The sequence below is a fragment of the Canis lupus genome, chromosome 25, assembly GCF_048164855.1.
Source record: "Canis lupus baileyi chromosome 25, mCanLup2.hap1, whole genome shotgun sequence".
In the NCBI taxonomy this organism is placed as follows: domain Eukaryota; kingdom Metazoa; phylum Chordata; class Mammalia; order Carnivora; family Canidae; genus Canis; species Canis lupus.
In genome coordinates, this window is record NC_132862.1 from 548,366 (window position 1) to 620,454 (window position 72,089).

General features: G+C 41.5%; 1 long non-coding RNA gene across 2 annotated transcripts; it reads right to left on the minus strand.

Moving 5' to 3' along the window:
• Window positions 1-39,416: 39,416 nt before the first annotated feature.
• Window positions 39,417-54,945, minus strand: LOC140616767 (uncharacterized). 2 transcript variants are annotated; one of them, XR_012017131.1, is made up of 4 exons: window positions 54,827-54,945; window positions 51,562-51,644; window positions 42,479-42,514; window positions 39,417-39,514 (listed from the first exon to the last, which is right to left on the minus strand). It is a non-coding gene; the product is annotated as an uncharacterized lncRNA (long non-coding RNA). The 2 variants fall into 2 exon arrangements; XR_012017132.1 differs by lacking the exon at window positions 54,827-54,945 and adding an exon at window positions 54,621-54,804.
• Window positions 54,946-72,089: the final 17,144 nt, after the last annotated feature.

Here is a 72,089-nt window from a genome sequence, read left to right on the forward strand (position 1 = left end):
ATGTAACACTGCATAAGATGAAAGCCTACAATATAATGAGCTGATATATGTATGAACATCGCAAAATGATTGCCATAACCAACCTACTTAACATCCATCACCTCACATAGTTTTTTCCTTGTAATGGGAACTCTTAGGGCCTACTCTTTTGGCAACTTGTACCTACACATACAGTAGAATCTATAATAATATCATTTTTAAATTAATTTTTATTGCCTTCTGGTAAAAGCAAAAAAAAAAAAGGAAGAAAGAAAAATGCTTTTGTACACTGATTTCATATCCAGCTGTGATGCTACATTTTGTTACTAATCTCAGCTAATTATCCTCAATTTTCTATATGTACCATATGTTTTAAAATGATACTAATTTTATTTCTTCCTTTACAAGCTTCTGTTCCTTCTTCCTCTTTTCTTGCTTTAGTGAACTGCCTTAGACATTCATTGCAATGTTCCATAACAAGGGTGATAATGAGCAACATTCACCATATTCAATTTCAAATAAAAAGGGAAATATTGTTTCAAAGCTAGAAAAACTCTTATCACATGTACTCAATTGATCTTATGATCATAGGGTCTTACAAGGCAAACACCAAGGCATGAGAAATTATGTTCCTTTCTAGAGAATGGAGAAGAAACTGCTTCCAAGATCAATCAGGTTGTTGAAGAATTCACATCCTGCTCAAGCGGACCTGTTCACCGTCAAATCATCAAGGAGACATTGAATCATACATGTGCCTCACATATTCTTGCCATCCACCTCTGCCTTCTTATTTTAAAAAATATTTTTTCTTTCTTTCTTTTATTTAAATTTAATTAGCCAACATATATTACACACTTAGTTTCTGATGTAGTGTTCAATAATTTATCAGTTGTGTATAACACACAGTGTTCATCACACCCCAGCCCCTATTTAATGTACATTCCCAAATTATCCCATCCTCCCACCCTCATCCCTTCCTTCAGCCCTCAGTTTTTTCCTATAGTTATGAGTCCTTCATGATGTCTCCCTCTCTGATGACTACCTATTCAGTTTTTCCTCCCTTACCCTGTGATCCTCTGTTCTGTGTCTAAATCCACATATGAGTGAAACCATATGATAATTGTCTTTCTCTAATTGACTTATTTCACTCAGCATAATACCTTCCAGTTCTACACATCGATATAAATGGTAGGTATTTGTCTTTTCTGAAGGCTGAGTAATATTCCATTGTATTATAGACCACATCTTCTTTATCCATTCATCTGTCAAAGGACATCTCAGCTCCTTCCACAGTTTGGCTATTGTGGACATTGCTGCTATGAACATTCGGGTGCAGGTACCCCTTCGGATCACTACATTTGTATCTTTGGGATAAATACCCAGTAGTGCAATTGCTGGGTCATAGGGTAGCTCTATTTAACTTCTTGAGGAACCTACACACATTTTCCAAAATGGTTGCACCAGCTTGATTTCCCATCAACAGTGTAAGAGGCTTTCCCTTTCTCTGCATCTTCACCAACACTTATTGTTTCCTGTCAAGTTCACTTTAGCCATTCTGACTAATCTAAGGGGATGTCTCATTGTAGTTTTGATTTGTATTTCTCTGGTGGCAAGTGATGTGGAGCATTCTTTCATGTGTCTGTTGGCCAATTGTATATCTTCTTAGGAAAAATGTCAGTTCATATCTTCTGCCCATTTCTTGACTGGATTGTTTGGTTTTAGGGTGTTGAGTTTAAGTTCTTTATAAAACGTGGATGCTAACCCTTTATCTGATATGTCATTGGAAAATATCTTCTCCCATTCCAAAGGTTACCTTTTAGTTTTGTTGACTGTTTCTCTTGCTGAGCAGAAGCTTTTTTTATCTTAATGAAGTCCCAATAGTTCATTTCCGCTTTTATTTCCCTTGCCTTAGAGAATTGTCTAGGAAGAAGTTGCTGCAGCAGAGATCCAAAAGGTTGTTGCCTCTAGGATTTTTATGGAATCATGTCTCACTTTTATATCTTTCATCCATTTTGAGTTTATCTTTGTGTGTGATGTAAGAGAATGGTCTAGTTTCATTCTTCTGCACGTGGCTGTCCAATTTTCCCAGCACCATTTATTGAAGACACATCCTCTTTTCCGGTGGATACTCTTTCCTGCTTTGTAAAAGTTGGTTGCCCATAGAGTTGAGGGCCTATTTCGGGTTCTCTATTCTGTTCCATTGATATATGTGTCTGTTTTAGTACCAGTGCCACACTGTCTGGATGATCACAATCATCATATGGTTTCACTCATATAGGAAATATAAGAAATAGTGAAAGGGATTATAAGAGAAAGGAGGGAAAATGAGTGGGAAATATTAGAGATGGAGACAACCCATGAGAGACTCCTAACTCTTAGAAACAAACAAAAGGTCGTGGAAGGAAGGTGGGTAGGGGGGATGGCATAACTGGGTGACAGGCACTGAGGAAGGCACTTGACAGGATGAACACTGGGTGTTATGCTATATGTTGGCAAATTGAATTTAAATGTTAAAAATGTAAAAATAAAAACTTAGCTTTGTAATATAGCTTGAAGTCAGGCATTGTGATACACCAGCTTTGGTTTTCTTTTTCAATTCTTTAGGCTATTTGGGGTCTTTTCTGGTTCCATACAAGTCTTAGTAGTATTTGTTCCAAGTCTGTGAAAATGTTGATGGTATATTGACAGGGATTGCATTGAGTATGTAGATTGCTCTGCGTAGCGTAGACATTTTCACAATATTTATTCTCCCAATGCATGAATGTGGAATGTTTTTCCATCCCTTTGTGGCTTCCTCAATTTCTTTCAGAAGTGTTCTGTAGTTTTCAGGGTACAGATCCTTTATCTCCTGGTCAAGTTTATTCCTACATATCTTATGGGTTTTGGTGCAATTATAAATGAGATCTATTCCTTAAATTCTCTTTCTTCTGTCTTGTTGCTAGTGTAGAGAAATGCAACTGATTTCTATGCATTGATTTGTATCCTGCCACATTGCTGAATTGCTGTATAAGTTCCAGCAGTTGAGGGTGGAATTTTTTGGGTTCTCCACAAATAAGAGGGAGAGTTTGACTTCTTCTTTGCCAATTTGAATCCCTTTTCTTTTTGTTGTCTGATTACTGAGGCTAGAACTTCTAGAACTACAGTGTTTAAAAACAGTGGTGAGGGTGGACATCCCTGAGGTGTTCCTGACCTTAAGGGACAAGCTCTCAGTTTTTCCCCTTTGAGAATAGTATTCTCCATAGGCTTTTCATAGATGGCTTTTGTGATATTGAGGTGTATTCCCTCTCTCCCTACACTGTGGAGAGTTTTAATCAAGGTGGGATGCTGTATTTTGTCAAATGCTTTTTATGCATCGAGAGGACCGTAGGGTTTTGTCTTTTCTTTTATTAATATAACATGTCACGTTGATTGATTTGGGAATGTTGAACCACCCTTGCAGCTCAGGAACAAATCCCACTTGGATACAGTGAATAATCCTTATGATGTACTGTTGGATCCTATTGTTGAGAATCTTGGTGAGCAATTTGGCATCCATCTTCATCAGTACCTCTGCCTTCCTCTTTTGCTTTTAGAGATTCAAGTGACACTATTGGGCTCAGCTAGGTAATCTAGGAGAATCTCCCTGTTTTAAGGTCAACTGTAGTACCCTGTGTTACTGAAGTTTCCCTCTTGTCACAGTAACACATCATATTCATCAGTGTGTGATCTCATCATATTGATAACCCTGATGATTTGAGCCTGAGGCTATCTTGGAGGCCACTCAACTGCCCACCTCACCCTCTCCTAGATGAGATAGATATAGATATAGATAACCTAATTCTGTGAAAACAGTTAACCTTTATTAATGATGGCCTCATTGTTCCACTTGCTCAAGTATAAACCACCTAACTACTCCTGACTCTTCTTTTCCTTCACAACCCATATCCAAATTATCAGCAATCCTTAAGCTCCTTCTTCAAAATACACCCAGACACAGACAACTTCTCATCACCTCCATCTTCTCCTAGACCTGGTCAACACCCAGAGTTGGCCTGTAATAGCTTTCCATACTTTGTTTTTGCACACACACTGTCTCCCCATCATCTACCATCGGGAAATTAGCCATAATTGCCATGTGAAAATGTTAATCCTGTCGTGGGATTCCTCTGCCTTCAACCCTGGAAGGCTTATAAACTTTCTGCAAAATCTGAATCTTCAAGATTGCAGACAAGCTGTGCCTTACCTGGGATTCCACACATGACAGTCTCTCAGATGACTAGAGTCAGAATCTATATGGCCACAAATCAAGGGTGGGAAGTGGAAAGAATGGAGTCAGCTAAATACTATCTATGAAGATTTACAATGTTATTGCTAAGAATAGGAAAATTGTGTTAAAAAATTAACCCACACAACTAATAACAGGTACTCAAATAAAACTATGGTTAGACTATGTCTGTGCTGGAACAAGACAAAAGCAAGACTACCCCATAATCCTGGATGGATCCACTGTCACAAGACACTGTTTACTACAAAAGTCATCAAGCAGCCCCCTCCAGTGGTGGACCTGTGTGTTTATAGCCCCTCAACAAATCTTGAAGCCAAATTCATCCTCTCACTCCATAGATGCCAAATTTTAAGAACCTGCAGTTCTCAAGGTCCACTCAGGTGATATAAAACATACAGTAATTGGAACAGAGGACAGTCTAACTATAATAGCAGAGAAAACTAAATATAACATGTAGGGGACCTGGGTGACTCAATTGGTTGATGGTCCAAGGGTTCAACTCAAGTCATGACCTCTTCTAGGGATTATTAGTTCTCACATCTGTCTCTGCATCCAGCACTAAGTCTAATTATTCCTCTCCCTCTGCACCACCTCCCGTCTTTGCACTGTCTCTCAATTTTTTAAATTTTATTTGTTTATTCATGAGAGACACAGAGAGAGAGAGGCAGAGACACAGGCAGAGGAAGAAGCAGGCTTCCTGGGGGGAGCCCAATATGGGACTCAATCCCAGGACTCAGGGATCATGACTTGAGCCCAAGGAAGACTCTCAACTGCTGAGAGATCCAGGTGCCCCCTCTCTCAAATAAATTAATTAATTATTTGATTAGTTAGTTAATTAATATAATCTTTTAAAAAAGAAATACAACAGGTAAGGATATACAATAATTAGAATATATAAGAGATTTTCATGGAAATCAGAAATAGCATGTAGAGAGAGCAGTTACTACTATAGGAGTGGAGCCAGAAACCCAAAAAAGAAACAATTAAGAAGGATTCTGAGAATGAAAATTCAGATCTTATCAGCAAAAACATGGACATGGTGTACTGAATAGCAGAGAGATACTAAGCTGGCATAGGAAGTGACCTGGATGCAGGAAACAACCCACTGGGCTGATGGAACTGGCTGGGATGCTACCAAGGGGCAGAGGGAATAGTAGGCGCCACTGGAAGCTCTAGGAAGCCACCCTTGCAGGGACTGTGAGACCTGCTGGGATGTGGCTGGGCCAGGGCTCACCACCAAGCATCACTCCAGAAACTAAATCTGTGATTAGAGACCTCAGACAAGGAGCTCCTCCAGGTTCAAGAATTCCTCCCTAGTACCTTTCAACAAACACATAGAGAATAGTTTATAAGACTCATATATTTGGAAGAAAAACAAAACAAAACAATTGTAGAAATATGAAGAGGGTAAATTTCCCAAGCTTTTTATCACTAACCTTGATCCAAAACCCGACCAAAATACTAAAAATAAATAACATCACACACCAATATCCCTCATCAATTCAGCCCCCTATACTGACTTTAACAAAACATAATATGAAAGGGAAAGCAGTGGCTGGAGTGTATCCAAGGAATGAAAGGTGTAGTAACATTGATGTTATCCAGTGGGATTCACCAGTTTAACAGAATAAAGGGGAAAACACATGTTGGAAACACATGTTTCCAACAGGTGCACAACAATTCTTTTTTGAAAGAATCAAAACACACTCATGTTGAACAACAAAAACGGTGAAGAAGAAAACTATGAGTAAGTTAGGAATAGACAAACTTCAGTCTGCTAAATGGCATCAATAAAATGCTACCACTAACAATGTATACAATGGAGAAGCCCTGAATGCTTTCCCTTAACATCAGGAATCAGAATTTGGTAAAGATCTGTGTTATCTGGTCCCCTTAATTTAGCTACATAACCATCAAATCATCCTGAACACCTAGAAATTTAACCTGAGCTGTAAGGAAAGAATGGGTGGAATTCTAAAATAGAAAAGTGACCATGTTTTGCAAGGTAAGACTACAGAGAAGAGAAACAGGGAGTGTACCAGAAGCTAAATGGCAGGGGCAGGGAGCCTCTGTAAGCTGGCTGCATAAAAGTGATTCAGCCCCGGAGCTCACAATCAGGACCTTTAGATCGGCTCCTGTGCAAGACTCCCCCCGCAAAAAAAAAGGTGCTCAGTGGTGAATCGGGGAAGAATCACAGGTTGGGAAAGTAGGGTCTCAATATTCCCAAAGGTACAGAAAGAACAGGCATGCCTGAGCCAACAGAGTCCCCAAACTTTGGAGCAAGGAACCAGGTTTAAGTCAGCAAGCCGAGGAGGAGGTTCAGCTTGATTTGCCATAAACCGGAATCTACAGCCAGATGGAGTGACCGCACTCAATGGAGTGATGCTCCCTGTGCCAGGGCCCTGCAATGGAAAGCAGCAGGGTGACCCTCCACCTCCTCCAGGAGGGGCAAATCAGGTGCGTTCAGGAGCGCTGCAAACTGCACAAAGCAGCATCCCTCAGCCTGCCTCCTGGGAGGACCTATGTGGATGGGCACCATAGGAACCTACAGTTTAGCACACAACAGGATCTCTTAGCTCTAGGATTGGAGATCCTTGCCAGGCCTTTTTTTTTTTTTTTTCTTTTTTCATTCACCCACAAAATAGACACAGAAAATACTTCAGGGATCAAAAACGTCACACAGTAAATAGCTTACACTGATCCCTGGCAAGGGGTGCTACAACTCTGCCCAGGCACAGAAACCTGAGAGGCAGCACAACTGTCCCCTCTCTGAGAAACCGCCGGGAAGTACAGCGAAACCACAAGTTTACTGACCAAACACAACTAGAAAACTTCCGGACTAGGGGAAAATAGTAGATAAAACTTGAGGGTTTGTTTCCTTATGATTCATTTATCTTTCAGATTTAAATTCTCCAATATTTTTTCTTTTATCTCATTTAAACTAATTTCTTATTTTATCAATTCTTCATTTTTAAGTCTTTTATTTTTTAAATTTTATATTACATATTTATATGTTATAGATATAGCCTTCATCTTGGGCTCCCATTCACTGTATTCAATTTTATTTTTGCAAATATATAAGTTTTGCTTTTTTATCCTTTTGGAGTTTAATATCTTCTAACACAGAGACCTAACTACACTCAGGACAAAAATTTCTCCATTCTGTGAGATTATATTCTCTCCCTCCCCTATCATTTCCCCCTCCCTTTTCTCAGTTCATTTTTTTTTTTTGTATTCCTTTGCCTTTGCATTTTTTTCTTTTATGCTTGGATTCTGACATGATTGGAATTATCTAGTGTGTATTTTGCTTGGGTTCTAGTTAATATTTTTGACTCTGCTCACTCGTTCAACCATTCTGCCCTGAAGAAAATGGCTAGAAGGAGGAATTCACAATAAAAGAATATCTGCTACAGATATAATGGATATGGATTTGGTAAAATGTTGGAGACGGAGTTCAGGATTACAATTATAAAGTCACTAGTTGGACTTGAAAAAAAAGCATAAAAGACTCTAGAGAATCTTAGTGCAGAAATAAGACCTAATCAGGCCAAAATTAAATATACTCTGAAATGCAGTATACACTGGATGCTCTAACAGCAAGGGTTAATGAGGTAGAAAAGAGAATAAGTGACATAAAAGGAAAGTTGATGTAAAGGAAGAAAGCTGAGGAAAACAGGAAAAAACAACTAAGAGCCCATGAGGAGATGTTCTGAAAAATAACTGACAGTTTGAAAAAAAATAACATCTGAATTATTGGAATTCCAGAGGGCATGGAGAGAGAGAGGACTAGAAGGTATACTTCAGAAAATCATAACAGAGAAATCTCTAAACTGGGGAAGGAAGCATACATTCATATCCAAGAGGTAGAGAGGCTCCCTCCCAAAACTAATAGAAGTAGATCAATACCACAACATATAATAGTGAAGCTTCCGAATTTCAGAGATGAAGAGAAATTCCTGAAAGCAGCTCAAGACAAGAGATTGCTAACACACAGACAGAGATATATTAGATTAACAGCCAACCTACCCACACGGACTGGGCGGCCAGAAAGGGCTGCCATGATATATTCAGGATACTAAATGACAAAAACATGCAACCAAGAATACTGTATCCAGCAAGGCTGTCAATCAGAATAGAAGGAGAAATAAAGAGCTTCCAGGACGGAGAGAAGCTAAAAGAATATGTGACCACCAAGCAGCCCTGCAATAAGTATTAAGGGGGATCCTGTAGGCCAAGAGAGAGACAAAGAAACAGAGATAATCTGCAGGAACTGGGACTGTACCTGTAACACAATGGTGCTAAATTCATATCTTTCAATAGTTACTCTGAATGTGAATGGACTAAATGCTCCAGTCAAAAGACGCAGAGTATCAGAATAGATAAAAAGAGCAAGACCCATCTATATGCTGCCTACAAGAGACTCATTTTAGACCTAAAGACGCTTTCAGACTAAAATGAGAAGATGGAGAACCATTTACCATGCAAATGGACTTCCAAAGGAATCTGGGGTAGCAATCCTCATATTACACAAATTAGATTTTGAAAGAAAGACTGTAGTAAGAGACAAAGAGGAACACTGTATCACACTTAAATGGTCTTCCTCACAGGAAGGTCGAACAGTTATAAATATTTATGCCCCTAATTTGAGAACAGCCAATTATATCAACAGATTAATAACCAAAGTAAAGAAACATATAGATATTAATACATTAATTGTAGGAGACTTCAACACATCACTCTCAGTAAGGAATAGATAATCGAAGCAGAGGATCAAGAAAGAAAAAACAAGGGCTTTGAATGACATACTGGACAAGATGCACTTCACAGCTATATATAGAATATTCCTTCCTACTGCAATATAATACTAATTCTTCTCAACAACACATGAAAGTGTCTCCGGAATAGAATACATACTGGGTCACATGTCAGGCCTCAATGATACCAAAAGATTGGGGATTATTCCCTGCATGTTCTCAGACTACAATGCTCTGAAACGTGAACTCCATAACATGAGAAAATTTCAAGGGAACTCAAATAGTTGGAGGTTAAAGAGCATTGTACTGAAGAATGACGGGTCAACCAGGATATTAGAGAAGAATTTAAAAGATTCATGCAAACTAAAGAAAATGCAATCACAACTGTTCAAAACATTTGGGATACATCAGAGGTGTTCCTAAAACGGAAATACATTTCAATACAAGCCTCTCACGAAAAAGGAAAAATCTACAATTCGTAAGCTAACCTTACACCAATGGGAACTGAAGAAAGAATAGCAAATAAAGCCTAAACCAAGCAAGTTTAGCTCCAGCTGAAGGAGTTCTCACGACTTTTCACAGATGGGATACAGCCTAGAATATTAGCTGGTAATTTCAACTACCCTCCAGGGGGGTACTGGAGATTGATAGTAAAGATTTTCTTTCTTTTGAGTTTCTTCCTCTGAAAGAATGACCACACCATGTGCTAATTTGCCCCTAGTGGTCATCAACTCCAAATCCTGTCTACTAAATTATGGAAACATGATAATACACATCCATTTCCCTGTATATATGCAATAAATGGACACTGAGATAGAGTCTATGAAATCAAAGTGTACAAGAGTGACTCAAACAATTATGGAAAAGAAGGTGTTAGCTAAGTCTATTAAGGCATAGCAATCCCTCCAGGCCTGTTGCATCTCTTCTCTATCACATCCAGTCCAGCTCAAGCAATCAGAAGACACCTATTTAATCTTCAGTAATCTTCTTTACCTCTTATCCATTGACAAACCAAATTGTCTTTAAAAAACAAAACAGATTTATTGCGAATCAAATTCCAAACTCAATCATTTCCCTACCAGAACATGGACATGTTGCTCTTCATGAATTGTGCACTGCTTAGTGTACTGCTGGTAAGAATCACGGCAAGTCAAAAGATTCCCACTTAGCAAGTGCGTGAAAACTGAGCAGATGCCCAAGTGCAATGACAACACCCATAACTGTTCATATAAAGTGTATCCCAGTTATGCATTCGTGTCGATGCCCTCAAGCTAAAAACCACCAGGAGCCCAGCTGTAGCTCAGTAGCTTGAGGTCATGATCACTGCAGTGGGAGAGAGCATCCACCATGGGCAATTGCAGAAAGGGGTCTCAGCTCAAGGGTCTTAGAAAACACACAGGAATTGGGCTTGTGTTGGGTGATTTGGGGGAGGTTGTAGGGAAGCAGGTCTCTTCCCTGGATTGGATGCTGTCAGGGAGCATCAGTGTGCTATGATTGGGGATCATAACAAACCTTTTCTACAAGAAGAGATGGGAATGAGGCAAAAATTATGATAATTAATGACGCAGCATCACTTAGTTTCTTAACTAAGAAAAAAGCCTCGGTGCTGTTACGGGCTTGGCACACTGACATTGTTTTTGTCTGCACGGAAGCAATACTGGGGCATCATCTTGCTCTTTGTCTCCATTCATCACAGTCGCTGAGTGCCCGTGTCTGCCATTGGCCTTCTGTGACCGGGTATGTGTTCAACAGAGGAACACCGTTTTCTTGCTCTGAGCCCAGCTCCGCCCTAACACTCCAAATCCCAGCTGTGCCAGACCAGTTCCCAGATGGCAGGGCTGCTCTCCTGCTTCTCACCTGCTAAGTCATTGCAGGTAAGAGACTTATCATTGCTCAGTTCATAGTAGAGTTTGGTATAATCCAAAATGGATATTGGTGCCTAGTAAATGTTGGTTAGTGCACTCGGGTGAGAGAAACCTGTAGTCCTTGGTGATGGGCCCAACAGGTGCATCTTATGTTTAAAAATTGGGGACATGTTCACAAAGTCCAATTCACAGTCAACTATGAGGGACTAGACAAAACTCAAAGTTATCTGTCACTGTCACTAGTTTGCTTAGTCATTGGACAACCACTCTCCAACCTCTTAAATATATATGATTTCTGCTGTTGCTCAATGTAATTTTTATATTTGCAAACAGATAAACTGATTAGGAATAAGAGAGATATGGTAGATATGATAAGCAGCTGAATTAAATCAAATGAACAGCTATTGTGTCTGAGACCAGTTGGATCAAATGCAGACAGCCCAGGCCAATGCCATCCTAGTAAGATTTTAAGGCGTGTTCCTAAAGAAGTCTCTGAATCCTGCAAAAGAATAAAATATATTGTCAAGAGGGTTTCAAAAAAGGATGAAAGACATGGCTTCTTTCTTGGGAATCTGCAAGGAAAGGAATAATGTCATTTGGCACTAAATTCTGTGGAGTCAATGGAACCGACGTGTTTTCCACCCTGCCCCGCCCCCTCCCCTGAAATGGGTTTTGTAGACATGGTAGTTGCCTAGGGAAGCTACATTAGAGAGAACAGTAAGCAGGCCAATATGCATGAGTTTACTTCAACCATACTACAAAGCAATTCAGCCATCTTCTTAAAAAACTCATTTTCTGGGGATCCCTGGGTGGCTCAGCAGTTTAGCGCCACCTTCAGCCCGGGGCATGATCCTGGAGACCTGGGATCAGGTCCCACATGGGGCTCCCTGCATGGAGCCTGCTTCTCCCTCTGCCTGTGTCTCTGCCTCTCTCTCTCTCTCTCTCTCTCTCTCTCTCTCTCTATCTCTGTGTGTGTGTGTCTCTCATGAATAAATAAATAAATAATCTTTTTTTAAAAAACTCATTTTTCTACTATAAGAGACCAGTATATGTCCTTGAGCAAGGTGCCAAGCATGTCACGGCCACTGAAGGAGTATGAGCAATATTTGAAAGTTTCCTCAAGACTTTGATTATTTAAGTAGAAATCCAATGTCTCCCATATGTTCAGGGGAAAGTCTTTCATTGCAGTTTTCCATTTCTTTACCTTTACAGTATTTACTAGAATGACTCTGAGATTTAAATTACCTGATATGTGAATTGTAAACCACACTGCCTGGCATATGTGCACAGTCAACAAATTTGGTTATTGATGTTACATGACTGGTAAAGGGCAGGAAAGATGAACCAGGACAGGAAGACTGTACTGTCTTGATTCTCAGTGAATGTCCAAATTCCCAGAAGTATCCTTGAATAATGCTCAAGGAGGCCTCATTTTAAAGCTGTTGTTATTTTTAGGAAAGTCTTTCAAGGGAACAGAAATTTTCTGATAAAAAAAGAAAAAAAAAAACACACATACATAGTTACCTGGCTCCAAAGAGACACTTACTTTGGTCTTTTCTTTTTTTTTAATTTTTATTTATTTATGATAGTCACAGAGAGAGAGAGAGAGAGAGAGAGAGAGAGAGAGAGAGAGGCAGAGACACAGGCAGAGGGAGAAGCAGGCTCCATGCACCAGGAGCCCGGTGTGGGATTCGATCCCGGGTCTCCAGGATCGCGCTCTGGGCCAAAGGCAGGCGCCAAACCGCTGCACCACCCAGGGATCCCACTTTGGTCTTTTCAATGAAATTTCTACTAACGATGAATATTTCCTATTTAATGACATTTCAAGACCATGCAGCTAAACTGGTGAGCAAAAGACTGCAAATCTCAAGCTGCTCTGAAATCTATCAGTTGGGTAATTTGTAAAACAAAAAGTGATGAGAGACTAATAAAAACAGAGCTTTCTCAGGGCTTCTCTGTCCCACCACCCCAACTGGAGTCTATCCTAACAGTAGAGAACCCAGGAATCCAGTGGCCCCATAAAGAAAGAACTTAGATCAGGTGGACTCACTCTCTAAAATCCTACGATGATCGTCACTGGACGAGGTTTCAGGAGCATCAGAAATGTCTTCATCATCGTCGGGTATTCCGGTGACTTCATCATCAGGTGGAGCTGAAATCAGGAAATCCAGCTCAGACAATGGACTCTGCCCCAATGAACAAGCTTGGAGGTGCATTCCTCTTTCTGTATTCATCTCTATGACCTTCAACAATTCTGTCAAAGTCTTAACCTGGCTACCCACTTTCAATTAACCTCATTCTTTTTAGCCCTAACATGTAGAATGGAAAGAATTCGGGCTTCCCTGCAAGGACTGTGACACTAAGAGAAGACACAAGCAAATACGTTCTCCCAGAGGTGAGACAATAATACCAAGTCCATATGGATTTCTATTCACAGGGATCCTGGCATAAAGGCAAGAAGCAAACCCTCCGTGGGTTGACTTTCTGGGGCCCTACTATGGGGTAACATGAACTGAGTAGTTTCCTCCGCAGCATGCATGAGTGTGAGTAGTGGAATAACCTGTAGGGGAGAAAGAATAAATAAAGAAATAAATAAAGAAAGAATAAAATCATGTATCTCAAATTCGAGCAATAGGATCTCCTTTCTTTGAAAGAAGCACAATCTCTTCCTTCAGGTTCTGGCCTGAAACGTGATTAAATTTGTCTCCCAAGTTGATCAACTTGGACTCCATCTACTACAGAAATATCTAGGAGAGCCACATAGGCAAATTGGGAAATATTAATATTGTAGCAGTGACAAAAATGAGCAAATTCCCCATCAATCCTACCATGTTGAAGGTAACGTGGCAAGATTGATGACAATTATCAGTCTCTACACTTTACACCAGAGCTCCTGACAGACAGCCACAGGCCGACCTTACATCTGTGAGGTACATCTGCCTCAGCAAGTGGATAAAGCTTATTCTCTATACCCACACTAGGGTCATCCTGTCTCAGTCCTCAATGAGGAGACAAGATATTTTTTCGAATTGACCCCACATGTCAGAACATATGGTTCAGTGTGTGAGGTGTGACTGCAGTCTCTGCCATTATGACCAAAGGACACAGGTCCCCAACTGTGGAGGAAAGAAAGAGAAATCGTCCTGCTGTCCACATGAGCACAATACACATGGCATTGGGCATACAGCACACCTTAGGAGAAACCCAAATTATACCAGGCAATTTGGTCCAAAACCTTGAGTTTCAGATCAGAGAAGGAAAACACCTGGGAGCCTGGGAATAAGACATATATACGGTTACAAAGAGGAAAGCTTAAGGCCATCTTTCTACTTCACCCCTACATACCACGGTCTCCATTCCGCATTCCCATGTGTTCCTAATGCCCACTTCTCCACATCACCTTCAACATCTACCTTCTCTTCCGATATCCTGAGACTTATTAACTTCTCTTTTCACACTGGCCATATATTCGACCCTTCCAGTTACAGTAATCAGAAGGGCTGTCATGTATCTCCCCAAATTCCCAGACCACAAATTCCAACCCTATTCTCTCATCATTTTTCATAGAGAACAATTCATATAATCCACAATTTATATAAATCCATGCAAGAGACTTTATATTCTCTAACGATGCATAAGAAATAAGCTCATTTTCTGTGTTTACAAGTAACTTTAGAAACAGAAATGTGGTTCTCCAGGCTTCTGCTGAGGAGTCTCAATACTCTGTCCCCCATGACCACCTTGACATGAGCCTGGGATGGAAGACAGTCATGACAGGAAGGGCACGAAGAATAAGCAGAGACTTACCAGTAGGGCTATCAGATGAAGCATCTGGTGGACTCTCTGAAAGAGAAAAGAAATACTAGGTGAAAGTTGACCATCTATTTGAGGGGTAAGGGAAAAGAGAATATGGACAATATTGCAAGCTTTCACAATTGAAGCATCTTAGGCTTTCTTGCACATATTGAGGGTAAAAACATGCACAGAAAATATGTAATGCACAAAACCCCACAAAAAAATCATAATGTATCTCCATTTTTGCTTCCCTGAAATCAACCCCAGATCACATTCTTAAACATATTCTCCTGAGCTAACATTGAAAAGGACAAAAGGTTGACTAAATCATCAAAGCTGAAAGGAAGAGTCCACTCGATCTTGCGTGGTCAGTCAAATGGGGATGGAACGGGGTAGTGAAATGGAGGACACAGGGGCCAAATTCTAAGCCCCTCTGAACCCGCATCCACACAGAGCTTATAGCATGATATACTCTTGCTCCAGACTTTATTTCAAGTAAGGAACGCTACTTACGGCCTGAGACCAGGAAGGCGGAGACTGCCACCAGGACCAGCAATGCCAGGACCTTCATTCTGGTGAATGGATCAGCAGCGAGCACAGAGAGGAAAGCGTCAGAGCTCAGGAGAAGGTAGGACTCTGACCCCAGCGTTGCACATCCTGACCTTATATAGGCAGAGGGCGCCAATCAGGAGATCCCAGATCAGAATCCAGGCTAGATGATGTTGGGAAATGTTGGTAGTTGGAGAAACCACTGGAGAGTCAACAGCACAGCCAGAGGCCCTTTGGAAAGATAACAACCTCCCTTGATGCTGACACAGGATTGAGGTCAAGAGTTTCCCATATTAAACATTTTCCAGGAAACAACTCTGCTTCCAGGCTTCCTCTCACCTTGTCGGGTAGACTAGCACCATGATTACCAGCTCTGCTGACAAGCCAAGGGGCCTGAGAGCCAGCCCTGTGGGATTACTCCAACCTGCAGTGTTCCTTCCATACACAGGAGTTGGACATCTACAGCTTTCGTAGCACGAGGTCTCCTCAAAGCAGCATCACGGGGGTGGGGCAGCGAGCTCTCAGAACCTTCCACCTGGGCTGCTTGTACCTTCCTCCAGGGATGGCCTCCTTCTTGTACATGGAGGTACTCTCATCTGACGCTCACACAGCGAGCTCACACCAATAGGATCCCTCTGGATTTAGCACTTCTTGTGGAAAAATTCAAAGTCATAAATACAGTAAATAGAAAATGAAATGAACACTGCCCAGATAACAAATTCAGCAACGGATCAAAAACTCCAGGTTCATGTCACAACCTAGTATAGAACCCACCCAAGTCCCGATGAGAAGTACTGAACAAGTTTGGAAAATCTGAAACAATGAGAAAGCGCTTCTAAATGTTCCTATACATTTAAATGGCCCTGATGCTTTGCAAGTTGTCTTGTTCATACAAAGTGTCCCTTTCTGTAGCCTGCCCTCAGTGGGGGAATGTCTGCCCTGTGGAACAGCGCTGAGCACCGAGTCCATCTTTTCATCCTTCATATTGAAATATACTTGATATTTAACCCTGTGTAAATTTTTGAAGGTGCGTTGCCTGTTAATTTGATGCATTTGTATGTTGTACATGTTAGCCATGGGAGCATTAGGTACCACCACTAGCATGTTACATAATGATCATCTCTAAAATGTAGAAGGAGGAATATGTAGAAATATGTAGACATAGGAAAAGTAGAAGTTGGAATAATTTTTTAATAATAAATTTATTTTTTATTGGTGTTCAGTTTGCCAACATACAGAATAACACCCAGTGCTCATCCCGTCAAGTGCCCGTCACCCAGTCACCCCTACCCCCCGCCCTCCTCCCCTTCCACCACCCCTAGTCCGTTTCCCAGAGTTAGGAGTCTTTATGTTCTGTCCCCCTTTCTGATATTTCCTACCCATTTCTTCTCCCTTCCCCTCTATTCCCTTTCACTATTATTTATATTCCCCAAATGAATGAGAACATATAATGTTTGTCCTTCTCCGATTGACTTACTTCACTCAGCATCATACCCTCCAGTTCCATCCACGTCGAAGCAAATGGTGGGTATTTGTCATTTCTAATGGCTGAGGAATATTCCATTGCATACATAGACCACATCTTCTTTATCCAGAAGTTGGAATAATTAAGGCTCTATTCTCCGAGTGAGTCTGATGATAGTACAAAATATTGTTGTCTATATGGTGCCTACCACTCTAGTGTGCGTTAGATCCCTGGGGCTCACAAATCATCAGGGAAACACAAGTCAAAACCACAATGAGATATCACCTCACACCTATTAGGATGGCTGCCATCAGCAAGACGAGCGTTGGCAAGCTTGTGGAGCAAAGAGAACCACAGCACAGTGTTGGGAGGAACGTAAATTGGGGCACTCGCTATGAAAGAATATGGAAATTCCACAAAGATGGATCAGTTGATGTATCCTGTCTTTCAGCAACCTCTCTTCTGGGTATATGCCTAAGGAAAATGGAAAAAATGATCGTGAAGTGGAATCTACCCTCCCATGTTTATTACTGCATTTTTCAAAGTAGCTACGATAATGGAAACAACTATGTCCTCAACAGGTGAATAAATGAGGAAGATGTCGTATGTACATCTACACACACGAATATTATATATAATTTAGCCATGAGGAAGGACAGCTGCCATCTGCTACAAGGACGGATCTTGAGCACATTATGCTGAGATAAATCAGAAAGAGAAGCACAAGTGTTGCAAGATACCAATTTCATGTCGAATCTATAAAAGCCAAACTCAAAAACAGACACTAAAACTGTTGTTATCTAGGACGGGGAGTGGGGAAACTGGACAGTTGTTTAAATGAACAGTGAGAAGAAGAAAAAAAAACACCCCAGGGATATCTTCCTTCTTTTAGATGAGTCTCTGAAGCACAAGACCCTCTCTGCTTACAAGACATGCTGGGGGAGCCTCATCACATAGATGCAGAAAGGAGGCGGGAATCCCTGAGAGGGCGTTCCACTCTGTGAGGCAGGGGATGTCCTGGTCCTAGGTAACATCATGTGGCACTTAGATGTCAAATTAGTGGAGATGTAGCTTAAAAAAAAAAAAGAGAGATCAAAACAAAACATACTCTGAAGGGAAAAGGAGAAAGATTAAAAGAAAAAGAAAAAGAAAGTCGCCAGGAAGTCAAGGGGCTCCAGGACCACTCCCAGTGTGGAATACGCCCCAGCAGCCCACCACCCACTCATGGCCTCTCAACAGAAGCAGACTCGCCCTGAAGGCTCCCCCAGCACGTGGCTCTGTATTGAGCACCCTCTGTATGCCTCCCACCACGCTGCCAGGGCAGAGGCCAGGAGACTCACCGGGTGCAGTGAAGGGGATGCTTGGTTGGCTGATGACGGAAGACGGCAAATGTGCCTCATGTAGGGTCCACTCTGGACTTAGAAACACACAGTGGGTTAACCAGGGGAAGTTAGTACAAGGGAACCTGAGTTCTGGTGCATGAGTGACTCTGTGGAACCCCGACCTGGGCCCCCAGGGCTGAGGGAGGCAACAAGGAAGGACGATGGCGGGAAGAGGCCTTCTCCCTGACACTGTGGTCAGACCTCAGGCAACAAGGCTAGTCCCACCCACTGGATGGCAGAGGTGTTCCCTGATTTTTCTAGCCTGAAGCTGGGCCCCAGGGAACAACCCCGCACACAGAGTGCAGGGAGAGGAGACAGTCAGCACCCCCTGGCCTGAATGTGCAGAGAGACGGGGCTCAGGGTGGAGGTGGGCACGTGGGGCCTGCAGGGAGACACGGGCTCGTGGGACCCCGAGGCCACTAGCAGGTCCTGCTGGGGGACTTGGGACTGTGCAGGAGAGGGGTCCTTGGGATGCAGGCGCCCTGCCGAGAGGCGCTGGAGACTGTGGTGCCCACCCAGACCGCGTGTGCAATGCCCCCAGGACTGGCCGTGCTGGCCGCGGGGTTGGGGCAAGACTCCTCCACACGGTCTCACACCCCCGCCGACCACCGTGCTGCGGCCACAACCCTGGGAAGCCCCTTCCTCCTGCAATCTCTCTCCAGCGGCCTCTGCTCAGATGGTGGGGGCCGTGCTCACTGTCAAGGGCAGCCGAGCCCGAGTCCTCTGCCCTGTGGCGGAGCCTGTGCTGCGGGGCGGGCCTGGAGGTCGAGGGCACTGAACTGCCCACCGACACAGCAGCACAGGTACAAATGCCAATAACAGGGAGCGTCCGATTCCCAGGGTCAGTGGGAGGACCCCAAGTCCCCACCAAGGGTTCCACCAGCACAAGTCGTCGCTCATCGGTCTTCTGTATCAGCCTCCACAGTAAATGTGGACGGAGAGTTGTCAGGGTGTGTTTCTCTGACAAGATGGAAATTACAGTGACATTGTAATGCTTCAGATAGTATTTCTTAGAATTATCCTCTTAAAAAAAATAATAAAAAATAATAATAAAATTAAAAATAATAAAAAATAATAAAATAAAAAAAGAATTATCCTTTCAAGAGCAATCTAAAAATTGTGTCATCATATATGTAAATGTTGAAAATATGCTCACAAACACCAACAAATTTTTTAACAAAAAAATATATGTATATGGCATGGGATATCAAAATTAGGCTGAGATCATTTCCACACCTTTAGTTTTTGTATAGTTATATGACATCTATTTATCTTTATTTAGATATATTTGACACAAATTAAAAGCTGTGGGCCCTGTTTGGATCAGTCGGTTAGCCTTTAACTCTTGATTTCAGCTAGAATCATAATCCCAGGATTCTGTGAATCAAGTGCCACACCCACCTCTGTGTTCAGTGCAGATGATGCTTCAGAGTCTATCTCTACCTATTCCAATGGCCTTTCCCTTGCCTCTCTCACTCTAAATAAATAGACAAATAAATAAAATCTTTAAAAACAAATGTATAGGTGTGTATATATACATATAGATACCAGTTAATGTAGCCAATTTACTTGTGCCTTGGGATATTTATTCTTACTAAGAAAATAAAATCACATCCATAATGCATCCTCCAAAACTCTAACTACTGCTCTTTCCCACAACTTCATATTTTCATGATTTTCATTATAAAGATTAAGATAGAAGTATATGTAAGAAGTAAAAGCAAACATCGCCAGACCTTCCGACACCACGAGATAACTGCCGTTATTATTTTGTCAATGATAACATTTCCTAAAATGTTTAGGGGCACCTGGGTGCTCAGTCAGTTAAGGGTCTGCCCTCAGCTCAGATCATGATCCCAGAGTCCTGGGGTCAAGCTCCGGGCCTGGCTCTCCACCTAACAGAATTCTGCTTCTTCCTCTTTCCCCTGCTCATGCTCTCTCTCTCTCTAATAATAAAATCTTAGAAGATAAATAACAATAAAATTCTTATGCATATATAAACACACGCTTCTCCATGCCTTATCATTTCATGCCATCACTGTTGCCACCACCAAAACCCAAATGTTAAATGAGTTTGTCCACATGCTCATTCTCACATGCATATCTGTGTGTATAGAAATGTAGGTCTGTATTGTGCTTGTTTCTTGTAGAATGATATACAAAAAAAGAAAAAAAATGCTATACAAAGATGGCATTGTATTCCAGACCATTCGTTTTTAAAAAAATATTTTATTGAGAGTACATCGACAGCGAGGAGGGGCAGAAGGAGAGGGAAAAGCAAGCTCTCAACTGAGCAGGAGGCTGCAGGAGGGCTTGAACCCAGGGTTCTGGGACCAAGACCTAAGCTAAAGGCAGACATTTAACCAACGGAGCCACCCAGAGGAGCCCAGACCACTCTTTATTGTGCACTCAACTCCACTTAGTAGAAATCCAAGTCAGCCACTACCCGTCTACGGCATCCTTTTCACTGGCTTTCCAATGACATCATTACTCTACCTGTTGTTGAGAATCCAGGTCATTTCTAGTGTTTTGCTGCTACTAATCATGAAGCCATTGATATGCTTTCTACCGACCCATATGTACCCTAGTGTCTATGATTGTGCTTCAGGTCTCTAGAGGTTTTTAATAAAATTACATGCATATTTTAAATTGAATAGATATTTTCTATTTCCAGAGGACCCTAAAATTTATTATTAACAGAAATGGAATAGAGGAGCATATTTTTCCAACCCTCTCTGCCACCAGTAACTGCTATCCGGATTTAAATCTGCATATCTGATAGGTGAGGAGCGACATTGTCATGATTATTTGCATTTCCTGATTATAGAACACCTGAGCATACTGATCTATTTGTTGTCCATGGGAATTTTCACTTACAGGATTTGAGAATCAAATCTGCGTAATTACTGTGTCTTCTGTTCTTTTCATTTAACAACTTACAATGACATGAGAATTATTAACATTTTCATCATTCCTAAAATCACAAACGTTTCCAATCTAACATGTTTATTTTATTCATAATATACATTTAGATGTTTTAATTGAAGAAATGCTATCATAATTATCATGATTTTATATTAAACAACTTGGGAAACATGTAATGGGGTCATCTTAATTTGCGACACCTTAAAATCTCGCAGGCAGAGATCACAGCTCTCTAATCCCTGACTTCCCTGATGATCACAAGGTTGACCCTGGTCACCTGTGCACACTCTAATTTGGAGTTTGTTTGTTTATTTCTCAGTGATTTTTTTTGTGTATTTTTTATTAGAGTTCAATTTGCCACATATAGCATAACACCCAGTGCTCATTTCCATCAAGTGCCCCCCTCAGTGCCCGTCCCCCAGTCACCCCATCCCCCTGCCCACCTCTCCTTCCACTACCCCTTGTTCATTTCTAATTTGGAGTATATTTAAAAGGGAAACAGGATCTGACACAAAACTAGAAAAGCAGCCTCAGCCTGAAGACAGGCCCTAGAGAGAAGAGTCAAGGACTCAGTCCAAAACAGAGCCCTCTCCCCCACCATGCACCACTCAGAATGTGGAAACATCTACAACCATCTTTGGTTGCCATAGGCAAGAGCACACAACTGAGTCTCAATAAAACAAGAGTTAACAAGGCACAGACATTGATGAGGGCTGAGAAGTCCTAGAGCAATGGAAGGCCCAGTAGGATTGGGAATTAGCAACAAAAGTAACATCTTTCCCCAGCAACTCCCCAGCCTTGGAAATCTGAAGGCAGATCAAGCATCACATACAGAAATAGTGTGTTTCTACTCTGTTCAGTACATGTGACTGCTGTCATATCCTATTGCCATTCAATCTCAACCTCAACATCACCTCTTTTGGGGAATCTCTGGTGGCTTCCAAACTGAAGTACCCCTCAGCTATGGTCACATAACTTGTTTCTATTCCCGTCATATTTTTCACTACCTGTTGTTTTCTTGGCTCTTTGGTTTTTTTGCTCTTTGTTTGTCTGGTTTTGGGCTCTCCTACAATACATAAGACCTAAGTGAACAAAAGATTATTATGTTCAAGGACTTAGGACTTAGAAGGGAGCCAAGCACTTAGTAAGCCCCAGAGAAATGTGACTTAAGAACCTATAAATGAATCCAATAGAAATCCATATAATAAGCATCAAACAAAAAGAGAAGACTTTCCTTAAAAGATCAGGAGGGAGTACATACACCATGAAAAATAAGGACAAGTGGAAGTAGATGACATTTTGGAAAGCAGAAATCAGACTATGCTTGTGAGTTATGATATGGAAAAGAAGAAGACTTAGGCATCCAAGAATCCCATAAACAAAAGAGTCAAGGCCTATGGTATGTAACTACAACAGTATTTTACTGTCTCAAATCTCTATAATCGAGAAATCTGGATATATGGAGAGTTACACAAAAGCAACATGCACGTGAGGGGAAGATACAGGCTCCACACACACAATGGAAGCACAATCATTATTCAGCTGTACCTCAAAACCTCACAAGTACTTCCTATTGAAAATCCAGGGAAGCTCTCTCCAGACCTTCCATGTGTCCTCATTCGTTATTTGACTGTCAGGAAAGATCTCCTAAGCACAACTACTCACCAGAATTGGCTTTTTGTAATCAACAAAAAGAACTTCCAAATCTTCCCCTAATTCTCCATCATTTCTGAAAGAGAACTCTTCGTGATCACTGCTTGATATCAGTTCCTACCATTGCCCCATCATCGTTGCACTAAACGTGAATGGCTGTCCCTTCTGGAAAACTCAGAACAATCCACAAATGCTCACTGGTGAAGGCGAACATTCTCAAGTGTTGGTTCCCAAATTCATTACTTCATTTTTATCTTTCTTTTCCAAGAATACCTCCTTATTACTTTTTCTTCATTGTTACTTAATGGGTCTTCCATTCTTTCCATTTTCTGAACTCTTACGGTTTCTCTCTACACTTCTCACTTGTCCAAATGCCTTTCTCATATTCTGTTAATCAATAGTTACCATCATCCTATGACCACATCCAATCTTTGCTAAATAATTACCTTTATTTTACTTAAATGTTGGGAGCTACGCAATGTTCTCAGGCGTCTAAAATGCCCTTCCTGGAAATCTGAAAACAATGACACTTTGAGAGGGTCCTCCCAAGCATCCTAGTGGAACACCTTTCTGAATACAGTGTCAGGGGCACACCAGAACACTTGAAGGAGCCTCCTTTTCTTGACTCCTCACCTCCGTCAATGCTCACACTTATTCCATCAATCTTTAATCATCTCATTACCCTCCTGGGCATCTGACAACACTCATACTTCCACAGGTTCCTTCCTGACACCTTAGGGCAGTATCATTCTGAATATGGTGCCAAGCAGACCTTGAAATATAATCAAGATTCCTTCTTCTTGCTCAACTCCCTCTACCCTAACGTCTACCTTCCCAGGCTTGACTCATCACACACACCGGATATTGACTTTGCACACTGGTAACTATTTGTTGAAAAACCTGTTCAAGTTTCTTGGTCACTGTGGCAATTTTTACCTGGCATTACTGTCCATCTGTTCAGCACCACTGTCCAAAGAATGAAACAAAGACTTACAGCTATCGATGAGAAATATAAAAATAATAAAATAATAAAAATAATAAATAATAATATAAATAAGTAAATAAATCATTTTTAAATAAATTACTTTCACCATCATGTGAGCTTAACAAGAGCAACAAAGGTTCAAATTATTCCGAAAGAATTTCTAATACATGAAAATAAATTCTATGTTAGCTGTTACACTGGAAATGGCCCCCAATTTTTCCATTTATGTAAAATTTATCTTCCAATGCATACTAAAATTGCTAGAAGGCATGCAACTTCTCTATCTCTCTGTAGACCCAAAAGAAGAAGGTTGGCAATTTGCAATTATGGCTTTAGTGACTTTCTGAAAGAATGATATGAGGGAACTCTGGGACTCATTACCTCCTTGAAGATCTTAGAATGCAAGCTGGTACAGCCACTCTGTAAAACAGTATGGAGGTTCCTCAAGAAGTTAAAAATAGAGGTACCCTACGACTCAGCAATTGCACTACTGGGTATTTACCTTAAAGATACATGTGGAAGGAGTCTGGAAGTTTTCACCAGATGAATGGATAAAGAAGATGTGGTCTATATATACAATGGAATATTACTCAGTCATCAGAAAGGGTGAATACCTACTATTTACATTGACAGGGATGGAACTGGAAGGTATTATGCTAAGTGAAATAAGTCAATTGGAGAAAAACAGTTATCATATGGTTTCACTCCCATGCAGAATATAATAAATAGTGCAGAAAACCATGAAGAAAGGAGGATAAAGTGAATAGGAAAAAATAGAGATAGAGATAAACCATGAGAGACTCAACTCTGGGAAATAAACCAAAGGTTGCTAAAGGATAGGTGGATGGGGGGAGGGAGTAACTGGGTGATGGGTATTGAGGAAGGCCCATGATATAATAAGCACTGGGAGTTATATGCAACTGATGAATTATTGAAAACTGTATCTGGAACTAATGATGTACTACATGTTGGCAAATTATTTTTTTAAGATTTTATTTATTTATTCATAATAGACACAGAGAGAGAGGCAGAGACACAGGCAGAGGGAGAAGCAGGCTCCATGCAGGGAGCCCGATGTGGGACTCGATCCCAGGTCTCCAGGATCACACCCTGGGCTGAAGGCAGCGCTAAACCACTGAGCCACCCAGGCTGCCTGGCAAATTATTTAAATAGGAAGAGGAAGGAAGGAAGGAAGGAAGGAAGGAAGGAAGGAAGGAAGGAAGGAAGGAAGGAAGGAAGGAAGGAAGGAAGAAGGGAGGGAGGGAGGGAGGGAGGGAGGGAGGAAGGAAGGAAGGAAGGAAGGAAGGAAGGAAGGAAGGAAGGAAGGGAAAGAGAGAATATCAATCAGAAAAGGACAAGCATTATATGTTCTTATTCATTTGGGGAATATAAATAATAGGAAAGGGAATAGAAGGGAAGGGAGAAGAAATGGGTAGGAAATATCAGAAAGGGAGACAGAACATAAAGACTCCTGACTCTGGGAAACGAACTAAGGGTGGTGGAAGGGGAGAAGGGCAGGGGATGGGGGTGACTGGGTGACGGGCACTGAGGGGGGCACTTGACAAGATGAGCACTGGGTGTTGTTTTGTATATTGGCAAATTGAACACCAATAAAAAATAAATTTATTATTAAAAAAATAAATAAATATTTTCCCCATAAAAAAAGAAAGAGAGAATATAAGTGATCTAAAAAAAGAAAAGAATAAAGAATCTAGTCATCCTGTTAAAAGCCAGAGAGATGGGTCAGATGACTTAATTCTGAGTTCTCTTGTCCAAAGGGCCTTAAAATTAGATTCGAAGGTCGCAAACTGTCCAATGAATATTAGAAGAATTCAGCTAATGAAGAACAGACAGGATGAGCATTGAGTCCTTGATTACAGGTTGAAGGCACATTGTTACCTGTTTAAGAACGGGGAACAGTTGTTCTTCCCTGCAGAAGACTGGGTGAGAGAAATGAGCTAAGGTTTCAGCAGAATGAAGTTCAGACTAAATCCCAGGGGGTCTTATTGCCAGTAACAATAATGAAACAACAGGATCATGATGACTGAACAGGAAGGGATAGGATTTCCTGCTTTGGAACCCTTGTAGACTAAAAAGCAACAACAACCACAACAACTCAACAACTCAACAACCACAACAACTCAACACAAAGAACTCTTACAAAGAATTCAAAGGTTGACTGGGTGACGGGCACTGAGGGGGGCACTTGATGGGATGAGCACTGGCTGTTATTCTATATGTTGACAAATTGAACACCAATAAAAAATAAATTTATTAAAATAAATAAATATAAATAAATAAATAAATAAATAAATAAAATTCAAAGGGTTGTGCATTCAGAACAACTTCAGGGATTCATGACAATTGAGAAATATTCTTACAGGTGACAGTCAGTTGTCACTAAGGAGAAGAACTGGGGAGTGAAAAGGGGTGATTAACCCTGGATGAGTACTTCTTCAAGTCTTAACAAGAAAGGAGATGATCTGAAACCCATTGCTCCCTCAGTAGGGCCATACCCTTTGAGTACCTGTGAAGGTGCCAAAATAGGAGCTACAGTGGAAATGATGGGGTGTCTCCACATAAAGGGTTCAATGTAAAGAGAAGAATGTCCTCTGTTGAAATCTGAACTGTGTGTTTGTAGGTGTTGGTGAAGAAGACGGAACATGAAGGCAATACGCAAGAAAAAGGTGAGCTAGGTCCTGTCACACCCCAACCATAGGCCCCAGGGTCCGGCCCACATTCATACTCAACCTGAAGACATAGCTGATCATTACTTTTATTGCTAATTTTTACAATTGTTATACATAACAGTAATTAACTATTATTACTGATGCAAACACATTTTAAGACAAATGTCCCTCTGATGGTCCAAATACTACTCCACATCTTGGTTAGTAATTCTATAAATGCCCAAAGTTTTCACAATATGGCACTAATGACAGTGCTTTAGGTTGAATATTCAGGGGGTAGAAATCTCAAACCGTCTACAATACTAATGGAAATTATTTTCTCAAGGGCCTGGGAAGGTCAGAGACACAGCAGTCTTCCCATGAGGCTTGAGCTTACCTCAAACAATAGAACCAAAAGATTTTGTTCATTCAGTTCCTTGCCTTTGATTGAGGATGGTTCTATTGTCAGTGAGTTTTGCTTTTCAACCTCTAGGGAAGGGCTTACACTCAATCCTGAGCTCCAATCTTCCCCCATTACAAACCTATTCCAATACAAAAATACTGGGTTTAGGGCACCTGGGTGGCTCAGTGGTTGAGCGTCTGCCTTTGGCTCAGGTGGTGATCGCAGGGTCCTGGGATCAAGGTCCCCATCAGCTTCTCCACAGGGAGCCTGCTTCTCCCTCTGCCTGTGTCTCGGCCTCTCTCTGTGTGTCTCTCATGAATAAATAAATAAAATCTTTTAAAAAAACTTATGTCAATACTACTCACTGTTTCTTAGGGGAGAGCTCTGCAAAAGTTTGATTAGATTCATTCCTAGCTATTTCATCCACTAGAATCTATAATAATATCATTTTAAAATTAATTTTTATTGCCTTACTTCTGGTAAATTCAAAAAAAAAGGAAGAAAGAAAAATGCTTTTGTACACTAATTTCATATCCAGCTGTGATGCTACATTTTGTTAGTAATCTCAGCTAATTATCCTCAATTTTCTATAGGTACCATATGTTCTTTAAAAATGACACTAATTTTATTTCTTCCTTTACAAGCTTCTGTTCCTTCTTCCTCTTTTCTTGCTTTAGTGACCTGCCTTAGACATTCATTGCAATGTTCCATAACAAGGGTGATAATGAGCAACATTCACCATACTCAATTTCAGATAAAAAGGGAAATATTGTTTCAAAGCTTGCAAAACTCTTATCACATGTACTCAGTTGATCTTATGATCTTAGGGTCTTAGAAGGCAAACACCAAGGCACGAGAAATTATGTTCCTTTCTAGAGAATGGAGAAGAAACTTCTTCCAAGATCAATCAGGTTGTTGAAGAATTCACATCCTGCTCAAGGGGTCCTGTTCACTGTCAAATCATCAAGGAGACACTGAATCATACATGTGCCTCACATATTTTTGCCATTCATCTCAGCCTTCCTGCCTTTTTAATATATTTTTATTTATTTTATTTAAATTCGATTAGCCAACATAAATTACATACTTAGCTTCAGATGTAATGTTCAATAATTTATCGATTGTTTATAACACCCACCGCTCATCACAACCCATGTCCTTCTTAATGCCCATCACCAACTTACCCAATTCCACCACCCACCTCCCCTCCTGCAACCATCAGTTAGTTTCCTATATAGTAAAATACCTCTCATGGATTTTCTCCTCTGATGACCATCCACTTATTTTTCTCTCCCTCATCCTATGATCCCCTGTGCTGTTTCTATTTTCCACATATGACTGAAACCATATGATAATTGTCTTTCTCTGATTGACTTACTTCACTCAGCATAATACCTTCCAGTTCCATCCATGTTGATGTAAATGGTAAGTATTCATCCTTCCAGGTGGTTAAGTAGTCTTCTGCTGTGTATTTATATGGACCACATCTTCTTTATCCATTCACCTGTAAATGAACATTTCATCTCTGTCCAAAGTTTGGCTATTGGTGACGATGCTGCTGTGAACACTGGGGACCAGGAACTACTTCACCGCACGTTGATTGATTTGTGAATGTTGAACCACCCTTACACCTCAGGAATAAATCCCACTTGGACACAGTAAATAATCCTTTTAATATACTGTTGGATCCTTTTGGCCAGTATCTCATTGAGTAATCTGGCATCCACGTTCATCAGCACCTCTGCTTTCCTCTTTTTCTTTTAGTGTCTCAAGTTGATTCCATTGGGCTCAGGTAGGTAATCTAGGAGAATCTCCCTGTTTTAAGGTCAACTGTAGTACCCTGTGTTACTGAAGTTTCCCTCTTGTCACAATATCACATCATATTCATCAGTGTGTGATCTCATCATATTGATAACCCTGGTGATTTGAGCCTGAGGTCATCTTGGAGGCCACTCAACTGCCCACCTCTCCCTCTACCTAGAGAAGATATAGATACAGTTCTGTGAATACAGTCAATTTTCATTAATAATGTCACCATTGTTCCAGTTCAAGTAAAACCTTCTAAACTACACCTGACTTCTCTTTTCTTTCACAACCCATATCCAAATGGTCGGCAATCCTTAAGCTCCTTCTTCAAAATACACCCAGACACAGACAACTTCTCATCACCTCCATCTTCTCCTAGACCTGGTCAACACCCAGAGTTGGCCTGTAATAGCTTTCCATACTTTGTTTTTGCACACATACTGTCTCCCCATCATCTACCATCGGGAAATTAGCCATAATTGCCATGTGAAAATGTTAATCCTGTCGTGGGATTCCTCTGCCTTCAACCCTGGAAGGCTTATAAACTTTCTGCAAAATCTGAATCTTCAGGATTGCAGACAAGCTGTGCCTTACCTGGGATTCCACACATGACAGTCTCTCAGATGACTAGAGTCAGAATCTATATGGCCACAAATCAAGGGTGGGAAGTGGAAAGAATGGAGCCAGCTAAATACTATCTATGAAGATTTACGATGTTATTGCTAAGAATAGGAAAATTGTGTTAAAAAATTAACCCACACAACTAATAACAGGTACTCAAATAAAACTGTGGTTACACTGTGTCTGTGCTGGAACAAGACAAAAGCAAGACTACCCCATAATCCTGGATGGATCCACTGTCACAAGATGCTGTTTACTACAAAAGTCATCAAGCAGCCCCCTCCAGTGGTGGACCTGTGTGTTTATAGCCCCTCAACAAATCTTGATGCCAAATTCATCCTCTCACTCCATAGATGCCAAATTTTAAGAACCTGCAGTTCTCAAGGTCCACTAGGAGATATAAAACATACAGTAATTGGAACAGAGGACAGTCTAACTATAATAGCAGAGAAAACTAAATATAACATATAGGGGACCTGGGTGACTCAACTGGTTGAAGGTCCAAGGGTTCAACTCAAGTCATGACCTCTTCTAGGGATTAGGCCCCACATCATCTCTGCATCCAGCATCAAGTCTACTTATCTCTCTCCCTCTGCTCCACCTCCTGTTCTGGCGCTCTCTTGCTCTCTCTCTCTCTCTCTCTCTCTCTCTAATTAATTAATTAATATAATCTTTAAAAAAAAGAAATAAACAGGTAAGGATATACAACTTTTGGAATATATAACAGATTTAATAGAAATCAGAAATAGCAGGTACAGAGAACTGCCACTCTTGCTGGGGCTGGAGCCAGACACCCAAGTAAGGAACAAATTGTAGGAGGATTCATATCTCGGGGATCGCTGGGTGGCTCAGCGGTTTAGCCCTGCCTTTGGCCCAGGGCGTGATCCTGGAGTCCCGGGATCAAGTCCCACGTCGGGCTCCCGGCATGGAGCCTGCTTCTCCCTCCTCCTGTGTCTCTGCCTCTCTCTCTTTCTATGTCTATCATATAAATAAATAAATAAATAAATAAATAAATAAATAAATAAATAAATAAAAGAAAATTCATGTCTCATCAGTGAAAATATGGACCTGGGCCCATTGCATAAGAGAGACGCCAAACTGGTATAGGAAGTGACCTGAAGGCAGGAAACAACCCACTGTGCTGATGGAACTGCCTGGGACGCTACCAATGGGCAAAGGGAATAGTAGGAGCTACTGGGAGCTGCCAGGAGGCCACCACTGTGGGGACAGTGAGACCTGCTGGGATGTGGCTGGGCCAGGGCTCACCACTAAGCATCACTCCAGAAACTGAATTTGTGGTTAGAAACCTCCGACAAGGAACAGCTCCAGGTTCAGAAGTCTTCCCTAGTATCTTTCAACAAACACATTGGGAATGGTTTGAAAGAGTCATTTATTTAGGAACAAATCAACCAAACCAAACCAATTGTAGAAATATGAAGAGGGTAAACTTGCCAAGTTTTTTATGAGGTTGACCTAACCTTGATCCCAAACCGGACAAAAATACTACAAATAAATAACATCACATACCAATATCCCTCATCAATTCAGCCCCTTATAGCCACACACTAGGGAGACAAAATACATAGCTGTGACAAAATATAATATGAAGGGGGAGGCAGCAGGTGGAGTGTGTGCAAGGAGTGCAAGGTGCACTAACATTTGATATTATCCAGTAGGATCCAACGATTTAACAGAATAAAAGAAAAAACAGATGTAATCTTAAATGCTGCACAATAATTCTTTTTTAAAGAACCAAAACACATTCGTGTTGATAGAGTGGAGAAGAAAACTATGGGTGAATTGTATAGCACAGATTTCTTCAATCTGCTAAATGGCATCAATAAAATGCTACAACTAGTTACGTATGCAGTGGAGAAGCCCCGAATGCTTTCCCCTAACATCAGGAATCAGAATTTGTAAGTATCTCTGTTCTTATGCACCCTCCGGGTGAGGGGGGGGCTCTGCGGGTGGGGTCACCTCCCCTCCTTAGGGGTCACAGGGGTCACAGGGGCAACGACCTTCCCCCGGGGAGGCTCTGCGCCCGGGGCTCACCTCCCCTCCTCAGGGGTCACGGGGGGGTCACGGGGGCAACGACCTTCCCCTGTGCAGGCTCTGCAGCCGGGGGTCACGGGAGGTCACAGGGTCACGACCCTCCCCCGGGGAGGTTCTGCACCCGGGGGTCACCTCCCCTCCTCGGGGGTCACAGGGGGTCACAGGGCCACAACCCTCCCCCCGGGGGTCTCTGCACCCGGGGCTCACTTCCCCTCCTCGGGGGTCACGGGGGGTCACGGGGCCACGACCCTCCCCCGGGGAGGCTCTATAGCCAGGGGTCACCTCCCCTCCTCGGGGGTCACGGGGGGTCACAGGGCCACGACCCGCCCCCGGGGGTCTCTGCACCCGGGGTCACCTCCCCCTCCCTCCGCTGCACCCCGGGGCCCCCCGAGGCCCTCGCTGCGGGAGCCTGAACCTGCAGGGGTCCCGGGGGGCCTGGACTTGGGCTCCCCGAGGCCGTGTCTGGGCTCCAGGCTGCACATCGGGGCGCAGCCCCTTTGCTTTCCTTCACCGTCAAAACCCAACGAGGGGGGATCCCTGGGTGGCGCAGCGGTTTAGCGCCTGCCTTTGGCCCAGGGCGCGATCCTGGAGACCCGGGATCGAATCCCACGTCAGGCTCCCAGTGCATGGAGCCTGCTTCTCCCTCTGCCTGTGTCTCTGCCTCTCTCGCTCTCTCTGTGTGACTATCATAAATTAAAAAAAAAAAAAAAAATTAAAAAAAAAAAAAACCAACGAGGGGCAGCGGAGGGGGGGCGGGGTGGTGACCGGTCGGGCTCTGGGGCCTGGGCGGGCTGAGCACTGCGGGTGATGCTAGATGTTGGCAAATTGAACTCCAATTTAAAAAAAAAAAAAAGGTGTTAAAATGCAAAAAAAAAAAAAAAAAAGAAAGAAAGAAAAAAGAAAAAATCGGTAGGGAAAGCCCCCGGGGACCTGCGGTGAACTGGGCCCAGACCCCGAGACCCGAGAACCGCCCGAAGGCCCCTGCGCAGGGACCCGCCGAGCAGGTGACCAGCACATTCACGGGCCGCGCAGGACTGGGAACCCAGGACTCGGGTAAAACAGTGAATGAAACTCTAGGGCTTTTTGTTATGATTCCTTTGTCTTTCAGTTTAAAATTTTTCCCGATATGTTTTTCTTTTTTCTCAACTCATTTGTTATTTTATCAATTCTTCATTTTTAACTCTTTTCTGACTCTCTTATTTTTGCATTGTATGTTGTAGATATAGTCTTCATTTCTGGATTGCTTACCTGTCTTCAGTTTTAGTTTTGTAAATATATAAGTCTTGCTTTTTTAAGCTTTTGGAATTTAGAGTCTTCTAACACACAGACAAAAAAACACACTCAGGACAAAATTTACTCTGTGAGATTATATTCTCTCCCGCCCCCCTTCTTTGTTTCTTTGTTTCTTTTTTTTATTATCATTTGTTTTCTTTTTTGTTTGTCTTCTTTCTTTTATTCTCGGTTCCTGACATCTTCAGATTTGTGTACTGTGTATTCTGCTTGGGTTCTGGTTGATATTTTTGACTCTGCTTACTTGTACAGCCATTCTACGCTGGACAAAATGACTAGAAGGAGGAATTCACAACAAAAGAAGGAGCCAGAGGTAATACTCTCTACCACAGATCTAATGGATATGGATTTAAGTAAAATGTTAGACATGCAGTTCAGGATTGCAATTATAAAGTCACTAGTTGGGCTTGAAAAAAGCATAAAAAACTTGAGAAAAGCATAAGAATACTCGTTGGGCTTGAAAAAAGCATAAAAGACTTGAAAAAAGCATAAGAATCCATTAGTGCAGAAATGAGACCAAACCAGATGGAAATTGAAAATACTGTGAGATGCAGTCTAAACTGGATGCTCTAACAGCTAGGGTTAATGAGGCAAAAGAAAGAATAAATGACTTATGAGAAATTTATGGAAAGGAAGAAAGCTGAGGAAAAGAGAGAAAAACAACTAAGAGCCCACCAGGATAGGCTCTGAGAAATAAGTGATAGTTTGAAAACAGAAAAACATCTGAATTATTGGAATTCCAGAGGGCGTGGAGACAGAAAGGCAGAAAGTATATTTCAGCAAATCATAACTGAGGACTTCCATAATCTGGGGAAGGAAACAGAAATTCATATCCAAGAGGTAGAGAGCATCCCTCTCAAAAGTCATAGAAGTAGATCAACACCCTAGTATATAATAGTGAAGCTTGCAAATTTCAGAGATGAAGAGAAAATCTTGAAACAGCTTAAGACAAGAGATTCCTAACATACAGAGGGAGAAATCTTAGATTAACAGCGACCTACCCACACAGACTGGGCAGCCAGAAAGCGCTGGCATGATATATTCAGGATGCTAAATGACAAAAACATGCAGCCCAAAACACTTTATCCACCAAGAGTGTCATTCAGAATGGAAGGAGAGATTAAAGAGCTTCCAGGACAGACACAAACTGAAAGACTACATGACCACCAAGCAGCCCTGCAATAGATACTAAGAGGATCCTATAATCGAGGAGAGAGCCCAAAGAAACAGAGATAATCTGCAGAAACCTGGACTGTACATGTAACACAATGGCACTAAATTCATATCTTTCAATAGTTACTCTGAATGTGAATAGACTCTGAATGTGAATGGACCCAATCTGACACTAGGGTATCAGGGTAAAAGAGCAAGACTCATCCATTTGCTATCTTCAAGAGACTCATGTTGGACCTTAAGACACCATCAGACTAAAATGAGAGGATGGAGAACCATTTATCATGCAAATGGACCTCCAAAAGGAGCTGGGGTAGCAATCCTCATATTACATATATTAGATTTTGAAAGAAAGACTGTCATAAGAGAGGAAGAGGAACACTATATCATGCTTAAATGGTGTACCCAACAGGAAGATTTAACAATTATAAATATTTATGACCCTAATTTGGAAACAGCTAATTATATCAACGAATTAATAACCAAAGTAACAAAACGCATAATAATACATTAATAGTAGGATACTTCAACACTCCACTCTCAGCAAGGGACAGATCATCTAAGCAGAAGACAAAGAAACAAGGGCTTTGAAGGACACACTGGACAAGATGGACTTCACAGATATGTACAGGACATTCCATCTTAATGAAACACAATACGAATTCTACTCAACAACACATGAAACTTTCCCCAGAATATACCAGATACTGGGACAAAACTCAGGTCTCAGCCAATATCAAAAGATGGAATTATTTCCTGTATATTTTTAGACCACAATGCCTTGAAACTTGAACTCAATAACAAGAGGAAATATGGAAGGAATGCAAACACTGGAGGTTAAAGAGTATCATACTAAAGAATGATGGGTCACACAGGAAATTAGAGAAGAATTCAAAAGATTCCTGCAAACAAATGAAAGTGAAATCACAACTGTTCATAATCTTTGGGATACAACAAAGGCAGTCCCAAGAACTGAGTTCACTTTCAAACAAGCCACTTTCAAAAAAATAAGAAAAATCTCCAATATGTAGCTAAACTTACACCTAAAGGATATGGAGAAAAAACACCAAATAAAGCCTAAACAAAACAGAAAAATAATAAAGATTAGAGCAGAACTCAATGAAATGGAAACCAGAAGAACAGTAGAACAGATCAACAAAATCAGGAGCTAGTTCTTTGAAAGAATTAATAAGATCAATAAAATCCTCGTCAGGCCTATCGAAAAGAGAAAAGATCCAGATTAATAAAATCATAAATGAAAGAGGGGAGATCATGACCAACATCAAGGAAATACAAACTATTTTAAGAATGTATTATGAGCAACTATATGCCAACAAGTTAGGCAATCTAGAAGAAATGGATACATTCCTGGAAACACATTAACTCCCAAAACTGAAACAGGAAGAAACACAAAACTTGAACAGACCAAAAACCAGCAAGGAAATTGAAGCAATCATCAAAAATCTCCCAAGAAACAATTGTCCAGGGCCAGATGGCTTCCCAGGGGAATTTTACCAAACATTTAAGGAAATAATACCTATTCTACTGAAGCTGTTTCAAAAGATAGAAAGAGAAGGAAAACTTCCAAACTCTTTCTATGAGGCCAGGACTACCATGATCCCAGAATAAGACAAAGACCCCATTAAGAAGGAAAATTACAGACCAATATCTCTGATGGACATAGTTGTCAAAATACTCACCAAGATACCAGACAATAGGATCCAACACTACGTTAAAAGGATCATTCACCAAGACTAAATGGGACATATTTCTGGGATGCAAGGGTGGTTTAACATTCCCAAGTGAATCAATGTGATATATCATATTAATAAAAGAAAGGACAAGAATCATTTGATCCTCTCAAATGATATAGAATAGCATTTGACAGGGATCCCTGGGTGGCGCAGCAGTTTGGCGCCTGCCTTTGGCCCAGGGCGTGATCCTGGAGCCAGCAATCGAATCCCACGTCGGGCTCCCTGTGCATGGAGCCTGCCTATGTCTCTGCCTCTCTCTCTCTCTCTCTCTCTCTCTGTGTGTGTGTGTGTGTGACTATCATAAATAAATAATTTTAAAAAATTTAAAAAAAAGAATAGCATTTGACAAAATATAGCATCCTATCTTAACTAAAACTCTCACAGTGTAGGGATAGAGGGAACATGCCTCAATATCATAAAAGCCATCTAAGAAAAGCCTAGAGCAAATATCATTCTCAATGGGGAAAAGCTGAGAGCTTTTCCCCTAAGGCCAGGAACACGACAGGGATGCCCACTCTCACCACTGTTGTTCAACATAGTACTAGAAGTCCTAGCCTCAGCAACCAGAATCAGAATCAACAAAAAGAAATAAAAGGCATTCAAATTGGCAAAGAAGAAGTCAAACTCTCACTCTTTGTAGATGGCGTGATACTGTATGTGGAGAACTGAAAAGAATCCACTCCAAAACTACTAGAACTCATACAGCAATTCAGCAATATGGCAGATACAAATCAATGCACAGAAATCAATTGCTTTTCTGTACACTAACAATGAGGCTGAAGAAAGAGAAATTAAGACATTAATCCCATTTCCAATTGCACCAAAAATCATAAGATACCTAGGAATAAACCTAACCAAAAGGTATAGGATCTGTAGTCTTTAGAGATGAAAGAAATTGAGGAGCACAAAGAAATGCAAAAACATTCCATGCTCATGCACGGAAGAAAAAATATTGTGAAAATGTCTATGCTATCAAAGGAATCTACAAATTCAATGCAATCCCTATCAAAATACCATCAACATTTTCACAGGGTTGGAATAATTACAACTAAGATTTGTATGGAACCAGGAAAGACCTCAAATAGCTAGAAGAATGTTGAAAAGGTAAATCAAAGCTGGGGCGTCACAATGCCTGACTTCAAGCCAGATTACAAAACTGGGGATCATCAAGACGGCAACATACTGCCATCAAAACAGACACATAGATCACTGGAACAGAACAGAGAATGTAGAAGTGGACCCTCAACTCTATGGCCAACTAATCTTTGACAAAGCAGAAAAGAATATCCAGTGGAAAACAGTCTGCTCAATAAATGTTGATGAGAATATTGGACAGCCACATGCAGAAGAATGAAAATGGACCCTTTTCATAAACCATACACAAAGATACACTCAAAATAGATGAAAGACCTAAAAGGCGAGACAGGAAACCATCAAAATCCTCGCAGAGAACATAAGCAGCAAACTTTTTGACCTCAGCTGCAACAATTTCTTGATAGACAAAACAAAAATGAACTATTGGGACTCCATCAAGATAAAAAGCATCCACACAACAAAGGAAACACTCAACAAAACTTAAAGACAACCTACAGATGGGAGAAGATATCTGCAAATGACACATCAGATAAAGGGCTAGTATCCAAGATCTATAAAGAACATATCAAACTCCAAAAAAAAACAAAAACAAAAACCCAGGCAAGAAATGGGCAGAAGACATGAACAGACATTTCTCCAAAGATGGCCTATACATGTCCAACAGGCACATGGAAAAAATGGTCCATCACATGTCATCAGGAAAATACAAATCAAAACCACGATGAGACACCACCTATACCAGTCAGAATGGCTAAAATGAACAAGACAGGAAACAACAAATGTTGGTGAAGATGCAGAGAAAGGATGAACCTCTTATGGTGCTGATAGGAATAGAAGCTGGTAAAGCCACTTTGGAAAACAGTATGGTGGTTCTTTAAGACGTTGAAAATAGGCAGCCCAGGAGGCTCAGCGGTTTAGCACCACCTTCAGTCCAGGGCGTGATTCTGGGGTCTTGGGATCGGGTCCCATGTCGGGCTCCCTCCATGGAGCCGGCTTCTCCCTCTGCCTGTGTCTCTGCCTCTCTCTCTCTTATAAATAAATGAAATCTTTAAAAAAAAAAAAAAGAAGTTGAAAATAAAGTTACCCTATGGCCCTGTAATGACACTACTAAGTACTTATCCCAAAGATAACAAATGCAGTGATCCGAAGGGACACCTGCACCCCAGTATTCATAGCAGCAATGTCCACAATAGCCAATCATGGAAGGAGTTGTGATGTCCTTCAACAGATAAACAGATAAAGAAGATATGGGGTGCGTGTGTGTGTGTGTGTGTGTGTGTGTGTGTAAAGGATACAATGAGACATTACTCAGCCATCAGAAAGGATGAATACCCACCATTTACATCGATGTGGGTGGAACTGGAAGATATTATGCTGAGTGAAATAAGTCATTGGAGAAAGACAATTTTCATAGAATTTCACTCTATCTGGAATATAAGAAATAGTGTAAGGCTCCATAAGGGAAGAAGGAGAAATATAATGGGGAAAAATCAGAGAGGAAGACAAACCATGAGAGACTCTTAACTCTGGGAAACAAATAGGGTTGCTGAAGGGTGAGGTGGGCGGGGGGAATGGGATACTGGGTGATAGCCTTAAGGAGGGCACACGATGTGATGACCATTGGGTAATACATTATATTTTGACAAACTGAATTTCAATTTTAAAAAATGAAATGAAATAAAATAAAATAGAAAGTCAACTTATAAATTCGGTTATATTTTCCACATGTTAGCAATGATCAACAGGATAATAAACATTTTTAAAACGCTATCTTAAACAGCATGCAAAATAAGTATTGATTTATGGAATATTTAATCCTAAAATATGGCAGACCTCTACAGAGAAGGGATAAAACATTGATGACACAAATCAATCACCAGAAATGAATGTACACAAATTTTGTACATGTCTTGAAAAAAAAAAAGTAATGTTAAGGTATCAATCTATCCGTACCATCCATTCAATCGCAATCAACATATTGGCAGGCTTTTTGTAAAAATTAACAAGCAGATTACACAAGATACTTGACAAAGCAAAAAACTGACAGGTAACCAAAAGCATCCTGAGAAAGACCAGAGTTGGAAGCATCACACACCTGACTTCAAACTGCTACAACTACATTAATCAAATCACTGAGATAGTGACTTAGAGATTGAGAAATAGGTCCATGGAATAGACCAGAGTCTAAAAATACACTCACACATATGAGGTTAATTCATTTTTGACAAAAATGCTGGATTACTCAAGAAAGGAAAACCTTTTGACAAAGTATAAGTGACTCATACTCATCTATATGAGTAAAGAAATAAACCATGATTCATACCTTATGCTGTCCACAAAAACCAAAGACATTATGGGAAAACAAAACATTTTAGGTCATCTGGAAGAATAAGTTGTATGCCTTTAAACTGAGGGGATATCAAGATATTAACATTTCTTAGACAGAAACCCAATAAAAGAGTCTAACAGAAAAAAAAAGAAATTTTTAAAAATTGGAGTTTATCAAGACATCGTGCTGCATTTACCACCTTTGTCCATTAAATAGTAGTTCCTAGTAGTAAGCTTTGTAAACCTGAGAAGAAATATGTTCAAGTGGGCCAAATTGATGAAGAATTGGGTGTTCCAAATGTTCATTTCATCTCTAGGGTTGCTCCTTTACAGGATGAGCAAATTCTAGAGTAAAACAGGTGCCCAATTAAGAACCGGTGCCCAGCCTGGGTGGCTCAGTTGTTTAGCGTCGCCTTCAGCCCAGGGCCTGATCCTGGAGACGCGGGATCGAGTCCCACATCGGGCTCCCTGTGTGGAGCCTGCTTCTCCCTCTGCCTGTGTCTTGCCTCACTCTCTCTCTCTCTGTGTCTCTAATGAATAAATAAATAAAATCTTTAAAAAAATAAAATAAAAATAAAAAATAAATAAAAAAGAACCGGTGCCCAGTACTCACATCCACTTACAGCATCCTGGGGCTACCAGGAGAGGTTCAGTGTGGTCCACGTGCAGGTAATTTCACCCACAGCCATTATGAAGCAAAGCCCTTCCTGTAGACAATGGATGTATTTTCTTGTCACATCATTTCCCTTTGTTGCGATAAAGGGGACTGTGTTCTCTCTAGACCATGGGGGCCTGACTTGAGCTTTCCCAGGCACCTCCTTTCAGGACCCAGGGATGTCTAGGGAGCTTTGTCAGCATTCAATCCTTTTCTTGGCCAAAAAAAAATTTATTTTCATTTCACATTCATATGATTTTGATCCCTCTACTGAAGTCAAAGACATTTCTTATCTGAGTGCATCATACAAGTGGCTTGTTCTGCTACTTGCCTGGAGCCCATTTGCCTGACGAACATGCAACCCTTGGCTACAGCCCCACAGACTAACATCTGAATGTGTCCCCAGAGATAGGAGCCTGATGCTTTATCAACTGCTAAACAAAGAGCTTTCCACCCTATTCTCTGGGCCAGTTCACCCTTCTTTTCTCATCAGGGTTTTAGTATTAACAGAGTCTGCGGCAAACTAACTTCCAAGCAGCAACATAGGCCTCTACTCAACAACTTCCATTGGAAATCCAGCTGTCCTGCTGCCGCAGACCACTCAGTAATGAGGTCCGCGGCGTCCTTGCAATCCCATTTTCTATCCAACAAGCAGAAACACACCTTGTTCGTATCGTGTGGGACTTTCCCTGAACTTCTGCTACAATGCACCTCAAAATAAATTGTCACTTTAGGAGTGACCATTACCATGCTGCCCATCACATATCTGACAGCTTCCCTGGCCTTGTCCAGAACACGAAAGGAAACCAGACATTATGTGATGCTCCTCATTGGAAGGGATTTTTGCATCAACACCACTGAGATGCTAGCACTATTTTTTAAATAAACTGGAAGAAGAATCTGCCTCGAGTAATTTTCATATCCATAAACCGAAAAAAAAACTTTACAAAGAAATTCTATTTTTTTACTATATCCTACTTAACTTATGCAAATCGCCATTTCATCAAAGTGTATGTATGTTGGCAAATTGAACACCAATAAAAAATAAATGTATTATTTTAAAAAAATAAAAATAAAACTTATAAAAGTGAAAAAAAATAAAGTGTATGTATGATGGCAGCAACCTCTATCATATAATCACATCCTATGGGCCCAGAGGGACTGACTTTCAATAAACCTACTAACAGTTTCACCTCAGGGTCTGATGAAATTCAGATAACTCTTTGGTCACATGATAAGAGGCTAACAGGATTTCTGCAGGAGGAATATGATTTTGCCAAAACCGGAATAGTCCTCAGAGTCTCTGGACTTCTTGCTTATTAGCATGATCATTCCTCATTCTGAATTCATCTCAACAAATGTCAACAATCCCATCATATCCTTAACCCGGCTACCACTTTTCTTTGGCCTCATTCTTCATAGCCATGCCTGCAGGAAAGGAAGAATTTCAGTTTCCCTACAAGGACTGTGGCACTAAGAGTAGACATCAGCAAATATCTTCTCCCAGAGGTGAGAACAAAATACGAAATCCATGTGAATTCCTATTCACGGGGATCCTGGCAGAGGCAACGAGAGAACCCCTAGTGGGCTGACTTCCTGGTGCCCTCCCATGGGCGAACTGGAACTCTTTTAGTTTCCACTATTGTGGCAATGAGAAAGTGAGCAAATGCCCCCCAAAATCATCTCATGTTCAAAGGTAATGACAATTATCACTCTCTACTCCTTACTCCAGAGCTCCTGATAGACAGCCACAGGCAGACCCTACATTCGTGAGGTGCATCTGCCCCAACCAGTGGAAGCTCATTTTCCATACCCGCACCCTGGCCGTGCTGTCTTGGTCCTCATACAGGAGGAAGGATATTTTTTTAAGTTGGCTCCACATGGCAGGTAGGACCTATGGTTCAGTGTGTGAGGTCTGACTGCAGTCTATGCCCTTATAACCAACCTGGGTTCCCAACCTGGAGGACGAAAAGAAAATTCCTCCTCATGTCTCCATGAACACAACACACATGGCATTGGACTTACAGCAAACAATGAGAGACACCCAAAGTATACTAAGGGTTTGGTGCACAGTCTTGGTTTCAGGTACAAGGAAAAAGCTTGGGAATAAAGCGTACCCCATTACAGAGAGGAAAGCTTACAGCCATGCTGCTTCACCCCTCCATCCCCCAGTCCGCATTCCACTGTCCCATGTGTTCCTAATCCTGCATCTCCACATCACCTTCAGCATCTACATTCTCTTCCGAGACTTCTTAACCACTCTTTCACGCTCTGCCCGGGTATTTAGCTCTTCAACTTATGGGAACCACAAAGATAAATGAGACCGCAAATTCAGACCTTATTCCCATGTCATTTTTCATAGAGAATAATTTATATAATCCACAATTTAGATACATCCATGTCGGAAACTTTATATTTTCTTTTTTTATATAAATTTTTTATTGGTGTTCAATTTGCCAACATATAGAATAACACCCAGTGCTCATCCCATCAAGTGCCCTCCCTCAGTGCCCGTCACCCAGTCACCCCCATGCCCCGCCCACCTCCCCTTCCACCACCCCTAGTTAGTTTCCCAGAGTTAGGAGTCTTCATGTTCTGTCTCCCTTTCTGGTATTTCCCACTCATTTTTTCTCCTTTCCCCTTTATTCCCTTTCACTATTTTTCATATTCCCCAAATGAATGAGACCATATAATGTTTGTCCTTCTCCGATTGATTTACTTCACTCAGCATAATACCCTCCAGTTCCATCCACGTCGAAGCAAATGGTGGGTATTTGTCGTTTCTAATGGCTGAGGAATATTCCACTGTATACAGAAACCACATCTATACATTTTCTAATAAGGTATAAGAAATCAGCAGGTTTTCTATGTTCACAGTAAACTTTAGAAGCAGGAATGTGCTTCCCCAGGCTCCTGCTTTGGAGTCTCTATACTCTGCCCCCCAAGACTGCTTTGACACGAGGCTGGGATGGAACAGTCGTGAGAGGAAGAACATGAAGTATAAGCAGAGACTTACCAGTAGGGCTATCACGTGAAGCGTCTGATGAACTCTCTGAAAGAGATATAGAAAAATAGGTGAAAATAAAACATCAGTATGGGAAAGGAAGGAAGACGGAATATGGAAAATATTGCAGGCTTTCCCAATTGAAGAAACTTAGGTTTTGCTGCACATATGAGGGCAAAAAAGATGCGTAGATAATGTGTAATGCACAAAACCCTGCAGAAACCATAATACGTCTCTATTTTTGCTTTCCTGAAATCAGCCTCTGATAACCTTCTTAAACATATTGTCCTGAAGTAACATTGAAGTTACGTTCCGAGGTTAAAACTGACCAAGACCTGTCTGAGTTGTCAACGCTGAGAAGAAGAGTCCACTCTGTCCCGAGCGCTCAGGCAAAATGGGGATGGACCAGGGCAGTGGAGTGGAGGACACAGGGGCAAATTCTGAGCCCCTCCAAACCCTCATTCACACAGAACTTACATCTTTAACGTCTTCTTGCTCCAGACCTTATTTTTAACTACGAATCTTTATTTATGGCCAGGAAGGCGGAGATTGCCACCAGTACCAGCAACGCCAAGACCTTCATGCTGGTGAATTGATCAGCAGGGAGCACTGAGGAAAGCATCAGAGCTCAGGAGAAGGTAGGACTCTGACCCCAGCGTTGCACATCCTGACCTTATATAGGCAGAGGGCGCCAATCAGGAGCTCCCAGATCAGAATCCAGGCTAGTTAATGCCAAAAAATGTTGGTACTCAGAGACACCACTGGAGAGTCAAGTCCAGAGGCCCTTTGGAAAGATCAGAATCTCAGTTCCTTGATGCTGATACAGGTCAACTCTTGACTCAGGTCAAGAGTTTCCCATATTAAACATTTTCCAGGAAACAACTCTGCTTCCAGGCTTCCTCTCACCTTGTAGGGTAGACTAGCACCATGATTACCAGCTCTGCTGACAAGCCAAGGGGCCTGAGAGCCAGCCCTGTGGGATTACTCCAACCTGCAGTGTTCCTTCCATACACAGGAGTTGGACATCTACAGCTTTCGTAGCACAAGGTCTCCTCAAAGCAGCGTCACAGTGGTAGGGCAGCGAGCTCTCAGAACCATCCACCTGGGCTGCTTGTACCTTCCTCCAGGGAGGGCCTCCCTCCTGTACGTGGAGATACTCTCATCTCACGCTCACACACAGTGAGCTCACGCCGATAGGATCTCTCTGGATTTAAGCACTTCTTGTGGAAAAACTCAAAGTCGTAGAGATAGAAAATAGAAAATGAAATGCACATGTGTCATTAATGCAGCCACTGAGTCAGTGCACTGATGCAACAAATATCTATTGGCTTCTACACATTAGAGAAATAGCAGTGAACAAAGCACACAAGCATTCCATGCAATATGTGCAATTATGGGCATTCATGCATTAACAAGTAAACAGGAAGGAAGGAAGGGATGTGGGAAGGGGAGAAGAGGGAAGGGAAACAGTGTGTAGTTTGTAAAATGGTGAGGCCTAATAAATAATAATACAGAAAAGAAAGTGGAGTATCATGGAGACAGAAAATGAGGTTATAATCTTAGCTAAGGCAGCCAAAAAGGCATTACAGTAAAAGTGAGACGAGAACAAATCCTTCAAGATACTGAGGATCGATCCTGTAACATCCTGGGAATGAGTGTTCAGAGGAAAGAAAGAGTTGGTGCAAGTCCCTTATTCCTTCTGCAGGTGCTGAGCAGGGACCAACACTACCCGCCTTTCAGCACACACACCCCAGCTAAGTAAATGCAACAGTGAAGCAAAAATTCCACATTCACATCAGAAATAAGTGTGGGACCCACCCAGGTCTCCAACGAAAGGTACTGAACAAGTCTTGGAAAACGCCGGAACTATGAGAAAGCCCTAGGTTCTGAACATTCCTTTACAGTTAAATGGCTCTAATGCTTCATGTTGTCCTGTTCATGCAAAGTGTCCCGTTCTGTCGGCCGCCCTCGGGGGGAACGTCTGCCCTGTGGAACAGCGCTGAGCACCGATTCCGTCTTCTCATCCTTTGTATTGAAATATACTTGATATTTAGCCCGTGTCCATGGAAGGTGCGCTGCTTGTTAATTCGATACAGTCGTCTCGTGTCTGTTGCCATTGGAGCATTCATTACCATCTCGAGCATGTTATTTAATGATCATTTCTTTTTAGAAGTTGGAATGATTAGGTTCCGCTCTCCTAGCAATCTGATGATGGTACAAAATAGCGTTGTCTACATCGCACCTACCACCATGTTGTGCATTCGATCCCTGGGGCTCACAGATCATCAGGGAAATGCAAGTCACTGAGGTCTCACCCCACACTAATAAAACGGCTGCCGTCGGCAAGACAAGAGATCACATAAATTAAAATAAAATTTCTATGCACGCATGAACACATGCTTCTCCAGGCCTAACAATCCATACCATTGCTGTTCCCACCACCCAAAAGCACATTAAATGAGTTTGTCCACGTGTTCATTCTATATGCAAATATGTGTCTATACAGATGCATGTGTATATGTGCTCGTGTCTTACAAAAGGATATACAAAAAAAGAGAAGTAGTATACAAAAATAGCATTATATTCCAAACTATTCTTTAAAAAAAAATTATTTGAGAAAGAGAAAGAGTGCACATAAGCAGGGAGGAGGGGCAAAGGGAGAGGAGGAAGCAAGCTCTGCGCTGAACTGGGAGCCCAATAAGGGTCTTGATCCCGGGACCTGAGCAGAAGGCAGATGCTTAACAAACTCGGCCACCGAGGGGCCCCCAGTCCGTTCTTTGTTGTACGCTCAACTCTACCTCCTAGAAATCCAAGCCAGCCACTACACGTCTACAGCCTCCTTTTCACCGGCTTTCCTATGACATCACTTACTCTACCTGTTGATGGGAATCCAGGCCATTTCTAATGTTTTGCTACCACTAAACATGAAACCATTGATATGCTTTCTACTGTACCCTTATGTATGAAATTTTCTATACATGTGGTCTCCGGGGGGGTGGGGGTTTATATATCACATGCATGTTTTAAATCGAATATTTTCAAATTATTTTCTTAGGGTACCCTAAAACTTATATTAACAGAAATGAAATAGAACAGCACATTTTTCCTAGGACTCCTGGGTGGCTCAGCAGTTGGGCGTCTGCCTTTGGCTCAGGGTGTGATCCCCAGGTCCCAGGATTGAGTCCCACGTTGGGCTCCCTCATGGAGCCTGCTTCTCCCTCTGCCTGTGTCTCTGCCTCTCTCTCTCTCTCTCTGTGTCGCTCATGAATAAATAAAATCTTTAAAAAAAAAAAAAAAAGAAAAGAACAGCACATTTTTCCAACCCTGTGACTACTATCTGGATTTAACTCTGCATATCTGATAAGTCAGAAACAGTATATTCATGTTTATTTGCATTTCCTGATTAGAGGACAATCGTCATACTTTTCTATTTATTGTCCACTGGAATTTTCGCTCTCAGGTTTTGTCCATAAAATCTGTTAATCTATCTTCTGTTCTTATCATTTAAGGAATTATACCAGATGACTAATAGTATAATTTTCATCTTTCATGAAATCACAAAGATCTCCAGTCTAAAAATATAAAATAAAACAATACAGATATTTTATTTTATTCACAATATAATTTTCAAAGTCTTAAACCCAAGAAGCGCTGTCATACTTATTAAAAATTCCATTAAACAATTTGAGAAACAGGTAATGGGGTCATCTTAAAATCGAGACACACTAATATTCCTGCACGCAGAGATCACAGCTCTCCAATTCCTGATTTTCCCAATGATGATGAGGTTGGCCCTGGTCCCCACACTATTATGGAGCATATTTGAAAGGGAGATAGCATGTTTGAAGTATGAGACAAAATCAGAAAAGCAGCCTCACCTGAAGACAGGCCCTAGAGAGAAGCATCAAGGACCCAGTCCCAGACCAGACCCCTCTCCTCCCACCATACACCACCTAGAAGGTGGAGGCCTCTGTAGCCATCCTGGACTGCCACGGGCAGGGACACACAACTGAGTCGCAATAAAATAAGAGTTAACAGGACAGAGATGATGATGAGAGCTGAAGAGGAGTCCTAGGGCCATGGGATGCCCAGCTGGATGGGGAGTTAGCACCAAGGTAACATCTTTTACCTTTCTGCCTCCAAGGAGTTGAGGCACTCAGCGCAGTGACTCTCAGGTGGTAGAAATCTGAGTGTGCACCACGCACCGGATACTCACCCAGGGTGTTTCTACTCTGTTCACTATACGTGACTGCTGCCATACGCTATTGCCATTTGATCTCAACCTCAACATCGCCTCTTCCAGGACCTCTCTGATGGCTTCCTAACTGAAATACCCTTCAGCGATGGTGACATAAGTTTATTTTATTTCCATCGTATTATTTATCGCTACTCTGATGTTTTCTTGGCTCTATGTTTCTTTGCTCTTGGTTTCTCTGGTTTTTACTTCTCTCTCAATAAATAAAATCAAAGGGAACAAAAGTTGACTTTGTTCATTGCTATTCCATAAGACTTAGACGGGAGCCAAGTGCTTAGAAAGCTCTTGAGAAATGTCAGTTACGGAAACATCAATGAATGCAATAGAAATTCGTATAAAAAGGATCAAACAAAAAGAGAGAACTTCCCTTAAGGGATCAGGGATGGAGTATACCATGAAAAATAAGGACAAGTGGAAGTGGACAGCATTTGGAAAGCAGAAGTGGTCCATGCCTGTGAGTTCTGGTGTACAGTAGACAAAGAAGATTTAGGCAAGAATCCCATAAGCAAAACTAAGAGTCAGTTCCAACCGTGTGTAGCTACAACAGTGTTTTACTGTCTCAAATCTCTACAGTCAACGAAATCTGGATATACGAAGAGTTACACAAAAAGCAACATGCATGTGAGGAGAAGATACAAGGTTCCATACACACAAGTGAAGCACAATCATCACTCAGCTGTACCTCAAAACCTCACAAGTACTTCCTGTTGAAAATCCAGGGAAGTCCCTTCCACGCCTTCCGTGTGTCCTCATTCGTTATTCTATTGTCAGGAAAGATCTCTCCTAAGCACAAATTCTCCCCCGAAAAATTGGCTTTTCATAATCAACAAAAGGAAATTTCAAATATTCCTCTAATTCTCCTTCATTTCCAAAACAGAACTCATTCTACTTACCACTTACTATCCGTTCCAACCATTGCCCATCATCTTCCCACTAAGTGTGAATGGCTGCTCTCTACTGAGAAATCCAGAGCAAACCGCAAAAGCTAAACATTCAGAAAAGTGATTGTTCTCAAATTTGTCACTGTATTTTTATCTCAGTCTTTCTAGGAATACTGCATTATTACTTCTTCCTTTATTGTATTTTGCATTCTTTTGATTTTCTGAAAACCTTCCTGTTTCTCTCTACGCTCCTCTCTTGTCCAAATGCCTTTGTCGTACTCAGTTAATCAATAGCTCCCATCATCCTATGACCACATCCAATCTTTGCTAAATAATTAACTTTACTTTATTTAAATCATGTGGGCTGTACAACATTCTCAGGCATCCAAAATGCCCTTCCTGGAAATCTGAAAACAATGAAACTTTGAGAATGTCCTCCCAGATATCGAGGGAGACACCTTTCTGAATAAAGGGTCAGGTGCACCCTAGAATATTTAAAAGAGCCTCCTTTGCCTCCTCCTCACTTCCCTCAACACTCACACTTATTCCATCAATCTTTTTTATTTATTTATTTATTTATTTATTTATTTATTTATTTATGATAGTCGCAGAGAGAGAGAGAGAGAGGCAGAGACACAGGCAGAGGGAGAAGCAGGCTCCATGCACCGGGAGCCCAACGTGGGATTCAATCCCGGGTCTCCAGGATCGCGCCCTGGGCCAAAGGCAGGCGCCAAACCGCTGCGCCTCCCAGGGATCCCCTATTCCATCAATCTTTGATGATCCTACTAACCTCGTGGACATCTGACAACACTCATACTTCCACAGGTTCCTTCCTGACACCTTAGGGCAGTATCATTCTGAATATGGTGCCAAGCAGACCTTGAAATACAATCAAGACTTCCTTCTTCTTGCTCAACTCCCTCTACCCTAACATCTACCTTCCCAAGCTTGAATCATCACACACACCGGATGTTGACTTTGCACACTGGTAACTATTTGTTAAAAAAAACATTCAAGTTTCTTGGTCACTGTGGTAATTTTTACCTGGCATTACTGTCCATCTATGAAGCACTTCCAAAAAGTAAAACAAAGAATTATAGGCTTTGATGAGAAGAACAGATTCTGGGGTGACATTAATTTATACCAAAACCTCAAGAACACATGTTTCAATAGGAAGTCTATACTGCATCAAACCCCAACTCTAGAATAGTTTCACTGTGAGTGTAGACAACAGATAGACTTTAGAAATCCACATGAACTGGCTTCATTATTTAGCCTGCGTGGGATGCAACATCCCTTATGTAGCACTCTGGAGGGGAATGCATAAACTGAATCTACTTTGTAAGGAGCAATTTTTTTAAATCTGAAGGAGGAAATTTAGATTTTTTTTTTTCAAAAATGAGAAGGGAAATGTATTTTTCAAACCACCAATGTTATGAAACATTTTTTTTTAGAAACATTGTGTTTGTTTATCCATCATCTTTCGATGGACACCGAGGTTCCTTCCACAGTTTGGCTGTTGTGGACATTGCTGCTATGAACATTGGGGTACAGGTGTCTGGGTTTTTCACTGCATCTGTATGTTTGGAGTAAAGATGTGGTCTCTATATACAATGGAATATTCCTCAGCCATTAGAAATGACGAATACCCACCATTTGCTTCGACGTGGAGGGACCTGGAGGGGACTATGCTGAGTGAAGTAAGTCAATCGGAGAAGGACAGACATTATATGGTCTCACTCATACAGGAAATATAAAAAATAGTGAAAGGGAATAAAGGGGAAAGGAGAGAAAATGAGTGGGGAAAAATCAGAGAGGGAGACACAACATGAGAGACTCCTAACTCTGGGAAACAAACTAGGGGCGGTGGAAAGGGAGGTGGGTGGGGGGTGGGGGGGACTGGGTGACGGGCACTGAGGGGGGCACTTGGTGGGATGAGCACTGGGTGTTATGCTATATGTTGGCAAATTGAACTCCAATAAAAAATATATACCAAAATAAATAAATAAAAATTAAAAACAAAAAAAAATCTAAAAAAAGAAAAAAATAGAAACATTACATTTGAAAATAAAAGAGACTAAGACACCAAATAATTACGTGAAATATGGGATCATAGACTGGATCAAGTACTAGAGAAATACAATTTTATAAGAGACCTTATTGGTTCAAGTACTGAAATTGAGGGATCCCTGGGTGGCGCAGCGGTTTGGCGCCTGCCTTTGGCCCAGGGCGCGATCCTGGTAGACCCGGGATCGAATCCCACATCGGGCTCCCGGTGCATGGAGCCTGCTTCTCCCTCTGCCTGTGTCTCTGCCTCTCTCTCTCTCTGAGACTATCATAAATAAATAAAAATTAAAAAAAAAAAAGTACTGAAATTGAGTACTTTTTTTAAGAAGAGATAAAGTACTGTATCCATGTTGAATTTACAAAATTAAAAACTCTACCTTGGTTACATGAGAAAAAGTTTGGAAGAATAAACACTAAGGTAATTAGTGAAAAAGAAATATAGGGCAGCCCGGGTGGCTCAGTGGTTTAGCGCCACCTTCAGCCCAGGGCCTGATCCTGGACAACCGGGATCGAGTCCCATGTCAGGCTCCCTGCATGGAGCCTGTTTCTCCCTCTGCCTGTGTCTCTGTCTCTCTCTCTCTGTATCTCTCATGAATAAATAAATAAAATCTTAAAAAAAAAAAGAAGTTTGTACCTCTTAATCACCTATGTCTATTACACCCATCTCCCCATTCACCTTAAAAAAAAGAAAAAAGAAAAGAAATATACCCAATGAACTTTGGGATCTGACTAAAGAGATTAACCATCTCCACTGTGTTAACTGCCTTGAGCCACCATCCTAAGGAGTCCCTAGCTACAAAAAAGTCCGTGTATAGGCATTCTGGTCCACAGACCCAGCTAAATCCCACCTTAACAGCATCCCTACTGAGCACAAAAACATGCATCAAAGAACCTCCAAATGACTTCAGTCCAGCACGCACGTAGTCCCAAGGGTGGCCCCAGACAGACCCAAGAAGGAGCAACACATTCCTCGGGTGCCTTAGCCAAATATCTCACCTGGAGTTTCTTACACCACACAAATGTGGTTGTTCTACAATATCCTAGTATTTTGCAGGGGTCCATTAGGCAGAATACATAATCAAAATGAACTGTATTCTCTCTTTCTCAGTGGTTTGGTCCAATATGAACTGACCACTCCTTAATACCACTTTCTCCTTCCAAATGCACTACTGTGACTCTCCTCGGTCACTGATAAATAATTCCTCTGCAAACAGAGGATTTCCAAGCATGAAAGCAAACAGAGAACATTCCCTGTTAGGATTATGTCCCACGTGCCATGTACTCAAAGGGAAAGGATTACACAGGAGCAGGGATCATTGTGGCTCACTTTAGAAGGTGCACACCACACAAGGAAGTCTCCTAAAGGTGAAATATGTTTTCACTTTCATGCCACATTGGAGTTTTTTGGAGAGAGCCAGAACAGTTACATCTCAAGACTCTATAGGAAGACGTCTATCATCAAAAGATAGGAGTCCAAGAGATCTTTTCATTTTTGTCAGTGACTATGCCTGAATCCCATCAAGGCAGGTCTTCCAATTAGAGAAGATATGGCCAGGCAGCTTCACATCAGGGGATCAAGGTCAGTATAACCTCACTGCTGGTACTAGGTAGGCATTAAGGTGAAAGACTGAATTGTAGGTATTGACAGAAAGAATATTGCAAAGGAATCAACCAAATCCTAAAGCAAGACTGAAATGGTTCACACTGAGCATCATGCTCTGAGACAGAACAGAAATGTGACTGTTCCCTTCCATGAAGGGAGACCCTGAGCAGCACAAGAAAGGCACAGTGAAGCAGTCCGCTCAGGGGAAGGGGCTGACGGACACGCTGCCAACAAGTTGACTGGACCAAATCCACAAATGTTTGGCCACAGCTACTTGAAAACGACTTACCTGTGGTCAGAACAGAATAAGCCTTCTTGTGAGTAGATTGGGCTCCCCAGGTGTGTAGACGGTAAGCGGGAAGCAAACAGAGCCTGAAATAGAAAACAAAACCACCTGGGGAAAACTGCAGAGTCCAGAAGGACACTTTAGTGGTTTCTTGGAAAAATTCCTTATGTTATAAGGAAACTCCTTATTCCTCCGATGATAGTTTTTCATTGCTGCTGTCACAAACTACCACAAAATTAGCATCTTAGAACAATAAGCATCCCCCAATTCCCCTGGATATGAATTCAGGGTACAACTGGCCTCAACTGGATTATCTGCTTAGGGTCTTACAAGGAAAACACCAATATAAGAGAAACGATGTGCCTTTCTGGAAACTGGGGAACAAGCTACTTCCAAGATCATTCAGGTTGCTGAAGAATTCACGTCCTATTCAAATGGTCCCCTTCGCTGTCAAATCTACAAAGGCACATTGAACCACTTATGCGCCTCACAGATTTCTGCCATCCACCTCTGCCTTCCTCTTTAGCTTTTAGGGACTCATGTGATTACATTGAACTCAGCTGGATAATCTAGGAGAATCTCTCTGTTTTAAGGTCAGCTGTAGTTCCCTGCATAACTGAAATGTCCCTCTTGTCATGTAACACAACATATTCATCAGTGTATGATCTCATTATATTGACAGTCCTTCATATCAGGGCCCAAAGACATCTTGAAGGCCACTCTACTGCCCACCTCACCCTCTACCTAGATAGATATACAGATAGATGATAGATGATACATAGATAGAGATGATATACATATAGATACGGTTCTGTACGATAGTCAATCTTTATTAATGATGCCACTATTGTTCCAGTTACTCACGTATAAGCATTCAAAAGTATGCCTAATTCCTCTTTTCTTTCACAACCCGTATCCAAATTGTCAGCAATCCTTAAGCTCCGCCTTCAAAATACACCAAGACACATACAACTTCTCATCACCTGGAGGTGATGTTCTGCTAGACCTGGTCAGCGCCACAGGTGGCCTGAAATAGCTTTCTGTATTTTGCCTTTGCACACATACTGTCTCCCCATATTCCACCTTAAGGAAATTAGTCATAATTACCATGTGAAAATGGGTATGATGCTGAGTGAAATAAGTCAATCGGAGAAGGACAAACATTATATGGTCTCATTCATTTGGGGAATATAAAAAATAGTGAAAGGGAATAAAGGGGAAAGGAGAAAAAATAAGTGGGAAATATCAGAAAGGGAGACAGAACATGGAAGACTCCTAACTCTGGGAAACGAACTAGGGGTGGTGGAAGGGGAGGTGGGTGGGGGGTGGGGGTGACTGAGGGATGGGCACTGAGGGGGGCACTTGACGGGATGAGCACTGGGTGCTATTCTGTGTGTTGACAAATTGAACACCAATAAAAAATAAATGTATTAATAAAAAAATAAAGAGCATAAATGGTTTCGCATAAGAATAAAAAAGAAAATGTTAATCCTGTCATGCAATTCCTCGGCTCTCAACCATCTAAGGTTTATAAATCGTCCAGCAAAATCTAAAGTCTTCACGATTTCTGACAGCTGTTAATGCAGTGAGATTCATATTAACAAAATAAAGGAGAAAATACATGTGATCTTCCCAACTAGTGCACAAAGATTCTTTTAAAGAATCCAAGCACCATCATCTTGAAAAACAGAGGGAATGAAGTAGAAAACTATGAATAAATTAGGAATAGTACAAATTTCTTCAGTCTACTAAATGGCATCAGTAAAATGCTACAAATAATAATATATGCAATGGAGGATACCTGAGTGATCTCCCCTAACATCAGAAATCAGAATTTGGTAAAGATTTCTGCTCTTATAATCTCTAAGTAATCTTTATTAAGGTCCTAGGCAGTGCAATAGGCAAAAAAAAAACAAAAAACAAAAAAAAAAAAAAACAAAAAGACATATAAAATCTCAGAAACAATGAAGTAAACTGACTTTCCTTGCAGGTGACACGGTCACACACATGTGTACCCACACAGAACATACACACACACACACATACCCCTAAAGAAACATCTGCTAGAAAAGAATAAAGTAATGTCATAAGATAGAAAGTTAATATATAAAAATCAATTACATATTCTACATGTTAGCAATGATGAATGGGAAAATTAACATTTTAAAAATACCATCTAAAACAGCATGGAAAACATGTATTTATTTACGGGCGAATTTATCCAAATATATGCCAGATTTCCACAGTGAAGCTACAAAACATTGATGACACAAAACACATCACCATAGATAAATGCAAACATGTTATGCTCATGTCTCAGAAAAAACAATAAGGTTAAGGTATCATATCTGTATTTCAATTCAATCCCAATCCATATGTTGACAGGATTTTTTGTAAAAATTGACAAGCAGATGCCGCAATATACACGACAAAGTAAAAACTGACAGGTAACCAAAGCCATCCTGAGAAAGACCAGAGTCGGAGCATCACACCGTCCGATTTCAAACTGCTACGGCTACATTAATCAAATCACTGAGATATTGACCTAAAGGTGGGTCCAGGCACAGAACAGTCTAAAAATACACTCACACATATGCAATTAATACATTTTTGAGAAAAATACTAAGGATACTCAACAGACGAAAGGAAACTCTTTCAACAAAGTATATTGCAAAAAAGCACTATTACCTGTACCATAAAGAAATAAACCATGATTCCTACCTTTTACCATACACAAAAATCAAAGCCTTAATTATAAAATACAACATTATAAATCACCTAGAAAATGGAAAAATGTATCCTTTTAAACTTAAGGGATGTTAACATTTCTTAGACAGAAAACCCAGAGGTTTGAAAAGGGAAAAAGAATTGATAAACCGAATTTTATCAAAATCATTATGTTCCATTGACAACTCTGTCATTAAATAATAGATTCCAGTAGCAGTAAGCTTTGTAACCTGAGAATAATACATTCAAGTGGACCAAACTGATGAAGAATTGATTGTTCCAAACATTCACCACACCTCCAGGTTTGCTCCCAAATTCTAAAAAAGAATGAGTACCGGGCAGCCTGGGTGGCTCAGTGGTTTAGCGCCGCCTTCAGCCCAGGGCATGATCCTGGAGACCCGGGATCCAGTCCCGCGTCGGGCTCCCTGCATGGAGCCTGCTTCTCCCTCTGCCTGTGTCTCTGCCTCTCTCTCTCTCTCTCTCTCTCTCATGAATAAATAAATAAAATCTTAAAAAAAAAAAAAAAAGAATGAGTACCTACTTAACACCAGTATTTACACACAGTTAATGAATCTTGCAGCTACCAGGAGAAGGTCGGTGTGATCCTCCTGCATGCAGCAGCTAATGTCACCCACAGCCCTTATGAAGACCATCCTTTCCTTTTTTTTTTAATAATAAATTTATTTTTTATTGGTGTTCAATTTGCCACATACAGAATAATGTGTTTTCTCTGCACGTCATTTCCCCTCGTTGTGTTCATCAGGACTGTGTCCTCTCTAGCCCACGGGGGCCTGGCCTGAGCTGCCCCGCTCATTTTCTTCAGGACCAATGGATGTCTAGGGAGCTAAATCAGCATTTTAGTCCTTTTCGAAGCCAACAAGTTATTTTTGTTTCACAGCCTCATGACCTTAAACCCTCTCCTAAATTCCCCAAGACATTTCCTTATCTGAGTGCATCGTACAAGTAGCTTGTTTTCCTACTTGCCTGGAGCCCATTTGCCTGACGAACATGCAACCCTTGGCTACAGCCCCACAGACTAACATCTGAATGTGTCCCTAGAGACCGGAGCCTGACGCTTTGACCACTAATAACCGAAGAGCTTTCACCTCTACTCTCTGCCAACTTTTTCTTTTTCATCAGGGTTTGCAGAATCTGCTGCAAACCGACTCCCAAACAGCAACATACCCATCTACACAAAGGCTTTCCTTGGAAAGTTACCCACCCTTCTTCCCCCAGTCATGAGATCTTGGATGTCTGTGCAATTCCATTTTCTACCCAAGTAGCAACACAACTTGCTCATGTTGTGTGGGACTTTCCCTGAACTTCCCTTACTACAATTCTCCTAAAAACAAATTGCCAACCCATGAGTGGACAGTCCCATTCTACCCATCGCATATTTGACAGATTCGCTTGCATCAACCAAAACAGAGCAGTAAACCGTAAATTGCCTGATGGTCTTCAATGGAAGGGCCTCCTTCATCAAACGCCATGGAAAACCTAGCAACTATTTTTAAAATGGTCTACAAGAAGAATCTGCCCCAAGTAGTTTTCAAATCCAAAACCCAACACAATTTTGCAAAGAAATCCTATTTGATTTCTGCCAAAGATTCCAGATTCCAGTACGTGTATGATGGCAGAAACTTTTATCATATAGTTACATCTTATGGGCTCATAGGGACTACCTGAGGCAGACTCTCAGTAAATCTACTAAAGGTTTTGGCTCAGGGTCTGATGAAATTCAAATACCTCTTTGTTGACTTTTTGATAAGAGATTAACAGGATTTCTATAGGAGAAGCATGATTTTGCCAAAATCAGAATAGTCCTCATAAGTCTCCGAACTTCTTGCTTATTAGCATGATCTGAAAACCATGACAGCATTTTGCAAAATTTGAACAATATCTCTATTGTTCCAGCTGAAGGAATCCTCGGGAATTTCATGGGTGGAGCTCAGCCTACAATATTAACTTGTAATTTCAACTACCCTCCAGGTGTTCTATGGATATAAAGGTTTTCTTTCTTTCTACTTTATTTCTCCGAGGAGAGAATCATCACAACGTGTGCTAATTTGCCCCTTATGGTCATTAACTCCAAATCTTTTCTAACTAAAGTTCAGCAACAAAATAAAATAATATGAATCTGTTTCCCTGTGCATATACAGTAAACAAACACTGAGATCCAGTGTATGAAAATTCAAAGTGTGCAAGGGTGACTCAAACTAGTATGGAAAAGATGTTAGCTAAGTCTTTTAAGGTATATCAATCCTTTTTGGCCTCTTGCTCTTCCTACATAGCCTTTATCACATGGATCCCAGCTCAAACAATCAAAACGCATATATTTAATCTTCAATAGTCTCCTTTACCTCTCACCCATTGACTGACCACCATCGTCCTTAAATAATAGAACAGATTTAGTGGGAATCAAATTCCAAACTCAATCATTTCCCTATCAGAGCATGGACCTGTTGCTTTTCATGAATTGTGCACTGCTTAGTGGACTGCAGGTAAGAACTAGGGCAAGTTGAAAGATTCCCACTTAGCAAGTGTGTGAAAACAGCAGATGTCCGCAGTGGAAAGATAACATACGATGACTCCTTCATGTACAATATCGATCCTATTATGCATTCAGGCGTCAAAGCCCTCCACTGAAAACCACCAGGAGCCCAGCTGTAGCTCAGCAGCTTGGTATCATCATCTCCCCCACTGCGTTGGGGGAAAGCATACATACGGGAAATTGCGGAGCTGGGTCTCAGCATGAGGGTCTTAGAAAACACTTAAACAGGAATTGGGCTTGTTGTAGGTGATTTGGGAGAAGTTGTAGGGATGCAACTTCAAGCAGTTGTAGGATGCCTCTGCTCTAAATTGGATGCTGTTGGGGAGGATGAATATGCTATGATTGGGGATCTTAACAAAACTTTTCTTGCAGAAAATTCTGGAATGAAGCAAAGCTGTGATGGCTAATGAAACAGCATCGCTCAGTAACTAGGAAAAAGGTCTATGTGCTGTTCTGGGCTTGACGCACTCACATTGCCTTTGCATGGAAACAACACTGGAAAGTGGTCTTGCTCTTTGCCTCCCTTCAATGTCTGCCATCGGCCTTCTGTGACTTTGTATGTGTGCAATGGGAGAACTCTCTTCCTACGCTCAGCTCAGCTCAGCCCCTAACACCTCCGAATCCCAGCTGTGCCAGGCCAGTTCCCAGAGGGCAGGGCTGCAATCCCCCTTCTCACTGTTTAAGTTATTGCAGATAAGACACTAGCCATATCTCAGGTAACAGAGTTTGGTGGAATTCAAAATGGGCTTCAGTGCCTAGTAAATGTTGATTAGTGCATTCAGGTGAGAGAAACTTCTAGTCTCTAGTGATGGGCCCAAGAAGTGTGTCTTATGCTTAAAATAGGATACAGATGGGGGATCCCTGGGTGGCTCAGAGGTTTGGCGCCTGCCTTTGGCCCAGGGTGTGATCCTGGAGACCTGGAATCGAGTCCCACATCGGGCTCCCTGCATGGAGCCTGCTTCTCCCTCTGCCTGTGTCTCTGCCTCTCTCTCTCTCTCTCTCTCTGTGTGTGTCTATCATAAATAAATAAATCTTTAAAAATAATAATAAATAAAATAGGATACAGATGTACAAAGTCCAATTCACAGTCACAACAGAGGGAGTGATAAAATTGAAAGTATCTGTCACTGGGTTAACTTAATCCTTGGACAACCACACTGCAACCTCTTAAAAATATACAATTTTTGATGTTGCTCAAAGTTAAATTTTAATTGAAAACAGATAAACTAAAAAAAAAAAAGAAAGAAAGAAAACAGATAAACTGATCAGGGATCAGAGAGATATGGTAGACTTGGTAAGTAGCTCAATGAAATCAAACGAAGAGAGTTTGAGGCTGAGCCCAGCAGGATCAAATGCAGATGGCCCAGTCTAATTCCATGATAGTAATATTTCAACTTAGCAATTTCTTCCACCAGCTGACGACACCTTCAAGAGAATAAAATATATTGTCAACAGCATTTCAAAAAACAATGGAGAACATGGCTTCTTTCTTGAGAATCCGCAAGGAGTCTAACAAATATCAAATAGCACTGAGTTCCGTAAAGTCAGAGAAACATGACATGTTCATCCCCTCAAAAAATGGGCTTTGCAACCCTAGACTGGAGTCTAGGGAAGCTGGAAGTTTGGAGAGAACAGGAAGTAGGCCCAAATGCATTAGTTTTTCTTCCACCATAGCACAAAGCAACACAGCCTTCTCCTTAAAAGGAATGAATACAAAAAAATAAAAATAAATTTAAAAAAAGGAATGGATACTCCTTTTTTCTCCCAGTAGCTACCACAACGCATCCCTGAACAAGGTGCCAAGCAATAGCCCTGACACTGAAAGAGGATAAGAAGTATTTGAAAAACTTTCCTCAAAACATTGATTGTTTAGGTACAAATTGAATGTCTCCCATAAGTTCAGGGGAAAGTCTTTCATTGTAATTTCTCCATTTCTTCATCTTTACATTATTAGTTAGTAGAATGACTCTGAGACTAAATTACATTGATACGTGAATTTTATACCACGTTTCCTGGCATATGTCCACTGTCAACAGATTTTGGAATTGATGTTCCATGAGTGTTGAAGGACAGGAAAGATGAACCAGGACTAGGAAGACTGTACCGTCTTGATTCTCAGTCAATGTCCAAATTCCCAGAACTATCCTGAGTAATGCACACAAGCTTCTGCCACAAGAATCTTCGATGCAAAGCTATTGCCTATTTTTAGAAAAGTCTTTCAGTAATTGTCTACGGACAATTACTTTGGTCTTTTCGATGCCATTTCTACTAAAGATGAGTATTCCCTATTTAATGCCAACATTTCAAGACCCCGTGGGTACTACTGCTGAACAAGAGGCTGCAAATCTCAGGCTCCTCTGAGATTTATCGGTTGACTTGATTTGTAAAACCAAAAGCAATTAGAGAAGAATGAAAAGAGAGCTTTCTCGAGGCTTCTTCCTCTCCTCCTCCAGACTAGCGTCCACCATGACAATAGGGACCCCAGGAATCAGGGGCCCCGTAAAGAAAGCACAGAGGTGAGGTGGACTTACGGGCTTGATGGGCAGTTTGAAAGTCAAGGGTCATTGTAGCAGGAGCTGCAGTGGTGGCATTAGAGGCAACTGAAATTAGGAGGAAGAGATCCAGCTGAGACACTTAACTCTACCCCAGGAACCCAGATTTGTACCTCTACCCAAGTTGGAGGCACAGTCCTCCTTCTGAATTCATCTCTGCAAATGTCAACAACTCGGTCATACCCTTAGCCTGGCTGCCTACTTTCCTTTGGCCTCATTCTTCCCAGCCCTGCCCATGGTGCAACAGAAATAATTTGGGGTTTCCCTATAAGGACTGTAGTCCAAGAGAGGAGACAAGCTAATACTTTCTCCCAGAGGTGAGCTTAAAATACCAAACCCATATGTATTCCTATTCACAGGGATCCTGACTCAGAGACAACAAGCAACCCCGTAGTGGACTGACTTTCTAGGGCCTTCCAATGGGAGGACACCTGCTTTGGACTCTTTCTTCCTTTTTTTTTTTTTTTTTTTTTTGACTCTTTCGTTTCTATGGAAGTTTGCATGAGTGTGAGTAGTGGAGTATCGATAAGGAGAAGAGAAGAAAGAATAAGATGATGTATCTCACCACCATTTGCTTCAACGTGGATGGAACTGGAGGGTATTATGCTGAGTGAAATAAGTCAATCAGGGAAGGACAAACATTATATGGTCTCATTCATTTGGGGAATATAAATAATAGTGAAAGGGAATATAAGGGAAGGGAGAAGAAGTGTGTGGGAAATATCAGAAAGGGAGACAAAACATAAAGACTCCTAACTCTGGGAAACGAACTAGGGGTGGTGGAAGGGGAGGAGGGCGGGGGGATGGGGTGAATGGGTGGCGGGCACTGAGGGGGGCACTTGACGGGATGAGCACTGGGTGTTATTCTGTATGTTGGCAAATTGAACACCAATAAAAAATAAATTTATTATTTAAAAAATCATGTATCTCAGATTCAAGCAACAGGATCTCCTTTCTTTGAAAAAAACTCAGTCTCTTCCCTCAGGTTCAGGACTAAAATGGGATTATATCTGTCTCACCTGTTGTTCAACTTGGACTCCATCTATTCCAGAAATATCTAGCAGAGCCACAGTAGACAAAATGGGACACATTAATCCTATTCTGGCAATGATAAATGTGAGCAAATGCCCCATCGATCATCCCATGTTCAAAGGATATGTGGCAAGATCAATGACAATTATCATTCTCTACACTTTACACCAGAGCTCCTGACAGGCAGCCACAGGCACATCTGCGAGGTGCATCTACCTCAACGAGTGGACAGCTCACTCTCCGAGCCCGCACTGGAGCCATGCTGTTCAGTCCTCACACAGGAGACAGGATATTTTTTTGAATTGACCCCCACGGCAGGTAGGACATATGGTTCGGTGTATGAGGTGTGCAGTCTTTGCCCTCATGACAAAAGGACACAGGTCCCCAACTGTGGAGGACGAAAGGAGAAACTGTCCTCATGTTTGCACGAGCATATGGCATTGAACATACAGCACACCATGGGAGAAGCCCAAGAAATAAAAGGGCTGTAGTCTACAACTTTCAGTTTCAGATTAGAGGAGAGACCCGGGAAGCCTGGAAATAAGGCATATGGATGGTTACACAGAGCAAACCTTAAGGCCCTCCTTCTACTTCACCCTACATTCCACGGTCTGCATTCAACACTCCCATGTGCTCCTAAAGCTCACATCTCCACATCCCCTGCAGCATCTACTTCTCTTCCATCTTCCTGAGATTTATTAACCCCTCTTTTCACGCTAGCCATATATTCAGCCCTTCAATTTATGGTAATCAGAAAGTCTTTACATGTATCTCCCCAAATCCTAGACCACAAACTCATATTCCCTTGTCATTTCCACTGACAAAATAAATAATCCACAATTTATATAAATCCATGCCAAAGACTGTATATTCTCTAACAATGTATAAGAAATAAGCACATTCTCTATGTCCACAATGAACTTTAGAAACAGGAAGGTGGCTCCCCAGGCTTCTGCACTGGAGTCTCTATGATCTATCCCCCATGGCTGCTTTGACGCAAGGCTGGGGTGGAAGACTGTCGTGACAGGAAGGGAATGAAATATAAGCAGAGACTTACCAGTATCAAATGAAGTATCTAATGTGCTCTCTGAAAGAGAAAAGAAAAAACAGGTGAAAGTTGATTACCAGATTGAGGGGTGGAGGAAAGACAAAATATGGACAATATTGCAGGCTTTCCAAGTTGAAGAACCTTAGGCTTTGCTACCCATGTGGAGGGCAAAAACATGCACAGATAATAAGAAATCCCACAAAACCCCACAAAAAGCATAATGCGACTCCATTTTTACATTCCTGAAATCAACCTCTGATAACCTTTTTAAAGACATTGTCCTGAAGTAACATTGAAGTCTCATTCCAAGGTTAAAACTGAGCAAGGACCTATCTGAATTGTCAAAGGAGAAAGGGAGGGGGGTCTGCAATAATTGAGTAGTGAGGCAAAATGGGAAAGGAACAGGGTAACGGAGTGGAGGACACAGGTGCAAGATGCTAAGGCCTCCAACACACATCTACACAGAACTTACATCTTGGATGTCCTCTCACTCCAGACCTTATGTTCAGGTAAGCATCATTACTTACTGCCTGAGACCAGGAAGGCGGAGACTGCCACCAGGACCAGCAACGCCAGGACCTTCATGCTGGTGAATGGATCAGCAGCCAGCACAGAGCGGAAAGCGTCAAAGCTCAGGAGAAGGTAGGACTCTGACCCCAGCGTTGCACATCCTGACCTTATATAGGCAGAGGGCGCCAATCAGGAGCTCCCAGATCAGAATCTGGGCTAGATGATGTCGGGAAATGTTGGTAGTTGGAGAAACCACTGGAGAGTCAACAGCACAGCCAGAGGCCCTTTGGAAAGATAACAACCTCCCTTGATGCTGACACAGGATTGAGGTCAAGAGTTTCCCATATTAAACATTTTCCAGGAAACAACTCTGCTTCCAGGCTTCCTCTCACCTTGTCGGGTAGACTAGCACCATGATTACCAGCTCTGCTGACAAGCCAAGGGGCCTGAGAGCCAGCCCTGTGGGATTACTCCAACCTGCAGTGTTCCTTCCATACACAAGAGCTGGACATCTACAGCTTTCGTAGCACAAGGTCTCCTCAAAGCAGCGTCACAGTGGTAGGGCAGCGAGCTCTCAGAACCATCCACCTGGGCTGCTTGTACCTTCCTCCAGGGAGGGCCTCCCTCCTGTACATGGAGATACTCTCATCTCACGCTCACACACAGTGAGCTCACGCCGATAGGATCTCTCTGGATTTAAGTGCTTCTTGTGGAAAAACTCAAAGTCGTAGAGATAGAAAATAGAAAATGAAATGCACATGTGTCATTAATGCAGCCACTGAGTCAATGCACTGATGCAACAAATATCTATTGGCTTCTACACATTAGAGAAATAGCAGTGAACAGAGCACACAAGAATTCCAAGCAATTCATGCAATTATGGGCATTCATGCATTAACAAATAAACAGAAAGGAAGGAAGGGATGGTAGGAAGTGGAGAAGAGGGAAGGGAAACTGTGTAGTTTATAAAATAATGAGGCCTAATAAATAATAATACAGAAAAGAAGAAAGCAGAGTATCATGGAGACATGAAGTGAGGTTATAATCTTAGCTAAGGCAGCCAAAAAGGCATTACAGTAAAAGTGAGATGAGAACAAAGCCCTGAAGGTGCTGAGGAATCAATCCTGTTACATCTTGGGAACCTGTGTTCCAAGGACAGGAAGGAGTGGGTGCAAGTTCCTATTCCTTCAGGTGTATCTGTAGGTGCTGAGCAGGGACCAACACTACCCGCCCTACATTGCTAAGTAAATGCAACAATGAAGCCAAAGCTCCAGGTTCACATCACAACCACGTGTGGGACCCACCCAGGTCTCCAACGAAAGGTACTGAACAAGTCTTGGAAAACGCCGGAACTATGGGAAAGCCCTAGGTTCTAATTGTCCCTTAAAAAAAAAAATGAATGGCATCATATATACTGATATATACTGGACATGCTATATCAAAATTAGACTGAGATTATTATTACACAATTTAATTTCATACAGTTATGTGGCATCTGCTATTTTTATTTAAATATACTTTATGCAAAATCACAGTTATGGGCACTTTGGTGGCTCCCTCCGTTAGGCATCTGACACTTGATTTCCACTCAGGTCCTAATCCCGGGGTCCTGTATTGGAGCCCTGCATCCCGCTCCATTCTCGGCAGGGAGTCTGCTTGAGAGTCTTTTACTCCCCCTCCCTCGCCACTCTCGCTGTAAAGGAATAGACAAATACATAAAATCTATAAAACCAGACTCAGAGGTGTATGTGTATATACGTGTGTATATCAGCCAATGTAGCCAGTGTAGCTGTGCCTTGGGACATTTATCCTTACTATACTAAGAAAATATGAAAATATATATGTATCCTAAGAAAGTCAAATCCATAATGCATCCCCTGGCTGCTGCCATACACTATAGCTATGCGATCTCAACCTCAACATCGCCTCTTCCAGGGAGCATCCGATGCCTTTCCAGCTGAAATACCCTTCAGCGATGGTGACTTGTGTTTATTATATTCCCATCCTGTTATTTATCACTACCTGATGTTTTCTTGGCTGTTTCTTCGCTCTTGGTTTGTCTGGTTGTCACCTCTCTCTCAATAAATAAAATCAAAGGGAACAAAAGGTTACTGTGTTCAACCCCTACTCATAGGACTTAGGAGGGAGCCAAGTGCTTAGAAAGCTCCTGAGAAATGTCAGCCACGGACGCATAAATGAATGCAGTAGAAGTAGCACGGTGCGTGCCAAGCAAAAAGAGAGGACTTTCCTTAAAGGACCAGGGAGGGAGTGGACTATGAAAAGAAAGGACAGGTGGACATGGACGACATCTCGGAAAGCAGAAGTGATCCATGCCTGTGAGTTATGAGATATAACAGATGAAGTAGCCTCAGGCAGGCAGAAAGCCCATAAACAAAATTAACGAGGAGCGAGTGACCTCCAACGGTGTGTAGCTACAAAAGAAGTTTGCAGTCTCAAATCTCTGTACGTAAAGAAATCTGAATACGTGGAGAGTTACATAAAAAGCAGCAAGCCTGTGAGGGGAAGATAAGGCTCCACATGCACAAACGAAGCACAACCATCACTCAGCTGTACCTCAAAACCTCACAAGTTCTTCCTGTTGAAAATCCAGGGAAGTTCTTCCCAGACCTTCCATGTATCCTCATTCATTATTCTACTGTCAGGAAAGATCTCTCCTAAGAGAGATCTCCCCAAGTTCCCCCCCAAAATTGGCTTTTCGTAATCAACAAAAGGAACAATCAAATCTTCCCCTAATTCTTCATTTCCCAAAGAGAACTCATCCTACTCACCACTCCATTGCCCATCACTACCCATCGTCTTCCCTCTAAGTGTGAATCGCTGCTTCCTGCTGGAAAACTCACACAAGTGACAAAATGCTCTTCCGTAAAACTGAACATTCATAAGAGTGATGGTTCCCAAATTCATCACTTTATTTTTATCTCTTTCTTGGAATACCTCATTATTACATCTTCCTCATTGTTACTTATTGTATTTTGCTTCTTTTCATTTTCTCAAGCTCTTCCTGTTTCTCTCTACACTTCTCTCTCGTCCAAATGTCTTAATCGTGCTTCATTAACCTACAGCTCCCATCATCCTTTGACCATATCCAATCTCTGCTAAATAATTGCCTTTATTTTATTTAAATGTTTCAGGCTGTACATTCTCAGGCATCCAAAATGCCCTTCCTGGAAATCTGAAAACAATAACATTTTGGGAGTGTCCTCCCGGACATCCGAGGGATGTCCAGTGTCGGGGGCACCTGGAACACTCACAGGAGCCTCCTTTTCTGCCTCTTCACCTCCCTCAACCCTCACACTTATTCCATCAATCGTTGGTCATCTCATTACCCTCCTGGACATCTGACAACACTCCTAGGCATTCTGGTCCACAGACCCAGCTAAATCCCACCTTAACAGCATCCCTACTGAGCACAAAAACATGCATCAAAGAACCTCCAAATGACTTCAGTCCAGCACACACGTAGTCCCAAGGGTGGCCCCAGACAGACCCAAGAAGGAGCAACACATTCCTCGGGTGCCTTAGCCAAATATCTCACCTGGAGTTTCTTACACCACACAAATGTGGTTGTTCTACAATATCCTAGTATTTTGCAAGGGTCCATTAGGCAGAATAAATAATCAAAATGAATTGTATTCTCTTTTTTTAAATACTAAATTTATTTTTTATTGATGTTCAATTTGCCAACATACAGAATAACACCCAGTGCTCATCCCGTCAAGTGCCCCCCTCAGTGCCCGCCACCCAGTCACCCCAACCCCCGCCCTCCTCCCCTTCCACCACCCCTAGTTCGTTTCCCAGTTAGGAGTCTTCCATGTTCTGTCTCCCTTTCTGATATTTCCTACCTATTTCTTCTCCCTTCCCTTCTATTCCCTTTCACTATTATTTATATTCCCCAAATGAATGAGAACATATAATGTTTGTCCTTCTCTGATTGACTTACTTCACTCAGCATAATACCCTCCAGTTCCATCCACGTTGAAGCAAATGGTGGGTATTTGTCATTTCTAATGGCTGAGGAATATTCCATTGTATACAGAGACCACATCTTCTTTATCCATTCATCTTTCTTTCTCAATGGTTTGGTCCAGTATGAACCGACCATCCTTTAATACCACTTTCTCCTTCCAAATGCACTACTGTGACTCTCCTTGGTCACCCATAAAACAATTGCTATGCAAACAAATGGTTTCTGAGCTTGAAAGCAAACAGACAACACAGGTGCAGGGGTTCACAACCTTACAGACCTTAGCGTGTGCACGTTATATTGATTGCACAGACTGACGATGGAGAGTTGCCTCATCCCAGCCACAGAGGGCACAACTACCCTGTGACTTTATCAGCTGGACTTTATCACTTACTCTCTATGGGCCTGTTTCCTCGTCAATTAAAAATTGGAAAAATAATGCGAAAGCAGCTTTTCTCCCAAGTTAATGTTAGGAAAACCAGATAAAAAGATAAAAGAGTGCTTTGTCAACTGAAAATCATGTAAAATAAAGCAATATATTGTTTTATCTCATGAGCTAGCACTCTCCAAACTGACCTACAAATTCGCTTTTATGCTGTAATCAAAATCAAGATTACCGTCACTATAATTTTAGAGAAGTGCACTGTTCAGTCTTTGTCCCCTTGACTTTCATCAGTATGATCAGGATGCAGAACCTTCACGAGGGTGCCTTCTGACCTTGGCACATGCAGGAGGAATAAAGGAATGAACACAAGACTGTTGGTAAGAGACCCTGGCTCTTGCCTCCCCAAGACTGTAGCCTGCCATCCTTGGACAAGGCTCTTCCCACCCCTCAGCCTCAGGGTCCCCATCCACTTCCTCTTTCACTTGCAGCAGACTAGCACCCCTCAATCCATAATCCCCTTCCCTGCTATAATTTTTCTCCACAGAATTATACTATTTAACATTCCAGGTTTATTTATATAATTTATTTATTGTCTCTTTCTCCTGAAGACGTTGTAAGCTCCATGTGAGAAAGCCTGTCTATTTTCTATCCTCAGAACTAGAAAAGCCCCTGATAGATGACTCATTTTATCTGTTAGAGAGACAAATGGATGAGGAATCATCAGATTAGAAAAAATCTGGAATCAACCATCTTAACTTTGAATCTTTGATTTAATCTTTTAAATCTTTGGATTTAACTTTTAACTTTTTTAATCTTTGGTTCACCATGTAGTGTCTTTGCCCCAGATGATCTATAAAAATTACTGGGTGGCTCGGTTAGTTAAGCAGCTGACTCTTGACTTCGGCTCAGGTCATGATCTCAGGGTTGTGATATCTCGCCCCACATCGGGACTTTCTCTCTCTCTCTCTCTCTCTCTCTCCCTCTATCTCTCATAAATAAATAAATAAATAAATAAATAAATAAATAAATAAATCTTTTTAAAAAATTACTTCCACTATCTTGTGAGCTTAACAAGAGGGACAAAGGTTCAGGTTAGATGGAAAGAATTTCTGATCCAGGATAATAAATTCTGTGTTATCTGTTACACTAGAAATGGCTCCCAATTTTCCATTTGTGTAAAACTTATCTTCCAATGTATACTGAAATTACTAGGAGACAGAGATCTTCTCTTTTCTCTGTAGACCCAAAGGAAGAAGGTAGGCAATTTGAAATTAGAGCTTTAGTAACTGAAAGAACATTATGCAGGGGTCCTGGGACTCATTCCCTCTCTCTTAGAATCCTAGCATTTCAAATAAGAAAGAATCTGGCCATCTCGCCTAGAGCCAGAGAGATGGATCTGATGATTTTTCTAAGTTTTTTGTTGCCCAAAGTGCCTTAAAATAGATTGGAAGGTTGCAAACTGTCCAAAGAACATTAAAAGAATTCAGATAAAGAACAGACCAGGTGAGTATGGAGTCCTTGCTTACATATCAAACCCTTGTTACCTGTGAAGAATGGGGAACAGTTGTTCTTCCCTACTGAAGAATGGGACACCAGAAACCAGCTAAGGTTTTAGTAGAATGAAGTTCAGACTAAACTCCAGAAGGACTAACCGCCAGTAACAACCATAAAACAACATGGTAATGATGACTGAACAAGATGCTATGGTGATTGCTACTGTGGAACCGTGTAAATTAAAAAACAAGAGATCTCCAGAGAATTCAAAGGGCTGTGATTTCAGAACACCTCCAGGGATTCATGGCAATTGAGAAATTATTTTTGAGATGCCTGAGGGGCTCAGCCATTGAGCGTTTTCCTTCAGCTCAGAGTGTGATCCCGGGATCTGGGCATGGAGTCCCGCACTAGGCTCCCTGCGTGGAGCCTGCTTCTCTGTCTGCCTCTGTCTCTGCCTCTCTCTGTGTGTGTCTCAGATAAAATAAATAAATTTTTAAAAAAAAGAGAGAGAAATGTTTTTTTTAAAGTATTTATTCATGAGAGTTTAGTTTAAAAACAATTGAAAATAATTCACTTCTTCACATTGCTGAGTCCACAAACATGATCTATTCCTCTGATTTGAGGTTTTCTTTAGTTTGTCAATAATGTTCTTTGTTTCTTAGTGGAGACCTCTGCAAAAGTTTGATTACATATGTTCCTAGCTATTTCGTCCATCTCAACCTATAATCATTTCATTTTTAAATTCTTATTGCTTTATTTATGGTAAAACCAAAAAAGAAGAAAAATGCTTTTGTACTTAGACTTCATACTCACTTGTGTGGCTAAAGTTTATTAGTGATTCCAATTGAAGGTTGATTATCTTCAATCATCTATATATAACATATGTTCTACATAATGATACTAACTTTATTTCTTCCTTTCCAAATCTTCTGCTCCTTCTTTCTTTTTTTCCTACTTTATTGAACTTGCTTAGACATTCTCTACCATGTTGAATAAGCAGGGTGACAGTGGGCAACATTACCACACTCAAACTCAGATGAAAAGGGAAATATTGTTCCAAAGCTAGCGAAACTCTTATCACAGGTACTCAAACGAACAAACTTAAAAGTCTGAAACCAATCATATCTCCTTCTCTATTCCTGCATAACAAATGACCACCAATTTGGTGTGGTCTAAAAAGTACACATTTGTTATCTCACAGGCTCCAAGGTGAGGAAACCAGGCACTAACAACAGGAGTCCTCGTCGCAGGGTTTCACAAGGTTGCAGCAAAGGGTTAGCCAAGCCTTGTGTCTTTCTAGAGTTCTGGATCTTAATCCAACTTCACATGGTCGTTGACAGAATTCATTCCTTGAGGTCGGAAGACTGAGAGCCCAGCTGCTTACTGAGGGTCCCCTGAGGCTACACCATGTCCTAGGGGTCAACTGCAGTTCCACGACACATTGTTCTCTCCGTCAGCACCAAGTAACATCAATGTTCGCTTCCTCAGAGCCAGCAGGAGAATCTCTCCCTCCAATCCAAGAGCAAAGCATAATTGAGGCAGTGACATCATATGACCTTTTCCATGTTCTATTAGAATCTATTCTATTGATTAGATTTCAATATTGATTCTATTAGAATCAAGTCACATGTGTCATGTACTCAAAGGGACGGGATTACACAAGAGCATGGATCATTGGGGCTCATGTTAGAAAGTGTGCACCACACTAGGAAGCCTCCTAAGGTGAAGTATGTTTTCACTTTCATGCCACACTGGAGATTTTCAGGGAGAGTTGGGATAGCTCCACCTCAAAACTCTATAGGAAGAATTCCATCAGCAAAAGATAGGAGTCCAAGAGGTCTTTTTCATCTTTGTCAGTGAATATGCCTGAATCCCATCAAGGCAGGACTTCTGATTAGAGAAGACATGGCCAGGCAGCATAACTTCAGGGATCAAGGAAGCATGTCACTGTATAACCCCACACGCTGGTACGAGTAGGCATTAAGGTGAAAGACTGAATTGTAGGTACCAACGGATTATTCCAAAAGGATTAACAGAATCTTTGTTTTTTTAAGATTTTATTAATTTATTCATGAGAGACACACAGAGAGGCAGAGACACAGGCAGAGGGAGAAGCGGGCTCCCTGCAGGGAGCCCAATGTGGGACTTGATCCCAGGACCCTGGGGTCACGCCCTGGGCCCAAGGCAGATGCTCAACCGCTGAGCCACCCGGGTGTCCCATCAACAGAATCTTAAAGCAAATATGAAAGGTTCACATTGAGAATCATGCTCTGAGACAGAGAAGAAATGTGAAACCTGCCCTGAAGGGAGACCCTGAGCAGCACAAGAAAGGCACAGTGAAGCAGTCCGCTCAGGGGAAGGGGCTGACGGACATGCTGCCAACAAGTTGACTGGACCAAATCCACAAATGTTTGGCCACAGCTACTTGAAAATGACTTACCTGTGGTCAGAACAGAATAAGCCTTCTTGTGAGCAGGTCGGGTTCCCCAGGTGTGTAGACAGTAAGCGGGAAGCAAACAGAGCCTGAAATACAAAGTATAACTGCCTCGGGAAACTGTATACCCCCGAAGGACACTTTGCTTAGGGTTGGAATACGTGCTTCTGAGTTTCCTCCTCTGATCATTTTCCATTGCTGCTGCCACAAATCACCCCAAAGTTAGCATCTTAAAACAATAAACGTCTCACAATTTCCCTGGATCAGAATTTAGTGACCTATATGGCTAAACGGAATTCTTTGCTTAGAGTCTTACAAGGCAAACACCAAGGCAGGAGAAATTATTCTCCTTTGTGGAGACTCTGGGGAAGAAACTCCTCACAAGATGACAAGTTGTGGAAGAATTCCTGCTCAAGTGGTCCCCCTCACTGTCCTGCTCAGGTGATTCCCCTTCACTGTCAAACCTGCAAAGGCCACTTGAACCTTCTATGTGCCTCACCTATTTCTGCCATCCACCTCTGCCTTCCTCTTTTGCTTTCATGGGCTCATGTGATTACATTGGGCTCAGCTGGATAATCCAGGAGAATCTCTCTGTTTTAGGGTCAACTGTAGTAACCTTCATTATTGAAATATCCCTCTTGTCATGTAACACAACATATATGTGATCTCATCGCATAAAGACGATGTGATCTCATCGTCTTTACAATTCTGGTGATTGGGACCTGAGATTATCTTGGAGGCCTGTCTACTGTCCCCCTCACCTTCTACATAGATGATAGATGATAGATAGATAGATAGATAGATAGATAGATAGATAGATAGATAGATAATAGATAGATGGATGATAGATGATAGATATATGGATGATAGATGATAGATGGATGATAGATAGATGATAGATATATGGATGATAGATGATAGATGGATGATAGATAGATGATAGATGATAGATGATAGATGATAGATAGATGATAGATAGATGATAGATGATAGATCCATCTGTGAAGACAGTTGACCCTCATTAATGACGTCACCATTGTTCCAGTTGCTCAAGTACAAGTCTTCCAAACTAAGTCTGACTCTTCTTTCCTTTCACAACCCGTATCCAAATCGTCAGTGACCCTGAAGCTCCACCTTCAAAGTGCACCCAGACAAAGACGACTTCTCACCCCCTCCGTGTTCTCCTGGACCCGGTCAGCACCAGAAGTCTTTGCACACACACTGTCTCCTCATATTCTGCCTTCAGGAAATTAGCCATAATTATCATTTGAAAATGTTAGCCCTGGCATGGAATCCCTCTGCTCTCAATCCTCTAGAGCCTATAATCTCTCAGCAAAATAAGAAGTCTTCACGATCGCTGACAGCATGCATTACTTGGCCTCCAGACATGATAGTCCTGTAGTTGGTTAGAGTCAGAGTCCATATGGCTACAAATCAAAGGCAGGAAGAGAAAAGAATGAAGTCAACTAAAAACACTATCAGTGAGGGTTCACAATTTTATTTCTGAGACCAGTAAAATTTCATTTAAAAATTAACCCATGCAACTAATAACAGGTAATTAGCAATCAACTGTGGTTAGTCTGAGACTGTGGTGGAAAAAGACAAAAGCAAGGCCAGTCCATAATCAGGGATGAACTTGCTGTCACAGGACACTGTTTACTACAAAGTAAACAGGCATCCCCTCCAGGGGTGGACCTGTGTGTTTGCAGCCCCTCTCTCAATAACAAATCTTGATGCCAAATCCATTCCTCTCACTCCATAGATGACAAATTTTAAGAACCTGCAGCTCTCAGGGTCGATTCAGAGGATATAA